Here is a 64,207-nt window from a genome sequence, read left to right on the forward strand (position 1 = left end):
ATGGGTGTTTACAGCTGGGTGTTCATTTCATGGGTATGTACAGCTAGGTGTTCACTCCATGGGTGTGTATACCTGGGTGTTTACCCCATGGGTGTGTCCAGCTGGGTGCTCACCCCACAGATGTGTACACCTGGGTGTTCACTCCATGGGGTTCCCTTCATGGGTGTGTCCAACTGGGTGTTCACTTCATGATGTGTACAGCTGGGTGTCCACTTCGTGGGTGTGTACAGCTGGGTGTTCACTTCATGGGTGTGTACACCTGTGTGTTCACTCCATGGGTGTGTACAGTTGTGTGTTCACTCCATTGGTGTGTACAGCTGTGTGTAAACCCGATGGATAAGTACAGCTGGGTGTTCACTTCATGGGTGTGTACAGCTGGGTGCTCACTCCATGGGTGTGTACCTCTGGGTGTTCACTCCACACGTGTGTACAGCTGGGTGTTCACTCGATGGGTGTGTACAGTTGTCTGTTCACTTCATGGCTGTGTACAGCTGGGTATTCATTTCCAGGGTGTGTACAGCTGGGTGCTCACTTCATGGGTGTGTACAGCTGGGTGTTCACTCCACACGTGTGTACAGCTGGGTGTTCACTCCATGGGTGTGTACAGTTGTGTGTTCACTTCAAGGGTGTGTACAGCTGGCTATTCATTTCCAGGGTGTGTACAGCTGTGTGTTCACTCCATGGGTGTGTACAGTTGTGTGTTCACTTCAAGGGTGTGTACAGCTGGGTATTCGTTTCCAGGGTGTGTACAGCTGTGTTTTCACTCCATGGGTGTGTACAGCTGGGTGCTCACTTCATGGGTGTGTACACCTGGGTGTTCACTCCATGGGTGTGTACACCTGGGTGTTCACTCCATGGGTGTGTACACCTGGGTGTTCTCTTCACGGGTGTGTGCCACTGGGTGTTCACTCCATGGGTGTGTACAGTTGTGTGTTCACTCCATGGGTGTGTACACCTGGGTGTTCCCTCCATGGGTGTGTTCACCTGGGTGTTCTCTTCACGGGTGCACCTCCTTTAATGACAAGATAAACCACCTCTGTGCCATTTTGTTCAAATACCCCACCTAGCTGGGATTTTGTTCACATTTTCTACCTCTAATTCTCTTATTTTGTTCTTACATCTACCTAACTGGGATTTCTGTCACATATCCTACTTTAGATTTTGTTCAGATATACTATCTCTAACTCTGTAATTTTGCTCAGATATCCTACCTCTAACTTTGTGATTTTGTTCACATATCCTACCTCTAACTCTGCGATTTTGTTCAAGTATTCCTTTTCTTTGTCTCGTAGTTCCGTGACCAGAGTGTCTACGCTTATGTGATCTTTCTCAGTTGTCAGGGGCCCAAAGTGAATCAAATCTCTACAGAACCCTTCCATGGTACGATCACAACTCTGAAAACAAACAGAAATCACAGGAGTATTTTCAATTTCACCTGTCCCACAACAGATGATACAATCCCATGCTTTTCGTGATGCCATCATGTGAAACTGTGAGGCTCTGAGTTTTGTTTCCCTAGTTAAGAGATACTGATCTTTTGAATTCTTTCGAGTGAATCACCAATTCAGTTGCTAAATATCCTCTGATTGCTTTTTTTTCTACTTTCAACATGTATCTATGTCTGCATTTAATGTCTACTGTAAAACTGCAGTGTTTAATGGCATTTTTATTCAAAGTAAACAGAAACAATAACATAAAAAAATATGGGAAACCATATTTAGATGGAATCTGGGTCGTATGACCTTTCAGATGATGTGAACTTTATTTAAGGCTGCCTTCTTGTCACCCGGGATGTTTTAGAATCTTCTCTAGCATTTTCGCACTTTCCTTCATGCACCCATGAACCTACTTGCAATGTGTTACAAATGAAATACACCTTAGTATAGCATGGCAGTAAACAAAATGTCATAAAAAACATGTAATGAAATTTCCTCCAATAAAATGCATTTCAGAGCGAACTATTAAAAATGTCATACAATACAACTTTGGGTGCTGAAACATATTTTTTCTATAAGACATCATCTTAAATTATCTGTACTGATATTTTAAATCCTGCATTAATTTATACAAAACAATGTTTCACTTTTTTACCTCCATTGCAAGAAGAGCTACAATGGGTTGAATTGGACTGACATGACTGTACTTTCTGGATAACGTCAACAATTCTGACTTTGGGGTCTTCAGTGCAAGCTTGGCCACCTTGTCTCCACGCAATTCCAAAACTGCACAACAAATCCAGGCCTCTCGGCACTGACACTGTTCAAAAGAAACAAAATAGAAATCAGAGGTTCAGCAATCCTTCAGCAGATATTGTATAACTTTCCAGTAAATTCTATAGATTACTAACATGGTCTCTAAGACCGTATAGCCCTTGAGCAGAGAGTAAAGTCCTTCAGCCAATGCTATACAGCCTCACCACAGAGACTCCAGCCTCACTGCAGGGACTGTACAGCCTCACTGCAGGGACTGTACAGCTTCACTGCAGAGACTGTACAGCCTCACCACAGAGACTGTACAGCCTCACTGCAGACTGTACAGCCTCACTGTAGAGCCTTGCTACAGACATTGTAAACCCTTCAGTAAAGACTGTAGAGCCTCACTGCAAAGACTGTAGAGCCTCACTGCAAAGACTCCAGAACCTCACTGCAAATACTGTACAACCTCACTGCACAGGCTTTACAGCCTGATTGCAGAGACTACAGTGCTCTTCAGCAGTTAATATTTATTTATTTATTTGATTGGTGTTTTACGCCGTACTCAAGAATATTTCACTTATACAACGGCGGCCAGCATTATGGTGGGTGGAAACCGGGCACAGCCCGGGGGAAACCCACGACCATCCGCAGGTTGCTGATAGACCTTCCCACTTATGGCTGGAGAGGAAGCCAGCATGAGCTGAACTTGAACTCACAGTGACTGCATTGGTGAGAGGCTCCTGGGTCATTACGCTGCGCTAGCGCGCTAACCGACTGAGCCACCGAGGCCCCGCTCTTCAGCAGCTAGCGTAAGGCCCTTTTAATAGAAAATGCTGTACAAGCAGGGACTGTAGAGCCCTTCAAAAGAGATTGTAGAGAACTTCAGCAGACTGTACAGCCCATCAGCAGAAATCACAGACCCTTCATTGTACAGTGTCGAGTTCTTCAGCAGAAACTGTAGAGCCTCAGCTGAGACAGTAAAGCCTCTCAGTAAGTGTTCTGGACCCTTCATTACCTGGAGGCTGTGAGACTGATTTCAATCAATCAATCAAATAGCATCCAATGCATCGTGAAATTTAATGAATTGCTAAACATAGTATAGTTTTTGTGTACTGATTTTCTAATACACGTTTATTAAACTGAGGAAATCCAGGGCCTTGAATGTTTTCTTGATTTTCTTCCTTTAACCTTTGCACTTTCCATACCAGTTGTTACCCAATTTGGGACACCTGGTCTGCTTAATTTAGCCAAAATATAAGTCACTGTAGCAGGAATATGGAGTTTCTTTTTTCTCACATGGATAGACCATCTAATGAACAACATACTCATGTCTTTACTTTTCCAAAAGGTTGGTAAAAACATTAAATATTCTACTTTCAATACTACTAATATCTGTCTCAAAAATTATAAGAATTAGAGTAACTGATTATTACATCTGAGCAGTTCAATTGCAACAGGGGAGTTCTGAGATCAAACTCTTTTATCACTGAAGGTAAAAAAAGTCCTGTTGTATCATGCAGCCTGTCACAAAAGTAAGGCAATTGCCCGATTTCCTCCAACCATAATGCTGGCCGCTGTTGTATAAGTATTCTGGAGTACAACGTAAAACACCAATCAAATAAAAAAATAAGTACTGCAAATCTTCAACCTTTTCAACCATTATAGCGCTTTTCTCCAGCAGAATTTATGCATACAAAATTATTATGAAAATGTCTCTAATAATGATTTGTCTGTGTCAAAATATTTCTCTACATCCCACAGTTCTCTCAGGATGTTTCAAAATATTGGTTGCAGAGGTGATTGAAAAGGTTGAAGAATTAGTGTAAACCAAATCCTCAAACCCTGATTGGCCATCTCAGGGCAGAGCTTCACAGCTTTATGGACGACATCCAGCTCCAACATCCAATGAGGAACAACGACACTGTCACCATTAGCAACACAAGTCTGTAAACAACATGTCCTGGTGAAACAACGTACTCCCCAACAAATGCATTTGTTTGAAATGTATAAAAGAATACCAGCAGTACTGTGGTGAGGATAACCCCTGAGGGGAATCTTCATCACAAGTGGACTAAGGTGTCCACCTCAAATCCAAATCTTATACCGAAAACAGTCGGAGTTATAGCCAGGACACGAAAATCAAATCTATTTATATATGTATATATAAGGGAAATGACTGTCTAGTTACTATGACAACTTTGAAAATGGACAAATGTGAGTCATGACACATCATCTGTGTATCTGTGTATCCACCAAAAATGAAAACTCTACTCAGAAAACTCTTGGAGTTACAGCCCGGACACGAATATGGACTGACAGACGGACGGACGGACGGATGGATGGACGGACAGACGTACAGAATCATTATAACATAAAACACTCCGCCTAATGCCAGGGTGCATAAAAATGTACAAATACAAATGTCAGAATCAGGATAACTAGTTCATCTGAATCAGCATGAAAACCAGGCAGAGCTCAAAATGCTTGGTCATTCATTGTTCTTAAGAGCTCAAAATCAAAATGATGACTAGGCCATCACAATGTTAGCCCACTGGTCATCACAATGTAAGCCCACTGGTCATCACAATGTTAGCCCACTGGTCACCACAATGTTAGCCCACTGGTCATCACAGTGTTAGCCCAATGGTCATCACAATGTTAGCCCACTGGTCATCACAATGTTAGCCCACTGGTCATCACAATGTAAGCCCACTGGTCATCACAATGTTAGCCCATTGGTCATCACAATGTAAGTGCACTGGCCATCACAATGTTAGCCCACTGGTCATCACAATGTAAGCCCACTGATCATCACAATGTAAGCCCACTGGCCATCACAATGTTAGCCCACTGGTCATCACAATGTAAGTGCACTGGCCATCACAATGTTAGCCCACTGGTCATCACAATGTTAGCCCACTGGTCATCACAATGTAAGCCCACGGTCATAACAATGTAAGCCCACTGGTTATAACAATGTAAGCCCACTGGTCATCACAATGTAGGCCCACTGATCATCACAAAGATGACTTTCTGATGATGAAGAAATTATCCATGATATCAGAGATATGCATGATGTCAAAAACAACAAACCACAACAGAAAAACCCACATACAAACCTCATAATCTGGTGTGTGGGCCACATCAACTGATGACAACATAAAGCTGTTATCCGTCATTTGTATCAACTTCGTTGCATGGCGCAGGACATTTTGCTTCTCTGGGCTGAGCTCGCTGTAAGGGACACGACTTCTATTGCGCGAGTGCAAACCTGCCAGCATCTCCTCCACAGATGTGTGATTCCCTGAGTGGCTGAGAATGTTGAGGAATGTCTGATTGCACAACACCACCTGGTGATCAAAGGGAGATAACTGTGAGTAAACCCACATGCAGGTCAGCTTATGACTTTGATTGTTTGCCTGATTAGTCAGCAGTCTTACACACCACAAGAATGATGACATGTTCAAGAACTCAACATCAAATTAACCAGCCTTTAAAATGATACCTCAGTCCCTATTGACACTGGGTAAAAATATCAAAATGATGTGACAGAAATCCTAAGGTACACAACTATAAACTACTAATTACCACTACTCAACCCTCAAAAGGTCCTTAAAAACCGAATTTCTGACGTGATGTGGTAATATTCCTTGTGTGACTTAGAATCAAGTGGAAAAAATATTGAGTGTGTCAACTATGTCTGGATTAACGCCAACAGGTGTTTGAAAGTATATGGATGACGCCACGTATACGTGCGTGACATCAAACCAGGTGAAATTTGAACAGGACAAACAATTTCTGTATGCCTATTCTTCCTCCGAAACATATAACAGTGGATTTTATACCTTGTGATTTAAGAAAGCACTTGTAGTTCCTGACTCACATGTACATGTAAGCCTTACATGGATAAAGCACATGTAGTTCCTGACTCACATGTACATGTAAGCCTTACATGGATAAAGCACATGTAGTTCCTGACTCACATGTACATGTAAGCCTTACATGGATAAAGCACATGTAGTTCCTGACTCACATGTACATGTAAGCCTTACATGGATAAAGCACTTGTAGTTCCTGACTCACATGTACATGTAAGCCTTACATGGATAAAGCACATGTAGTTCCTGACTCACATGTACATGTAAGCCTTACATGGATAAAGCACATGTAGTTCCTGACTCACATGTACATGTAAGCCTTACATGGATAAAGCACATGTAGTTCCTGACTCACATGTACATGTAAGCCTTACATGGATAAAGCACTTGTAGTTCCTGACTCACATGTACATGTAAGCCTTACATGGATAAAGTACATGTAGTTCCTGACTCACATGTACATGTAAGCCTTACATGGATAAAGCACTTGTAGTTCGTGACTCACATGTACATGGAAGTCTTACATGTAAAAAGCTTAAATATAAACCCAGGGGCCAATTCCAACAACAATGTTTCTGACTTAAGTCAAAATTTAAGAACTCTTTATGTTCCTTATTTCTTGATACTGGAAACTGAAATTTGGACATGTTCGTCTTCAGATAACACTTATGAGTCAGACAAAATTTTCATTTCTAAAGCCCCAAAACAAGCTTCAAGATTGTATTTCAAATTCTGACTTTGGTCAGAAATGGTTTTATGAAATCAGCATGATTGGTCCTGAGTTTCAATAAATTATTGAATAAAAATAATTATTCATAAATTATAAATTATTCAATAAAATTTCAGGAAATTCATAAATAACCTTTGTGGATAATTCTCGACGTATTTCTTGAAGTGTCTCCATGGAAACGCTATTCGCCACCGGAATTGCCTCCTTTCCATATTTTCTGAAACAGAAAAAAAAAAACAGAAATGAAATTGTATTCATCAGGTCAGAGTAACTACTAGAATAAAGTAAACAATGTTTGAATTACATGATACAGTAACAACTTGAGATGAAACAGCACTGATTTTAACACACCATCATATTACACGAAACAGCACTGACTTTAACACAACATCATATTACATGAAACAGCAGTGACCTTAACACATCATGGTATTACATGAAACAGCCCTGACTTTAACACATCATCGTATTACACAAAACAGCACTGATTTTAACACATCATCGTATTACATGAAACAACACTGACTTTAACACAACATCATATTACATGAAACAGCAGTGACCTTAACACATCATGGTATTACATGAAACAGCAATGACTTTAACACATCATCGTATTACACAAAACAGCACTGATTTTAACACATCACTCTTCATTCAACCCTGAAAAAAGTTTAAAAATCTGGGGGAAACAGAGTGTTAGCTGAGATGGCCATAACTTGCTTTATCTCTTTATTCACATAAAACTGCAATGAATTCTTCCAAATTATTATGTGAAGCAACAACAACAACAACTTACATCACAAATTGTTCCGAGATGAGTTGAGGTACATTTGTCCCAATCATGTATTGTCCAGCATGGCGAACATCACGATATTTACTGTGTGGAGAATGGAAAATACAGTAAATGTTAACACATACATGTAGCCTCAGAAATGCATTTGTTTGAAATGATGATAGATATGTGGTTACCATGACAACAACACAAATGGACAAATGTGTCCACCACAAACTAAAACTTTATGCGGAAAACAGTTGGAGTTGTAGCCCGGGCATGAAATCATTTCTACTTTTATAGCATATATAACAAAAAATGGCTATCTATTTACTGTGAGAACCATGAAAATAGATAAATGTGAGTTATGACACATCATCATCTGTGTATCTGTAATGGTTGAAGGATTTTACTACGTGGGTCATACCAGGATTTGAACTCAGGTCTCAGCAGCTGAAGTTCAGCGCCCTACCAACTGAGCTAAAGAGAAATTCCAACTAGCTACTGTTAGTATAAGCACTGGAAAGCTGCTCAAGTTACATATCTATGTATCCACCAAAAATTAAAACTCTGCCTGTAAAAAAGTTGGAGTTGTAGCCCAGGTATGAAATCATATCTATTTATATAGTACATATAAGGGAAATGGCTATCTGGTTACCAGTATAAAAATTAAAACAATGTACATACTCTTCAAGCAGTAAGTCGTAATATTTGGAGATCAACATGGGTTTCTGAGTGACCGACTTGATCCATATCCCACTCACCTGTAAATCGATTGACTGACTGATATTTACTGACGTATAAACTGATTGGGGTTAAGATCATTCAATTATGTAACGCCGGTAAGATTTGTGTGTGGAGGAAATTAGAGTGTCTGGAATAAAGCCTAGCCCATCATCAGGTACCTGACAATATTTCCTGATTTACAAACAAAGCAGCAAGAGCTGGAGTTGAACCTGTGACTTCACTGGTATCTAGCTGCTATTATAAATGCAGCTGTTATAAATAAATCAGCCGAACTGGTGAGAGCCTTGTTTGTAAAATACTTCCTCCCAGTTTATCCATGTGCTGGCTCATACATTTTCAGAATTTTTTGAACAGGGTAAAATCTGGTTTGAAACATTGAAATCTATCGTTCCTTAACCATACAAACACCAGTGGCATTACAAGTTTTCGCTACACATACATGTACAGTGTGCAGATGTCTCCACTAAAAGTGCCTGCGGATACACTGTTATGTATGCACACTAAACAGATCATGAAACAAAAATATGGATATGACGTCATCAATACCTTCTTCTTCCCAACAGATCCACATAGAATCTGATGTTCTGAACACGTTAATTAAATTAATTAAAAAATAAAATAAACTGACATATTTTCTTGGAGAAAATCTGATAGTCTTTTATCTGACAAATACATGTTGCATTTAAAAGAAGCGACAATATTGGACCAAATGTACAAATGCATCTATAAAGTGTCACTAATAAAAACTAAAAATTATCATTTTTTAAATTTTTTCTGCATGCTGAGAAAATCAAAAGCACTGGGTTAGCACGCCAGCACAGCGCAATGGCCCAAGAGCTCCTCACCAATGCAGACGAAGTGAGTTCAAGTCCAGCTCATGCTGGCTTCCTCTTTGGTCATACATGGGAAGGTCTGACAGCAACCTGCGGATGGTCGTTAGTTTCCCCCGGGCTCTGTCCTCTTTCCTCCCACCATAATGCTGGCCACAGTCGTATAAGTGAAATATTCTCAAGTTGGCGTGAATCATCAATCAAATAAATAAATATGTGAACATGTCTTGCCTACAACTAGACGGGTATGTGTTTTAGACAAATTTAGAATTGATCGCAAAAACTAGCCCATATGAAACATGTAAGGTGTCTCACATTTGACCTAGCAACCAATAGGCTGATCAACCAATCAATCCACTGACCAACCAACCAATCAATGACAGAGCTGCCAATCTCAGTTACAGATCTAAATTCACCTACAACCTTTACCAGATGGTCGATTTCACTTGGTCGAGGAACAGCGTTCCTGTCACGATCCACCTGTAGAGATGCAAAATCCACGCCAGCAGCCAAGTCCTCTCCACGCAGGTCACTTACCCACACCCCTTTGACGTACAACTGACCTGACAGGTGATCATCAAGTAACAGAGTTCCTGGAAAAATCAGGTACCGTGAATCAGTGCATGTACATCTATGCATGTCTGTCTGTATGTATGTATGTCTGTTTGTATGTATGCATGTCCATCTATGTATGTATGTCTGTATGTGTGCGTGTATGTATGTGAGTATGTATGCATGTCCGTATGTATGCATGTCCGTATGTATGTATGTCTGTATGCATGTCCGTCTGTATGTTTTTATGTCTGTCTGTCTGTATGTATGTATGTATGTATGTATTCTAGGGTTTTACGTTATTAAATTAGTCATTTCATGCATGCTGAATCAGTGGAAAAGCATAAACATAGTCCCTGAAAACAGGTATGATGAATCAGTGTAAAGGCAACAGCATCCCTGGAAAAATCAGATGTAATCAATCAGTGTAAAGGCAACAGCGTCCCTGGAAAAATGTAGTGAATCAGTGTATAAAGGCAATAAAGTCAACAGCACCATGGAAAATCAGATGCAGTGAACCAGTGTAAAGGCAACAGCACCCATGGAAAATCAGATGCAGTGTATGAAGGCAACAAAGTCCATGGAAAAAATCAGATGTAGTGAATCAGTGTAAAGGCAACAGCATTCATGGAAAAATCAGACGTGCTGGATCAGTGGAAAGTCCCTGAAAACAGGTATGCTGTATCAGTGTAAAGGCAACAGAGTTCCTGGAAAAATTAAATGAATTGAATCAGTGTAAATGGAACAGCATCCATGGAAAATTCAGATGTAGTGAATCAGTGTAAAGGCAAAAGGCAACAGCATCCATGGAAAATTCAGATGTAGTGAATCAGTGTAAAGGGAACAGCATCCATGAAAAATTCAGATGTAGTGAATCAGTGTAAAGGGAACAGCATCCATGGAAAATTCAGATGTAGTGAATCAGTGTAAAGGGAACAGCATCCATGGAAAATTCAGATGTAGTGAATCGGTGTAAAGGGAACAGCATCCATGGAAAATTCAGATGTAGTGAATCAGTGTAAAGGGAACAGCATCCATGGAAAAATTAGATGCAGTCAATCAGTGTAAGGATTCTTGTAAATGCTGAGATACGTTCGAATTTGATCCCAAAGGAATTAAGTTTTAGACTTAAATGCAGAGATGTGGCTTCAGGATCACAAAGCGATCTTAGACTTAAGGCGAAATTTCAAATCACATTAAAATTGTTGCTTCGTATGTTACAAGGTCAAAATTTTGCAGATATTCTGGGAATGTTTTAGTATAACTAAGTTTCAGCTAAAATAACAAAAAGAACATAAAATTTAATGCCTGAAGTTATTACTTCAGTCTGAGATCGCTTCGTTATCTCGGGGCCCGATGTTATTAAAATAAAAAGTATCCTAACCTAGCTCTGTCTTCACGCTATCTTTAGACGGTTGTAAAAATAAAAACCTTGGCAACTGAAACAGAAAAGAGTGCTTATTAATTAACTTATTTGATTGGGGTTAATTTTAGTTATATATAGAAGAATATTGAATGTTGGAGTGTTGAGTTTTGAAGGTCGAGGAAATGTTCTACAGCCGTAAGTCAGAACAAACTCAATCAAAGGACGCACACACATGAAAAGCTTGGTCTTTTTCTTAATATGCAGTTTAGGATGTGGCCTCGCAATCAAAAGTACAAAACAGTCTGTCAGATTCTTCTTAAGGGCAAAAAGATGGCTTTACACTATAGCTTTTTAAAAGCCCCGGCAGTCAGCCTAGATATTACGTAGGCTGCTGTGGTGATGGTGCCATTAAGAAACATAAAATATGCCTCAAAAATGAAACAATTTTTCTCATATTTTTTTTTTATTTTCCTTTCAACCACACTTTTCATTTTACAATACCATTTCACATACATGTGTTCTTCAAATGGATCCAAAACTTACATCCGCAGATTACCATGTACTGCGTCTCAATCTTCCATCATACATTGTTTGTCAGATATCTGGCAAAGGGCGTATTTGTCTACCTAAGGCAGTTCCGTTTCCTCCGCCCACATAGCCATGAACAACGCCCTTATCACCATCTGGCTAGTCTTACATGAAGTTCACTGGCACTAACTTTCTCCATCAGCAATATCATGTGCACATTATTCTTGCTCTATTTATTTTATGTATTTGATTAGTGCTTTATGCCACACTCAAAAATATTTGACTTTATATGACGGGGTTCAGCATGATGGTGGGAGGAAACCAGGCAGAGCCCGGGTGGGAATCCAAGACCTCCCGCAGGTTGCTGGCAGGCCTTCCCACATATGGCCGCAGAGGAAACAAGCATGAGCAGGACTTGAACTCAAAACGACCACACTGATGAGAGGCTCCTAGGCAATTGCGCCTCGCTGGAATGCTAACCACCTGGGTCACTCGGGCCCCACCATCAACTACTGTTCTTATAATTTAAATGATAAAGTTCTTGAGTGCAGTGTTAAACACCTAGCAAATGATACAGTTCTTGCGGGCAGTGTCAAACACTTAGCAAATGATACAACTGAGTGCAGTGTTAAACACTTTGCAAGTGATAAAGTTCTTGAGTGCAATGTTAAACACTTAGCAAATGATACAGTTCTTGAGTGCAATGTTAAACACTTAGCAAATGATACAGTTCTTGAGTGCAATGTTAAACACTTAGCAAATGGTACAGTTCTTGAGTGCAATGTTAAACACTTAGCAAATGATACAGTTCTTGAGTGCAATGCTGAACACTTAGCAAATACATAAACATTCAACCACTCTGAGGTATTGCTTAGAGTATAGACCAAGTTTAAATTGAATACGATGAAGAAGAAAAAGTGGACAAAACATTCATAATTTGGTCCAAAATCAAAAAGAAGGCCATAAACCTGTATTGTGATGAGCTGACTGATGAGGTGCAAACCCACTGACTATTTTCGTAATACATAGGTTACTGCCTTTTTCAACGAACTACCTCCTTTGGCAGTAGTTATCAGTTCAACTATCCAATGCTGTTAGCATTTGGAAGTACCAGTGTGATGGAATTTAAACAGCCATTTGCTTCAGTGCATTGGGGAAATGAAGAAGTAAACAGCAATATTTCACAAAATCTTTTGTCAAGGGAGGTAATACTGCATTCGGTAGCACGCCTATGCGTCATATTTTCAAGTTCTCGATTCGCAAATACAACAGCTAGAAAGTTATCTGAACCATCCAGTTTGTGACCTTCACCTTGGGCAGTTTAGCAGACGTCTGTAGGACAGAAGCACCTCACTGCCTGTAGGACAGAAGCAACTCACTGCCTGTAGGACAGAAGCAACTCACTGTCTGCAGGACAGAAGCAACTCACTGCCTGTAGGACAGAAGCAACTCACTGCCTGTAGGACAGAAGCAACTCACTGGCTGCAGGACAGAAGTACCAACTGCCTGCGCAATCAACATCTTATTTCGCAGGCATGACTGCTGAAACTGTCCGAATGATTCCGCCTCTTTCCTTTGACCAAATTCATGACACAAATGGTGTTCACAAGGAGTACCAGACATAGCATTATGCCTTGACAAGGGAAGTAACCTGTGTGTTATTAAAAACCTGAATGGTCAAAGACAAACATGCATATGTATTACCCATCCCCATCCTTAGTCAAAGAGGATTAATCAACCATACATCAAATATACTGCATGCTGGCTTCCTCTCCGGCCGTAAGTGGGAAGGTCTGCCAGCAGCCTGCGGATGGTCGTGGGTTTCCCCCGGGCTGTGCCCGGTTTCCACCCACCATAATGCTGGCCGCCGTCGTATAATTGAAACATTCTTGAGTACGGCGTAAAACACCAATCAAAATAAAGAAATCAAAATCAAATATACTGTAATTCTTCAACCTTTTCACATGTTTGCAGTGTGTTTAACACATTGTTCAACACACTGTGAAGGCATTATTTTGTGTAGGGTGTTAAAATTATTCTTTTTTGTGAAGCCCTGAAATTCGCCATTCCAACCAATATGATTTTGTCTTTAGTGACAAATTAAAGATGTGCACAAATTGCACTGAAAGTTGCTCTTTCATATGCGAAAAAGTTGAGGAATTAATATCAGTCTGGCTGTATGACTCACAAAAATCTTCCACTCTTCACTCGTGATATTTGTCACAGAGGTGCAGGTGTCCGTGTCCTCCAGTTTAACAGGACTGTGAAAAACGGGAAAAAATAACAGTCACATTCGGCATGACCTCTAAGCCTTGACCTTGACCTGTGTCACCTAAAGTTTGGTATGTAACACTTCCATTAGCACAAACAGGCAAAACAAGGATGCTTTTGATGCTAACACTTATGCTTTTCTTATCAGACATTAATCAAACTTCACATACAACTCTTGCAGTGGCCCTGAAAGGTGAGTGAATCAGTGTGTGATTTTAAGAGTGTGTCATTTGGAAGACATCTGGAAAAGTTAACCCCCTTCTGAACACACCCACATAAGACAATTGTCTACCCATTTTACAAATTGACGCCACTCAAGATTGAGCCCAGGACTGGTCAATCATGTTCAAGTCTGACACTTACCAAACCGGAAAGACATCGTTTGACAATCCAGCCGCGCTGACGGAATTACCTGACACATTTCTGTCTGCAATTTAAAAAAAGGTGTATAAAATGCTTAAACAACCAAATAAAAATAAAAAATAGAAACTTTTAAATGACATCTTTCAACAACAAGCATTAATGAATGATGTATGTTAAACGTTAGATGTATAAAGTCATTGGAATCTCAAGTCAATGACTGACTTGATTATCATTCCATAACTGAAATATTCTCGAATACAGCCCTGTAAAACACATCTGAAGTAAATATATGACCTAAAAAATATTTAAAAAGTGTACAAGTGTTTTAACAATGTACCTTGGCACCTCTGAACACATCTTCAGCTTGGTTCACATGTAGGTTATATGTAAAATATGTAGGTAATATGTAAAAACTCAAATTAATTATACATGTATATTATTTTTCTTTTGTTTTGTTTTTTTGTTTCTTTATTCAAAACATACGTGATTGTGGTCAGGATTTTGAGTAAAGAAAGTTACAGCTCTTTCTTTGAGTAAAGAAAGTTACGATGGAGCACTGGTGAAAAGTCAACCATCTGCAGCAGGACTGATGCCATGAACATTTGAACCAGTGGAGTAGCGGGCACAAAATCTACTCACAATACATTATTCCATCTTAATAGTTTACGATAAACGCAATTTTTTGCAAGAAAAATACTTGTTCATCTCCTTTTTCATAACACAGAAATTACAATATTACCTGAGACAATCACTGTCAATACTTTTTCTCCAAATTCTTCATTCAGCACCAAATCAAAGCGCCATCTGTCTGAACTGGTTTCCATGGTGACAGGCCTTCCATCTCTGACCAATGACAAAGCTCCTACCTTCAGACCTTCTCCAAACTGACCAATCACCTCTCGTTTCTCAGTTTTAGCACTGTAGCCCATCAGCAGAATTCTTTTGTGAAGTGAGGTAGATTTGTTAATGAGAGTAAGTCGGCTATTTAAATGGTCAAATATTAAAACACCAAGAATAACTTTGGACTGGTCGGCTGGATTGAGAACAAAAGCTTTAAATTCATCCTTCAGTCTCGGGTCAGACGTCTGCAACAGAAGAGCAAAGTTTACAACCATTTAATATATACCGAAAAACTCAAATAAATTCAAAATTTATTTATTTGTTTTACACTGTGCACAAGAATATTTCACTTAAACGACAGTGGTCAGCATTATGGTGGGTTGAAACCGGGCAGAGCCTGGGGAAAACCCACAACCATCCCCAGGTTGCTGGCAGACCTTTTCACTTACAGCCTTAGAGGAAATCAGCATGAGCTGGACTCAAACTGCATTGGTGAGAGGCTCCTGGGTCATTTCAATATATACAGAAAAACTCAAATAAATGCAGAAAAGTTGGGTTACAAATATTAAAAGCCTGAAAAACAACAGACTATCTCACAAACAGAAATGCACTTGCGCTTGTTCATCATACACACAACTGAAAACTATGCGTAAAATAACTGAATTTATTTTTTCGTAATGTTCAAAGGTATTCAAATATTTGAATACTTTGATGGGCTTTATGAGCCATATTGACAGTATCTGGGAACTCTGACATCACACCCCTTTTTTTCCTGATCTTCACCAAAAGGAGGGAATTTTTGGAAACATTATTTCAGTAATGTTTGACTCATGGGTAAAAAGAATTATTCCAAAACTCAGTGTCATGATTAGCGTTGGAAAAACTATCTGTGATGTCCAACTTTCTACAAGTTGACAGACGATGATGCTGTTCATGAAGGAAAAGACCTCTAAATATCGAAGAAGGCATCTCTAAGTAGAACACTTATAGCTATGCATAATATACTTTCATTTAGTTTTTTCCATTTTTGTGAACAGGCACGAGTTAAAGGCGCTCAAATATTTGACTTGTAAGGTGGGCTTTATGGACCATGCTATCAGAGGTTAGAAGCTCTGAAGTCACAGGAAGTTTATCCAACTCTAAATCACGACACTGAGTGTTGGAATAACTCTGTTTACCAATAAGTCAAAGATTACCGCTGCTATAATTTTCCCTGAAATTCCTTCCATGTGGTGAACGACAGGAAAAAAGGTGATGCGACATGAAGAGTTCCTCGATATAGTTTTCAAATATTTTAATGCCTTTCAACACTCTCAAAAAAATCTAAAAATAAATGAAAGTATTTTTATGCATAGTTTTCAACTGTGATGAACCCTACATTATATTTTAACTCACCGTAGAATTCAACCGTTTGAATGCCTAACTCATTTCACAATAATCTAACAAAAATAAAAATCAAATTAAAACTTTGCATACATTGCACTCAAAGTTGTTCTTTCATACACCAAAAGGTTAAGGAATTAAAGTAGTGAAAAATGGAGGGGGGTCGTTGAGTTCAAACTCTTCTATCGCTAAAGGTAAAAAAAAATCCTACTGTGTCATGTGACCAGTCAAAAAAGTTCAGCAACAAATGCGGGATCACCTTTACTATGACAAGGGCTTCTGAAAAAAGTTTCTCCAAAAGTTATTTGGAGTGACAATCGATAGAGATAATGGAGGAACTTTTATGAACTAGAGAATTTTCTAAATGAAAGAGGTGTCATCTTTGTTTCTGGAACACGGTGAGACAAGTGATCAATACTTTAATGTCTACAAAGGTTGCCTGACATTTTTCACAAGTCAGTTGATAGAAGAGGACATTTTAATCTTCAATGACAAAAGAGTTCGAACTCGAAACTCTTATGTTCTTTCCACTATTGTGCTGCACAAATCAATGTAAAAAGAACTGAAAAAATGTCATATGGTACAACTGGGCAAATAGTACATATGTAGGCCCCCTTTCTTCTTTGGGTTTTCTCATCACTCAGATGGAGGCAAATAAGGTTTTGAAGATCAATTGTCTTTATTACAAGCCTGAAAACTAGATAAGGCTACACTAGCATTTACTGTTGTTTCACTGCAGAATAAATCTTTTATCAATATCAGAGTAAGGTATAATCAATTATTTGTCAATTTATTTCATCAGAGTTTTACGCTGTACACAAGAATATTTCACATATATGCCGTAATATACATGTAAGTAAAAAAATTATTGAATATGGCCTTTAACACCAAATTAAATAAATAAATATTTTAAGGCAAACCTTTTCGAAGTGAACTTGCAAAGGCACTGAAGAGACAATGTCAAGACTATCAGCCATTTCATACAGCCCATCATGCCAGTTCTGTACAAGTTCACGTATACCCTCCCAGGCGCCCCAGGTTGAGGCATACCTCGATGTCAAGGTCAATGGAATGTGTCGAATGTCAGCCATGGTTGTGATGATCTGGAGTTCAAACCTGGATGATGGCTACCGTTCCATGCTTTGTGCACTATGACTTCTCTGCAAGGTAAAATTGTTCTTATATGAAAATATCTGGTTTAGAAATTAGACAAAATGGATGAGCCGACACCTCTGTGCAGAATTCAGTGAGCTAAATGACTTGTTTGATTTACTTGATTAGCAACTTTATGCATTACTCAAAAATATTTCACTTCTATGATGGTGACAAGTATTATGGTGAGATTTATTGTTGTTAAATTACTGTTGGCATACTCAAATAAGTAACCTGTCAAATTTTCAACCACTAAAGTACAATTTTCAGTGGAATTTATGCATACAATTATAATAAAAATGATACCAAAAATGATTTGTTTATGTCTTTAAAGATGCAAACTTACAACTGTTAAAATCATTTCTCTACACCCTACAGTTCTCTCAGAATGTTTCTAATACTGGTTACAGAAATCTTTGAAAAGATTGAAGAATTAGGGTAAAAAATTTACATTAGGGGTGTGGGGGAGTGTTTGTTCTCCCAACAGCTGTTACCCCCCTCTGTCCCCCGACTATGAAGGTGCAGTCAGGCTGAAGGCTAAAATATCACCAGTTCAACTGCTGCTTTCAGAATGATATGTAGTATATTTTTTGCCTAGAAGAAGGCATTTTAAATGCTCACTCCACAAAAAAAGCATTTTGGTGACTCTCACTTTTCTTTAATCCACGTTATTTTTCTCAGGATCAACAAACAATTTGTGAAACAAAAATTTAGCCCTTCAACTTAAATGTAGTTGTCTTACATCAACAGTGTAACTAGATACAGTGCATCAGACAACAATGCAGGTGTATTCAAGCTATCACCTCTCTGACACCACCAACGGGACTAATTCTAACATCCAATGATGAAGCTTAGTCTAAATTGTTCTGACTTGAGCTTACAGCCTAACCACAGGCCCACATACCTATCCACTAGGCCCGACCACACTGACTACCATGGGTAGGCTCACTATTAGTCTATCTAGGTGGCCTCACTGTGCTACATGTGTGCTCTGTATGTACATGTACCAGTATATAGAAAGATGAATGAATGATGATCTGACCAAGAACAGGTAATAAATTGTCAAAGTATCGCCACAATCAACATTTAATATAATTTACTTTGATATAAACTGTAAGATATTAGCCCTACAATCGTGGTAAACTGTAAGTTACAGAATTTCAATATTGACAAATTAACTGACGAAAACTGACCTATTTCCTTTCAAGACAAATTAGGAATTGGTGTTCATGCCAAACCAAATCAAATAGTTATCTATCTGCTTGCCCTATGAGCATTTGTCAAGTACATTATTTGGAGTCTGTTTGAACAAAGCTTGTGCTAGCCTATTACACTTTCACTTTCTCAACAACAACAACAACACGTCACACCAATTTACATACGTGGCTTAGATTCGTTTTCTCGCTGAAATACAACAAACTGATTAAACATACTTTTGTCCTTTAACTCAAATTCCCTTACGTAACTGGGACTGCTGATAGATTTACAGGGTCTGTCAACATTTAGAACATGTTTTCTCTCCGTCCCTGATACCGCCTCGAAAAAGCCATTGCGAAATCATCGGAACGCCTACCACACAGAGTTATCCCCTCTTTATTCCCCACAGTACAGACTAAAACTCAATGTACCAGTAAAATTTGTGAAAGAAGTAAAGACAATTGCGAATCAAGGACTTTTACATTGATGCCAAGACACGATTTCGGCAAAACTCTTGCTGTAAATGTCAAGAATAGACAATATTCTCACACGTTGATCGCGATGTTGCAGATCAAGGGAGATAATTCTCCTGAGGCTATTACGTCCAGACGACGCGGTGGTACCCATGGGGTAACATGGATTGGTATCAACAACCTACATGATTTTCTGAGAGCTTCGGCTGATAATGAACAGAAATTACAGTGTGGCAGACAACAGAAAAGTCTGCACAGATTATGTAAATTAATGTTTTAAATATGTAAATTAAATCTTTCTGATACAATGGGATACTGTAATAGCCTTTTGTTAAATCAGGCTGTTACGACGTCGGGTAAGGTAACTGTGATGGAACGTCGTGAAGTTCTGACTGAGAATATCTCGATTGTTATCATTGAACCCTGTTTTAACCCTTAGATGTGTATACAAGGTGAGTTGTAAAGAATAAAGTTACCATTACATCACAATTATTGATGTATCCTTAGGCCAGCTATGTCAATTTGTTGAGAGAACAATATATGTGCCTATTTGTAGAAGCCAACTATGGTAGAGGACGCCTGGCAGTTTTTTTGGAAGAGCAGCATATTCCCCAATTTAGTGCCGCTATCATAGCTCTATGTACAAACTATCTATCAAGGGGTCATCTGTTTGGATTAGTTAAAGGACAATATATTTGTAGACGTTAACTATCAAAGAGGACAGCTAGGCCATTTGCTGGAAGAACAATGTATTCACTATTTAGCCCTGTACTGATTATGCTATGTAGAAGGTAACTGTCAAAGATGCCAGTAGGGTTGATACTGGATATTTAACAGAGGTGGTGGTGTCATACAAAAGCAAGCGGAATGACTATCTTCCCTAATTATGGGCAAGGGTGCAGGGACTGCCCAGGCACCAGAAGCACCTCCACTTCCCCTCTCCTCCCTCCCTCCCCCCACACACAATTCCTGCCCCACTGCAGCATTGTTTGACCTTTAAGTCAAATTGATCAGTCAGTTGAACATAAATTGTAGAATGCAGAAAATACAAAAAAGTCATAAATGAATTCAGACATTTATTGCTGCTTTCTTTACTTGACCAGGGAAGTTGTGAAGACTTGACTTGTCCTTTTGTTAATCAATGAGATCCTTCTCAGTCATTCACTTAAAATGCTACTTCTTCACTGAATTGACGTATAAAATTCCCCTACCCTGTTTCTTCCATGTAGGTAGGCCGAACCAAAAACAGTCCAATGGTAATACCACAAACTGACCAAAATAAGGACATTTTCAGGGTCTACCCTACTGAGGCTTCCATCTCAGTTTGTTTTAGTCACCTTATCAGTGTGGCCACTGAAAATGTCATTAAGGGCAATGATCCCTGCACTCAACCATATATCTGTATGTAAAGGTCATGGCCTCAAGGTCAATGTCTATGGTGTACGTTCAAAATAATGTTGTTTAGACAGCATGATGGAGACAGTCTCACTAACTGCTATGGTACAGGCTCAGAAAAAATGTAATTATTTTTCATGAAAAGAGGTGACTGCCATGCACCCTTTCAGTTCAGGGAAACTCGTAACAGGCTATACATACTTAACCAAAAGACAACACTGTTGATATTCATCTGTGCTAGGGCAGTTTTAATAGAAAAGACAACACTACACCAAATGTATTCACACATTGATAAAGTATCCCACAGAAGTTCTTGGTTTAAGAGACATTAGGTGAGTTTAACCTAGAAAACTGATCGGTTTATGATGCTGTAAATTTTAGAATACAAAGTTATGGTACTAATAAATATGCCTCACTTGAAAATGTTAATGTACACAGTTCCGAATTCAGTCTACCAGGGGCCTCCGTTGCTTGGTTGGTTAGCGCGCTAGCACAGCGTAATGACCAAGGAGTCTCTCACCAATGCGGTCGCTGTGAGTTCAAGTCCAACTCATGCTGGCTTCCTCTCCGGCCGTAAGTTCGGACCAAACACATGCTATGTCAGTAGTCAAATATTTACTCATACTGTACGGGGATAACGTGAACAAAGTTCATTATACATCGGCCGGCAGGGTTAAGAGGTGGTGGCATCATACAAAAGCAAGTTCCACGACTATCCCAGCACATTGCAGGTGAGGGTGCTGGGATTGACCAGTTAACGGAAGCATGTGCACGATCCCCAATCCCCACCCCATTTCCTGCACCATCTCAGGATGTTTGCATGACATTGAAAACTGATCGCTCATTTGTGCATAAATTGTAGAGTGCAATGGTACAGAAATATATACAAGAAAGTCATCAATGTTAATTAATAAGCCCTTTGTAAATTGTTCATTTTGAAAAGCTGATTCTTTATTGAACTGACGTCACTTTATCATTAAAATGATATGAAGGACACCATATTAAAAAATTTACAACGAATAACATTATTTAACCCCTACAGGTGAAGAGTGCTCAAAAACAAAAGGGAAAGCAAAATTTATAAAAGTATACCAGCGCAGCATTGTGATGAACTGAAAAGTAGTTCATGGGTATTGATGTTAGGTTTTAGTATTAATGTGCTAAATCAGTCCTAAGAGAAGCTAGGTGGAAAATATTAAAGTGATATGAAGGACACCCTAGGGAACAGAGCTAACATTACAGGTTCAAAAAAATTTACGATGAATAACACTATTTAACCCCTACAGGTGAGGAGTCCTTAAAAACAAAAGAAATATTCTCCCGATGTGATAATATTCTTTATGTGACGCTGAATCAGGTAGATGTGACGTCGGAGTAAGGCAGTAAGCTGGAATGACATCATGTGCGTTTGAAAGTATGATGTCATTTGTCATCATACATCAGCGATGGGTGGCTCCATGCTCTTCTTATATGACGTCACACCAGGTAAAATTGGAAACGCCAGAAATCTTTTGTTTCCATGTCATCCGTGGAAACTAATGACTGCGGTCTTAATACATTACAATTTCTGTACAATTTAGGAAAGGCATTCAAGTCTCAGTCCTTATCATTGAACCCTGCTTTTACGACATCAAGTCTTCACACTGTAGTAGCTCTTGAAATAGTAACCTGAAAATTAAACATAAAACATCACCACATGTTTCACACATGTATCTATGTGAAAACAAACACTGCATATGGAAAATAATGCAGCGAGTGTATAAAAAATGGACAAATGTGAGGCGCGACACATCATCACATCAGTACCCATCAATCAAACATCAAAGCTGCAAAACAATTGGAGTTGTAACCTAGACACAAAATTCATGTCAATCTTAAAATCAGATATTAGAGAACGGGTAATCAGGTTACCATGGCAATTATCTGTCGAAATGGGCCGATTTCTCGTCACGTGTTCATCTGTGTATCTGTTAAATATCCACCAAGAACATGGAAAATAAACTGAGCTGTAGCCCGTACAGGAAGTTCATATCTATTATGTAGTATATCAGGAAAATGACATTAAGGTTACCATTGCAATCTAGTTACCATGGCAACCACAGAAATAGACAAATGTGAGCCGTGACACATCATCACATCTGTAGATATGTATACAATAAAAATTAAACCTGCATGTGGGAAGCAATTGGATTAGTAGCTCAGACACAAAATCCTATTTTAATTTATGTTGTACATGAAGGAATGATGGCAAGGTGGTTACCAAGGGTGAAAATGGACAATTTTGAATCCAGACACATCATCACTTCTGCATCTAAGCATCAACCAAGAATAAAAATACCACATGGAAAACAACTGAAGTTGTAGCCATGAAGTTCATGCCTAACTGTAGAGTAGACATCAATCTAACAGCAATCTGGTTACCATGGCAAGAGCAGCAATGGACACTAGCCATCTTGCTTACACTAGAAATTTGTCTCTATTAGGGTTATTGGGGTTATCTCCCTTTACGATGGTTAACTTTTAGGGCAGTATTTGGTGTAGTTGCAAAATGTAATTCTGAAATTGATCAACACAAAGTGTTGTGAGAGTGTTGTCTCAACAGTACGCCACATTAACTGCATCTTCACATGCGCATTAAATCTTCCCTAACATAAATCGATGTCAATGGAGTGGTCCCCATAATGAACTAACCTGTTCCACACAAAGTCTTGTGAAAGTGTTGTTACAACGGTACCCCACATTAACCGCATCTTCACATGCACATTAAATCTTCCCTAACATAAATCGATGTCAATGGAGTGGTCCCCATAATGAACTAACCTGTTCCACACAAAGTCTTGTGAAAGTGTTGTTACAACGGTACACCACATTAACCGCATCTTCACATGCGCATTAAATCTTCCCTAACATAAATCGATGTCAATGGAGTGGTCCCCATAATGAACTAACCTGTTCCACACAAAGTGTTGTAAGAGTGTTGATACAACGGTACGCCACATTAACCGCATCTTCACAGGCGCATTAAATCTTCCCTCACATAAATCGATGTCAATGGAGTGGTCCCCATAATGAACTAACCTGTTCCACACAAAGTCTTGTGAAAGTGTTGTTACAACGGTACCCCACATTAACCGCGTCTTCACATGCGCATTAAATCTTCCCTAACATAAATCGATGTCAATGGAGTGGTCCCCATAATGAACTAACCTGTTCCACACAAAGTGTTGTGAGAGTGTTGTCTCAACGGTACACCACATTAACCGCATCTTCACATGCGCATTAAATCTTCCCTCACATAAATCGATGTCAATGGAGTGGTCCCCATAATGAACTAACCTGTTCCACACAAAGTCTTGTGAGAGTGTTGTCTCAATGGTACACCACATTAACCGCATCTTCACATGTGCATTAAATCTTCCCCAACATAAATCGATGTCAATGGAGTGGTCCCAATAATGAACTAACCTGTTCCACACAAAGTCTTGTGAGAGTGTTGTCTCAACGGTACACCACATTAACCGCATCTTCACATGCGCATTAAATCTTCCCTAACATAAATCGGTGTCAATGGAGTGGTCCCCATAATGAACTAACCTGTTCCACACAAAGTCTTGTGAGAGTGTTGTCTCAACGGTACACCACATTAACCGCATCTTCACATGCGCATTAAATCTTGCCCAACATAAATCGATGTCAATGGAGTGGTCCCCATAATGAACTAACCTGTTCCACACAAAGTCTTGTGAGAGTGTTGTCTCAACGGTACACCACATTAACCGCATCTTCACATGCGCATTAAATCTTCCCTCACATAAATCGATGTCAATGGAGTGGTCCCCATAATGAACTAACCTGTTCCACACAAAGTCTTGTGAGAGTGTTGTCTCAACGGTACACCACATTAAACGCATCTTCACATGCGCATTAAATCTTGCCCAACATAAATCGATGTCAATGGAGTGGTCCCCATAATGAACTAACCTGTTCCACACAAAGTCTTGTGAGAGTGTTGTCTCAACGGTACACCACATTAACCGCATCTTCACATGCGCATTAAATCTTCCCTCACATAAATCGATGTCAATGGAGTGGTCCCCATAATGAACTAACCTGTTCCACACAAAGTCGTGTGAGAGTGTTGTCTCAACGGTACACCACATTAACCGCATCTTCACATGCGCATTAAATCTTCCCTAACATAAATCGATGTCAATGGAGTGGTCCCCATAATGAACTAACCTGTTCCACACAAAGTGTTGTGAGAGTGTTGTCTCAACGGTACGCCACATTAACCGCATCTTCACATGCGCATTAAATCTTCCCTAACATAAATCGATGTCAATGGAGTGGTCCCCATAATGAACTAACCTGTTCCACACAAAGTCTTGTGAGAGTGTTGTCTCAACGGTACGCCACATTAACCGCATCTTCACATGTGCATTAAATCTTCCCTAACATAAATCGATGTCAATGGAGTGGTCCCCATAATGAACTAACCTGTTCCACACAAAGTGTTGTGAGAGTGTTGTCTCAATGGTACGCCACATTAACCGCATCTTCACATGCGCATTAAATCTTCCCTAACATAAATCGATGTCAATGGAGTGGTTCCCATAATGAACTAACCTGTTCCACACAAAGTCTTGTGAGAGTGTTGTCTCAACGGTACACCACATTAAACGCATCTTCACATGCGCATTAAATCTTGCCCAACATAAATCGATGTCAATGGAGTGGTCCCCATAATGAACTAACCTGTTCCACACAAAGTCTTGTGAGAGTGTTGTCTCAACGGTACACCACATTAACCGCATCTTCACATGCGCATTAAATCTTCCCTCACATAAATCGATGTCAATGGAGTGGTCCCCATAATGAACTAACCTGTTCCACACAAAGTCGTGTGAGAGTGTTGTCTCAACGGTACACCACATTAACCGCATCTTCACATGCGCATTAAATCTTCCCTAACATAAATCGATGTCAATGGAGTGGTCCCCATAATGAACTAACCTGTTCCACACAAAGTGTTGTGAGAGTGTTGTCTCAACGGTACGCCACATTAACCGCATCTTCACATGCGCATTAAATCTTCCCTAACATAAATCGATGTCAATGGAGTGGTCCCCATAATGAACTAACCTGTTCCACACAAAGTCTTGTGAGAGTGTTGTCTCAACGGTACACCACATTAACCGCATCTTCACATGTGCATTAAATCTTCCCTAACATAAATCGATGTCAATGGAGTGGTCCCCATAATGAACTAACCTGTTCCACACAAAGTGTTGTGAGAGTGTTGTCTCAATGGTACGCCACATTAACCGCATCTTCACATGCGCATTAAATCTTCCCTAACATAAATCGATGTCAATGGAGTGGTTCCCATAATGAACTAACCTGTTCCACACAAAGTCTTGTGAGAGTGTTGTCTCAACGGTACGCCACATTAACCGCATCTTCACATGCGCATTAAATCTCCCCTAACATAAATCGATGTCAATGGAGTGGTCTCCATAATGAACTAACCTGTTCCACACAAAGTGTTGTGAGAGTGTTGTCTCAACGGTACGCCACATTAACCGCATCTTCACATGCGCATTAAATCTTCCCTAACATAAATCGGTGTCAATGGAGTGGTCCCCATAATGAACTAACCTGTTCCACACAAAGTCTTGTGAGAGTGTTGTCTCAACGGTACACCACATTAACCGCATCTTCACATGCGCATTAAGTCTTCCCTAACATAAATCGATGTCAATGGAGTGGTCTCCATAATGAACTAACCTGTTCCACACAAAGTGTTGTGAGAGTGTTGTCTCAACGGTACACCACATTAACCGCATCTTCACATGCGCATTAAGTCTTCCCTAACACAAATCGATGTCAATGGAGTGGTCCCCATAATGAACTAACCTGTTCCACACAAAGTCTTGTGAGAGTGTTGTCTCAACGGTACACCACATTAACCGCATCTTCACATGCACATTAAATCTTCCCTAACATAAATCGATGTCAATGGAGTGGTCCCCATAATGAACTAACCTGTTCCAAGTCACGCCAAACCAGAAACAATCAATGACAACCAAACAAATTCGCACAAAAAATACATTTTCACACAACACGACTGGGTCGAGCATCATGCACATTTATAAGGGAAAGTTTAGGGCTTTTGGGGGTTAATATGGTTCAGTAAATCAAGGTAGATGATGTCAGACATTGCAAGCTTGAATAAAAACGATGATTATGATAACAGGCTTACATGATGCAATGAAGTCAAGGACGAATCAGCTTTGTTACAAGAAACTCACTAACACGATTCAAGTGCGAGTTGAGATTCCCTATGACATACTCTTGGACTTATCACAAAAAAAAACTTGGAAAGTGTCACACAATCATTAGTTCAATGAGACTGAGGGAAGAAGTCATGATAAAATGAAACTTTCTTTATAACTGAAGTAATGCCAGTTTTAATAAAATCTTTTCCTTCTCTCTATATATTCATTCTGTGTGTTTTGATTAACAAATTTTGTTGACATAATGGCGTCACATGATTGTCACTTATTTCTACTCCTTATTGGTGTTAAACAAGATTATGAATTTTCTGTTTGTTTGTTTTTGTTTTTTTTTTTGTTTTTTGTTTTTTTGTTTGTTTTTGGTATGTTTGCAGACATCAATGCATATAAGATTGGCTTGTTTGATTAGGGTTTGACCTACCTATTATCATTATTTCGGTGACATCACAATGATGTCTACTTTTAGCCAGCTGAACAGAATTAATGTTTCAGCCGAATTTAGTGCTTACGTGGACAATACTTTGAAATTGCTAATTAGCAAACATATTGTGTTGTAAGGACCCTAGCAATGATAATTAGCATCTATTTCGATGATGCCTTCAAATAACTAATTAGCAAATACATTGTGTTGTACTGATTACTTACCCTGGGCGTAAACATGCTAGCTATAGTATCTATTTACACAGTATTTTAGAAGATGAAAATAGTATTCTGGTCATGCTAGTGTACATAGGTTTAAAGTAGATTTGAAATGATAATCAGCAAATATATTGTAAAAGGAAATTCTACTGTGGAATGCTGTTTAGATGCCAACTATCTGTGGAAATGCTAAAAGCCGATAGTGCACCTTAATGTTATATTGAGGGAAGGTCAGACATTGGAATAGCGCTATATCAAGTTATAGCTGTATTTACTATCATTACCGGTATCGTCAGAAAATAAAATTGCACCGCCTTTTGCTTATGTATCTATAGAACCTACAGAAATTACAGGCAGGTGTTGCGTATTACAAACAGAAAACTTAACCAGTAGTTGTCCTTGTCTGCTCCCGCTCATGTGTGTTGAGCCTGTGTTACATGGGTTATATTTATAGATGGACTGTTCCCAATTCTCTGCATTTTCGCGGGAAAATGTGTCACTAGCCACGTGAGAGGGCTAAAGAATGCTGGCAGTAGTTCCCGCGCAAAAGGCCACGTGGTACCGATGTCAACAAGAATTCCACAAGATGACTGGTTGAACCTTGTCACATGGTCTGTGACGCTTGTGTTTTCTCTCCAGTTATGACTTATGTCGACCGCATGGCCGTAGAAAACTTTGGTGAATGGCGTGGATTTTTTCTGATCGCTGCTGATTTGATCGTTTTACAATGATGCTGGGAACTAAACCTGTTGATGCGATGACTTTGGAGTTTGCTAGTCGACCGAAACGCCTGCGACACGATTCAGGCAGCCGACACTATGATTCAAGTGGCTGTGGTTCGAAGTCTTTGGAGTTACAAGGTGTCATTAAAGTACTGAAGGAATATGACGATTACGATGGTGGCGTCAACTGCAGTATCTGTGGTAAGTTTTGTGAACTTTCGATTATTTTTTTTTTTCTACCTCTGACTTTTGATATCTGACTTCATCCTTTCGTTCTGATGTATCTTCTGTTATTTTAAATTTATTGATATACCCAGTACTGAAAAAATTATACGGGAGGCTGCTTGTGTCAGTAAGGCCGGTATTTATGATGACAAGGTAAAGCAAACATCGAGGTTTAAATAGAATTATACCATAATTGTATGATATTTCACATTAACTCATTCAATTAAATTTACGACGAAAGTCTTTGTGATGCTTGTGCAAATGACAGGTTGGATTTATTGTCGATTAAGTTCATGTGCGGTAACTGATAATAATTTTATTTTTTAAATATGTATATGTGGATTAGTAAGTACATGTATTGATATATTTATTTTATCAAATCAAATCAGATATAGTATGTAATTAATGTACTTTGGGGGTCGGCGTATTATGCTTTTACCAAACATATCACCATTAAGCCGTACATTAATAAATTAAAGAATGTAGAATTTCACAAATGTTTCTGATACGTTTCTGTCAACTTACATGCATATGCACAGCGGTGTGGGGTGGCAAATTCTTTGTGCATGGCTTGACGATCTGTTACTTTCTTCCTCAATAAACTCTAAAGATATTGTTTGACAGAATTCCCATGTAGCCTTTTATCTGCTTTGACACCGTTGGTCTCCTTTATTAGGCCAAATTTCCGGTCGTAACTCTGTAGGCCTGGCAACCTTGATAGGGGATAGCGCGGGGCACAATGCTTTTCCTTCCGCCCGGTCACAGCGCTCTCAGCCAGCAGGAAACCCGAGATCAGTTACCGCGGACTTCTACCGGGCATTTAAATGCGTTCTCGGGTGGACTTATCGTTCCTATAAATACGTAGGCCTACATCAAGATTTCTCGTACCCGAAAACCTTTGACCAATTGATGCTCAATTCGTACCTTTTCTTGTAAATGTGCTGAGTATTATGAAACTTTGTGGCTTGTATGGCATCTTCTCTATCCAGTGTTTGTTATTCGACCTAGTTTGTGGCCCAGTTGAGGCGGGCGAAAGCGGGTCACGTGACGGACATTAAGTAGGTCAAATCCTGTCTCCCCCATTCATAAAATTGTCTCACTGACTAGGGCTTGTGTAAACACACTTACCAGGGATAAAGTAGACATGAAAAGTTTCCACAACAGAAACCATGTGTAGGGGAAATGCTTCTGATGAAACTAACCTTCAGTAACAGCTGTTTGGATAAACTTCCCAGGGAATCAAATTCCCATCATGGCCAGATATTTTGGAGAAATTTTGACAGTTTCTGGGATTTGGTAGGCTTCAGAAAAGACATAAAGGTTAAACAAAGTAGTCAGCTTTAGACATCCAGTAGGAAACTCTTCCCATTCATGTTATTTTGACTGCATATTGCTTGTAAGCCAGATTAGGGTGTTAAGGTTGGGGTGGCTGTGCCATCAAATTTATTTAGTCCCTGGTTAAGCAGCAATAATTTATTTAATGTGAGCCAGATACTGGAATTTAAGGTATTAAAACAGGACTTATTAACACAGGGTCCAAGATTTTCACTATGATCAGCTGAAAAGAAGAAGAAAAAAAAAAAACATTCATGCATTCAACATATACCTATACATTAAATTGGAATCAAATATTTTTGCAAGCTGTTTTAAGTAGAGAATGGAGGGTCTTTGGCGTGGAGAGTAGTACACCAGCACGTTGCAATGGCCTCCCACCAATGCAGTCATTGTGAGTTTAAGAGCAGCTCATGCTAGCTTCCTCTCCTGCCGTACGTGGGAAAATTTGTTTCCTCCCACCATAATGCTGGCTGCCATTGTATAAGTGAAATATTCTTGAGTACAACATAAAGCACCTATGATATAAATGAATAGGTAGAAAATGTGGGAAAATGGATTAAACATATATGTATTATCCCATAGTTTATGCTGTTAAATTAACCCCATTTTACCTTTGCAACATATTTTGCGGATGGAATAAAATGGAAAATCTGGTCCTAAGTCTATAATTTGGGTGAGACATAGAAATGATAAAATACCTTGTCACATTTAATTTATTAAGTAGTTGTCACTTCTACTGCAGTGCTAAGAAAAGTCAGGTACCTGGTTTGAACTTCAAGCCATATCTGACTTCCACCACACCTCAATATAATCCCATGTAAATAAATGACTCTCACCCAGTTACAGTATGCTGACACTGAACATTGACTCTCACCCAGTCACAGTATGCAGACACGAGACATGACACCCCTCACAGTCATAGTTTGCAAACACTGTCATGACATCCCGACCTAGGTACAGTATACTGACCCCACACCCAGAGAGTATATTGACACCAGCCATGACACCTTATGCACAGTATACTGACACCAGCCAACCAGTACTTGGCCTATCTCCTTCTAAATTGGCAATATGTGTTCTATTCTAATAAAATTGATATCGTTTTATTTTTGCAGGTAAGCTGTACAAGAGTCGTGTGTGTTTCATCAAGCACATCTGGGAACACAGTGTTTACTGGGAACAATTTGAAGGGGCCAAAAACCAAGAGCGCGTCCTCTCAATACAAGCCGCATTAATTCTGTATTCTGGTTACCATGGCGTTGCCATGGACGATGACAACATCCTGTCACACCTGATGGTAACGGCTCCACCTGAGAAGAAAAAAGACGACAATGGAAATGACATTGAATCTCCATTAAAGCTGAAGGTAGAAAGGCGGCAGTTATCTCCCTTGAAGAGGAAAAAATCAATGGAGGAAGAATAAGTCGACTTCTTGATTGACATGACCGAAATGCACAAATTGTCTTGTATGACAATCCAAGATGCCTTTGTTGGAATTGACCTTGACTGGAAAATATGCTGATGGAACTATTGTAGCACTTGGTATAAACTTTTGATGAATGATGAAGAGAAAGATGGAACTATTAAAGAAGGTGGATTTGAACTGTGCTGTTTTAGAAGTCAAAAAGCCTTGAAAGGAAAGGACGTGTCAGTGGACTTCTGGATATATCCATGAAGGTTACAGGAGACACTTTGTTTCCATCTACTTTTCAGAACATGTGATATGCAGCATCAAGTGATGGGAAGCAATGTGAATAATTTGCTAGAAGAAATCTCTCGTCAAAGCTTGTGCCTCTGCCTGTGATCAAACATTTTAATAGTGTATTTATAGTTTTAGTCTTTTTGCTCAGTAATAGCTGCTAATTATAGGTGCCATCTTCAAGTTACATGTTATAAGTTCATGCCACTTTAGAGAAGGGTTTGTTTTTAATTGCCTGTGATTTAAGACTGACTAACACCTTGGTCAGCTAACTTGCAAATGCTTTCAGTATTGACATTTGTAATTTGAAGATGGCCCCTAAGAGCTGTAAAATCAGCTTGGCTTATAGTGCTGTGATTTTAGAATTGCTTTCAACATTAAATGTTACCAAATGTAGTATGTGATATCTTGTAAACTAGACACATTGTGATATGCCAGAAGTATACAGCCTGGTGCACAATATCCCTAGCTTTTCACTAACCTGTTTTCTAGAATTTCCCACCTTATTGTAACTCTTCTATGAAGGAGTTGTAAAACTGTTTGTAGGAACTGTAAATAATTGTATATTTAGTGTACAGTTTTTGCTGTGCGAACAACTGACGTGTAACAGTTGGAAATTTAAGTAAACCCAGCACATCATTTTTGTAAGGTGTGAGCCACAAAACATATTGCTTCCGACTTCCACAAATTGCCAGTAAGGGGCAGTGAAATATGTAGCAAAATTTTCTTGGCTTACCTCCCCTTGATTTTGAAATGTCTTTGTCAAACATTGATTCTAGGAATATTTGAGACACTGGGACATTTTGATGTTAATACATACATTAATCATCCTAATTGGTCAATTTTTTATACATTTATTAACCGAAGTCCTCTGTTAGGTCAACCCCAGCTCTGGCTGTATGTGTTACGATCTGGCAGCAACCTGCAGATGGTCCAGGTCACTCCGAGGCTTTGCCTGATTTTGTCCCACCATAATGCTATCCGCCATCATGCAAGAACCTAAGCATGCCAAAACATATTTATCGAACTGACCAACAAATTTTTTTGCATTGAATTTACACTTTCTGACCATGTTCTCCTTTGTGTCATGTAAAACATGTATTCATGTTGTAGGCATACAGACACTCATTTTCAAGCTGATAAATTCGGGCAGTGAATTTATATTTTTAGCATCATGCTGTTCAGTTGCTTTGTAAAAGTTCTTTTAAGCCATCTTACGCTCAGTACCGTGTAAAAAGGTTTATCAAACTTGGACAAATCTGTTGAATTGATGCTGTAAAAAGTAGTATTGTAAGTACTCAACAGTGCTGGACTAATGGATTTTTTTTTTAACAGAAGAGTGACGAATATTCTTTTAAATCTTTCTGATTTGAAACTGAACATGTTGTTTTTAAAAATATATTCTGGAGTCAAGCTTTATGTCATTCAAAATTCTTCCTAATACTTTATATGTTTCTAAGGGTTTATAGAAATATTAAAAAAAAGTATGAAAAAAAAAAATACCTTTTTTCATCAGTGTCTTTTTCACGTGTGTGATACGATTTCTACAACTCCAGCAAGGTTTTTAAGTTGATGTTACAAAACTTTGAGTCTAAAACTAAACAAAAAAAAGTCCACATATTCTTGAGTACATCATGAATTAGACTTGTAAAGAAGTGAAAGTACCAGCATCTGTACAGTTAATTACTGTAATTCTTTAACCTTTTCACATGTTTGTAAGGTGTTTGTTTAAGCATATTCTGGAGGCATTATTCTCTGTAGACTGATAAAATTATACTTGTTAGGAAGCCCTGGAATTGGCCAACCCAACTAGTGTATAAAGGTGCAAAGGTGCATAAATTGCACTAAAGTTGTTCTTTTATAAAGCGAAAATGTTGAGGAATGAAGGTAAATATAAATGACAAGGTTGCAATATCTGCAAAGAAAGTCACAACTGGAATGTGCAAGAAGTGGTAACGAATTGTTCAGCTCATGATTTTTTCAGGAAAATTTATGAAAAGCATGTCAGCACTGGCCATAAGACAGAATTGAGGATGACCAGTTATTGTTTTAATTTGTAGGTTACAGATTCTTATGGTTGACACTTCGTTTACCACTTTACAGGAATTGATAGACAATGCTTATCATCATGTTTGTGGATACTATGTAAGTCTTGCTGTAGAATTTATGAGATAAGATGCAACGAAAGTGATAATTTGTTTTTCCCATTTTTCTTTTATCATTTAATTACTACGAAAAATTGTTGTTGTTTTTTTTTTAAGAAATAGGAAAATCTGTAAAAAATCTATTGTTTGTGGAATAAAAAATGAAAAACAAAAATGGAGGAATTGCTGTATGTTTTCAATAAAGTTTTAGGTAATGTTTGTACATCAAGAAGTGAGATTTTATTTCTGTGTAACATACTTGAAGAACTGGCTCTCTAACAGTTGTTTTCGCCATTGGTCATTTCATGCCACCAAATGTTATTTCCTTTCTGTGACTTTGAAGATTTGGGTATAACACAAATAACATGCAAGGAATATTTGCTGTAGTACAAAGAACAAGAAACATCTAATAGTTCTTTTGGAAATTTAGTTTCTTGAAATGGAATTTAAGCTTCTGAAAGCTTGCAAATAAATTACAATGTTTGTGTGCAAACAAGGGATAATAAATTTTACAGCTCAACAACTCCACTGTAATATTTATGTATTTATTTGACTTTTGCTCAACATGATACTCCATAATTTTTCACTTCCACATCTTGTTGGTTTTTATGGCTGGAGAAAAACATTTTGCATGGTGTAAAACCACCGAGCTTTGGCAAGCTACTCACAGACTTTCCGATGTTACATTCAGATATGCACACAATATTTGTGGAAGACAATGGGTCTCCAATGGGCGTTACGCTGCGCAAACAGCCACTTGAGCGTTGTTGATCGCCTTTTTGTCACCACCACGACCAAGCTCACACAATCTGACAAGTGAGAAATGAGGGAATCTACAGTCTCCCTGTCCAAGATTGGGTCTGAACTCACTCCGATTTAAAGGCATGCGTCTATAACCATCAGACGTTTGCCAGCTTCCACTCCACTCCATTCTACTCTTGGGAGTGTAGTAACATTTATTCGCGAAGGGAGCTAAGCCTAAACCAGGGGAAACAACAGTTGTGGTTTTGATCACTACATTATTTGAGCTCTATGGTATATGTATTTATTTGATATACATGTACCTCTGTTTGATGCCTTGCTCAATTTTTTTACTTGTATGACATTGGGCAGATTAAGAGGAATGCTTGATTTATATTTATTTATTTATTTGATTGGTGTATTACGCCGTATTCAAGAATATTTCACTTTTACGATGGCGGCCAACATTATGGTGGACTGATTTATAATAGAAGATTTCGCCAGTGCAGCGAATAACACCGTGGTCCTTAATTAATGGAAATAGTTCGCTTCAAGGTCAGATCGGCGAATGCATTCATAAATCTATATCCTAATACCTCAAGCTTTTGGCGTATGAAGGAGCAACTTTCATTGAAATTTACTCAAGTTTTTAATGTGATTTTTGAGACAAAAACTACGTAGGTTGGGTTGGCCAATTTCAGCACTTCACAAAAGGTAGAAATTTATCAGTCTACACAGACAAATGCCTTCACAATATGCTTGAATAAATACCTTGCAAACATGCGAAATAGGTTGAAAAATTGCAGTATGTTCATGCATTTTGAATGATTAAATGTAGCAGCCTAATGTGTGTTAAGTTACAAAACCTTTTGTCGTATCACAAATAGCATTGTGGTCAGAAAAGCCCATCGCAGAACAAAATATTCAAATGCATTTTACTAGGTTAAAGAAATTGTAAAAAAAAAAAAAAATAAATCCAACTACTAGTATTTTCCTGGAAGGTTTTCAATGGTCGTTCATCTGATACATTCTACATCTTAGTGTTCTCTTTGCCTTTAAACCACAGTCAAACCAGCAAGACCTGGATTTAAACCCACATCATCGGTCAAGGACGTGACAGTCAACAACAGCAGGCCAACGCTTTAACTGTCTGTACCACGCCCCTCTCAACTATTAATTGCCAGAGACAAGCCTCTGACAAGGTAGTGACGAACATTCCCACGTGAGACGTACCGTACCGATTTGAAGGCCAAGTTGGTAGGAGCTAGAGAAGTGAATGGCGCCCACCTAATATAAAACTCCACGAATGTCAACAGTGTTGTTGGCAGTTTGTTGATTGTCTGTTGCCACCAAGCCCATACAGACAATGGGAGTCAATTGTGTATGTATACATGTATGCTTGGGATTTAACTGAACAATTCTTCTGGCTTCCACTCCGGCCGTAAGTGGGATGGTCTTACAGCAACCTGCGGATGGTCGTGGGTTTTCACCGGGCTGTGCCCGATTTCATCCCACCATAATGCTGGCCTCCGTCGTATAGGTGAAATATTCTTCAGTAAGGCGTAAAACACCAAGCAAATAAATAAATAAATATACCAGGTCGGTGGAAACGAAGTAGTGACGGACGCCACATGTGCAGCCGATGTGTCACAGGAATACTCTTCCGCTGAAGAGGTTGGACTTTCCCTTGGAGAAAGAGGCTCTGATCTTCCCGATACTGTTCGAAGTTTTCTGCCCGTCACCACAGACTGTTCCCGTGCAATTATATTCCCAAACCAAGTGGAAGCATTTGCTGTTGTCACCATATGCGAGGCGAAAGCGACAAGCTGTGTGCCACGTAAGAACAGTTTTTATATACAAATCGTCAACCAATAAGGATGTTCCAGGTCAGTAATTGCAAGGCCAATTCACCAAACGACGTGTAATAGAAACCACCAAAGAACTAAGGATGTACATAAATTACGAAAACAGGACGGAATCATGCAAAGTGAAGCAGTGAACAGTTTTCAATGATGTTGGAAAGACGCAAGGTATGTTCTAGTCGACTGAGTTAAATCTGTATTCAATATCTGTTTGCCTAAACCTGGCCATTTTTTCTTACTTAAAAAAATATCTGATTGGTTTTTAATGCCACAATCAAGAATGTTTCCCTTGGTTACAGAAACACCTAGTAGACCACCGCTCGTCTACGGGCACGTGAGAGCGCCTCACTTAAAAAGCAGCGACCGAGCCAGGTTATCCTGTATTTGTGCCTGCAGCGTTACCAGTAAGAGACTGACCGCAACCGCACAGATACACAAGGCACAAATGGCCTTCCGATGAGAACACCGCGATTAGTGTTTGATTGTGAAACTGTTGTTACTGGTTATACAAATGTATGGGTCACATTCATCCATATCGACTTGTGATAGCCTTTTGAATTAGTTAAAATGGATATCTTAACGAACCTAAGCTGACTTACTAATCTTTAAATATAATAAACACATAGGCAAGCGATTATGAACTTCGTCTCGTTTCGTCATTCCGGTTTCACTATTCAAATTACATATTAATTTATGTAATTGAAAGTTTTGTGACGTGCTCACCTGTACCTGTACTTCCACCTGTCCAGAAAACTGGACAGAGCCTGCTGGAATGTAGCTGGTAAGATAACAAGATACAAACAAGCTGACTGATTGGTCGATGACCTGTCTGCTGCTAAGCAGACCTTAAACAACTTTGTCATTGAGGGTCATTGATATCCCGATGAAAGTGGATCAAATATGATCCCTAAAATCTGATCTCAGTTCTGCTGACGTCATTTGTCTCGACTTAAGCCAAACCCTGGTTCTCTCTTGCAGGATTAAACTTACAACTAGCTCTTTACCAACGCTTTGTTTTTGTCTTGTCGAGACCAAGTGATAAGACTGGTGGGACTGTCGAGACTGGTGGAACTGATGAGGCTTGTGACTGCGAAGATGGTAATGGTGTTGGCGATGGCAGTGACAGTTGCGATGATAGCGAATAATAACCGTCAAGCTGACATGACACTCTCAAGCCGACATGTACTGTGCTTGTACTCATTCTCTAGTAGTCTACTCTCAAGCATATTCACGCCTTTAGTTGGCTGATCTTTATTTGACACGTTGCTTTGTGGATTGCCACTTTTTGACTACGCATTTTGCGTAATGGTGTGTTCTTTTACTTCTCTGGACAACGGGTGATTTGTTTCCAATTGCCAGGTGTCTTCACACATACATGATCAACTATATTACCCATCCATAAAGATGAATATTATGATGTCTGTTTTCTCCAACCAACGGGGTCGTAGGTTGAGACCCAGCTCATGCTTGTTTGTCTAAGGATTTAGTCAGGAGGTTTTGGTGTTTCTGACGAAATGTAGTGGTTTTCTCCAAACATTCCGGTTTCCTTCACCTTTAGCCTGACTCTCGACTAAGTGAAAAGTTCTCGATCAGGACATTAAACACTAGTCAGATCGGTTTACGACTGATACATACTTGTAAAGAACGTCAAAAACCTGGCAGGGAAGTAAATCCGATTCTCTTACTAAACTGAATACCTGATTCAAAGATTGATTGATGATACATGTAATGGTCACAGGAATATGGTTTCTCTTAAGTATACTGATAAGGCCAGTCTGTTTTCTTCAGGAAGAAGTGTTCGTGTTTCATTCTTCCCAACAAAAAAAAAACAAAAAAAAAAAACATTAATGCAAAGCGAAGTAATACCCAGTTTGTGTTCGGCAGTTAGTGCCACCCTATTAGAAGCATGTTGTATACTATCTAGCAGTAATAACGAATTCTTCTAAAAGTTGGGACAGATATTAATAGTGTTGAAAGTAGAATATTACACTTATTTGCCAGCCTTTTGAAAACGTAAAGATATGAGTATGTTGTTCATTAGATGGTCTAACCATGTGAGAAAAAAAGAAACGCAATATTCCTGCTAGAATTATATATATATTGCCTAAAATGAGTAGACCAGGTGTCCCAAAATTTAGAAGAAATATCGTAGTACACTTGTAGTGAGACAGGAAGGAATGTCAGTTATTTAGGCAATGGTCTGAATGGTTGATTAATTAATGGGTTAGAATTAGAAGATCGTACTCCCAGGTTGTCAGGTCATTACGGCACAGACGAACGGCCTAAGAACTGGTGTGTGAAGTCTGTACCACTGAAAATAAAAATGGCGGCATGGTGACTGCCTTAAATAAGGACTCTGGCATGACATGATAAACGTAATGTTGGAAATGATGCCCCAGGAAACAGTTTAAAACCATTTTCACGTCTCAAGAAGAAAGTCGAAAAGTATTTTTTTTTTACGTTATGAAACATGCTAAACTGGATATTAAGACATAAAGGAAAAAATTGAGGCAGACTGTGGCATAATATGGGTGGACAACAAACTGAACAAAATGGATGAAATAAAAAACAAACAAATGCCATACAATACACTAGCGCAGCACAATTGCCTATTAGCCTCTCATTAACGATTGCTGAGAATTGTGGTCAAGGGTTTCCTTCCTTCATAATGATGGCCACCGTCGTAGAAGTGAACTTATGCTTAAGTGTGAGGCCATGAAGCAGATACTAGCCGTTTCAACTTCCATGTCATTTACATGATATGTTTATCTCTGTTTATAAAACAGCAAATATCCGGCTATCCACAGTATGGAAATAATGCCAGGCAGTGTCAGATGAGTGAGGGACAAAAAAGCACACTGAATTATTTATTTATTTATTTGATTGGTGTTTTACGCGGTACTCAAGAATACTTCTCTTATACCACGGCGGCCTGCATTATGGTGGGAGGAAAAACCCACGACCATCCACAGGTTGCTGCCAGACCTTTCCACGTACGGCCGGCAGACTGAATTGTTTGTAGTTTGTAATTAACAAAGATGGGCAACATTAAGTAATTTTTTAAGGAATATGAAAAGTAGATAAGTTGCAGGTAAGGCATTTTCTTGAATGTTATCAGAACTGACATCTATCTTCTGCAAACATAGGAACTCGAGGTTTTCTATCCGTTATCGCATCGCTTCTTGATAATCTCCATATATCCTTGCCAGTGTCTCGAAAGCCTCTGTAAAATCAGCCTGAAAATAAAAACGCAAAATATTTGAAGCTGGGTTTGTGTGTGAAAAAATAAAAAGTTGTATTCTCATAAAAGCTGCCTATCATGCGTTAACTGACATCCAGCTTTCAGAGCTCGACAAAAACTTAAAATGCACTAACCAACATTATTATTAAGGCCACATCAATTTTATTTAGTGTTTTTATTTATTTATTTATTTGATTAGTGTCTAATGCCACACTCAAGAATATTTCACTTATAAGATGACAGCCAGCATTATGGAGGGAGGAAACCTGTACAGAGCCCGGAGGAAACCCACGACCATCCGCAGCTTGTTGTCAGACCTTCCTACGTACAACTGGGGAGTAAGCCAGCATGAGCTGGACTTGTACTCACAGTGAATGTATTGCTGAAAGGCTCCTGGGTCATTCCGCTGCTGGCATGCTAACCCCCTTGGCCACCGAGGACTCCTATTTATCGTTTTTACCAGCAGAATAATTTACACAAAGAAGGCTGTATATGTATTACGGTAAATGATTTTCACCCATGACAAAATTGCTTATTTTGACCTATTCAGAGTTTGTTTTTCCATGTAGAATGATATCCTTGGAAACGTGAGTTTTAACACCAAAAGTAATACTTTATGACATTTATTTGCCTATTTATTTAATTTAAATTTTAGGTCATTTACCACTGAATGAACAAACACAAATGCTGAGTATTTTCGCTTTTTCTGCTATCGCTCCCTCCCTCAATACCCTGACCTCAGTGACCTCAGCATTCTTGAAGATTGACGTACAAAATTTACTAGTGGTGGCAGTGATGAAAAGCGAACGTAGAAATCTCCCCACCCATCAACCAACATCACTGTCGATGGCTAAAAGTTACACTTGGCCTCGGCACTATCTTCCCTGACTAGCACCAAATCTCCGCCCCCAACTCCCACCCCCACCCAACTTTAAATTACTAAAAGCTACATTTGGCCAGGGTACCATATACCTCACCTCACTAGACCCATATCTGTGGTACCAGTGAAGATAGGCTTTCTCTCGGAACATCCTCTGAGCTTTGTGCGAAACAGTGTCCAGGAATTCCATGATACATCCCGAGTTCGCTGCTATGGTAACGGAGGAGGAACCTCTAGGTCCTGGTGGAAAATCTTTGGCTGAGAAAACAACACAGAGGTAAACATTGAAAAACAAAATCACAACCATAACAACAACAACAACAAAAATTCAGTTCACTTTTTGTTACATAACGCTATGTTCGAGTTCACACTGGGCAGGATCTGAAAAGGAATTGCACTGAAAGAATTTACCTTCATACTATCACTATATAATATGCTTTAAGTACGCAAGCATTCTTGAAGTCTATGAAACCTATAGTTTATTTCTTTATTTTTAGAGTTTTACGCCACACTCAACGATATGGCGGCCAGCATTATGGTTGTAGCAAACCGGGCAGAGGCTCCTCCTGCTCTTTCTAGACAGTGTACATATAATTTTAGCAGGATTATTTAGTTTCTTTTTACTCCATTGGTTAGTTCATCTAATGAAAACCACCGTCATATCTTTACTTTTCCAAAAAATTCCCAAAATACACCTGCACAAGCGAAAAAATCCATCCATTGTGTCCCCTGCTTTAGATTTTATGGCACTGCGTGTAGGCCTACTGTGCATTTCTTAACATACCGATACCATACCTTCTCAATAATTACAGACGCATTTTCACAAACTGTATACCAGTGCATTGTGGGGGCTGTTTCTTAAGTAGTAAACTCTCTGTGGAGAGTAGGGGATTGCCTTTAGTCAATCAGTGACAGGCCTCAGTGAGCCTCGCCAGCTTGGGAAGAGAAGCAGGAACCGAGAAACACTGCTGGTTTTTTAACGATTGACTTTTTTTCCCCATTTCAAATGCTTGTAAGAGGCTAGGATGGGCTCGGTGTTGTGATGAATGTCAAGATGTAAAAAATGTAGACGGGCTGAGAACATGTTTGTAACTGCTGGTACTGTCCCAGCAAACAGTACGATTACCGGTACTTTGAAAGATGAAATCCTGTCTCCGTCTTTTTTTCGGCACACACAGGCCTACTACAGGTCCTGCATTTGACACAATCAACATTCACTCTTTTCAATGAGTATGTGAAATGGCTAGCGAATAACCGTCTTTTAAGTCTTCCGTCACACTTCTTTCACATTTAAGACGATTTCTATCAGAACAACATGTGGTGTAGGTTAGCTGCACGATCCTTACATCTATGCCCCGAAAAAGACATTCGTGTAGCAGCCGTCTACCAGTAAGGACCAGAAAGAATTTACACAAACACGCTTATACTTCCCTACTGAAGCCGTCGTACTTTAATTTTGTTCACATTAAAAAAAGAAAAAAACAAAAACACAACAACTGAAAAGCACTCATACCTGTCCAGACATCTACAGGAAATGGATTCCAATTCACAACATTGTACGCAGACTTTATTTTCTCCTCCGTCGTTTTCAAGTTCCTAAAAAAAGTACTTGTTGCGTCACCCCTAGCAACCAACAAGGTGCTCAAAGTCCTAACCTGATCAGCTGTTAAGATTTCATAAACTGACGATAGGTTTTAGTATTAAAGAGTAACGTGAAAAGTTTTGATAAAACATCATCACATTTGTATCTATGTAAAAGCAAACTGCATATGGAAAACAATATGATTTATTTATTTATTTGATTAGTGTTTTACGACGTACTCAAGAATATTTCTGCCCGGACATAAATACAGACGAATAGATGGACAAAATTACAACACCATAATCTGCTCCATCTATTGTCAGCGAGCGTATAAAAATGGACAATGGGAGGCGCGACACATCACATCTGTACCTATGCACCAACAAGAGTTCAGGTGAACGCAGCATACGCCCCAACAAATGCATTTGTTTTTGAAACCGCGCAAATGGACATATGTGTCAACCAAAAATTAAACTCTCTTTGGAAAACAGTTGGCGTTATAGCCATACAGAAATGGACAAATATGAGTCGCGACATCTGTGTATGTATGTACGGTAAATGACTTCAAGTTTCGCCCTTGGACTTGGAAATAGTATCCCATGATTCATTGCGTTGATTGTGGATCTTACTAACTGGGCGCCACGGGAGAGCATCGGAGGTGGTCAGGGGATTTTGTGGACACTTCCTGACTGTAATAAACAACCTCATGCTTCACTGAGCTGTCAGTCTATGCTCCTGCCACCAACAGTTCATGTTTCCCTCAGTTTTAATCATAATGAATTAAGTACATAAAGGCGTACTTCACAAAAGGTGCACTTTGGTCATTTTATGATAATAGGGAATCGGGGAGAAAACTCCCTGCAGATTAATGAGCGTGACCACCCAGTATCTTTGCACACGTGGAGTGGCATGTCAAATTTCCATTAATATGCATGCAGAGCTCTTCATGTACAAAGTTATAACAGAACTTAGCTCACCGCAAATCCTAATTTGCCAACTGCCAGCAGATGATGACTCAAACTGCGTGTAAACCGAAAACTTACAATCACAGGGTATGAAATCGGATTGTGGTGGTGAGAGGGCAGGCTGTAGTGACTGAAGCCTCCCCATGCAACCCCACTTTCCATTTTAAACAGTTTAAAACTGAATATAAAGTACTCTTCGATATAGTTTTAGGCATTCGATGCATTCATCAATGTTAAATTGTTCTCCTTTAACAATTTGTTTCAAATGTGGTGTTTACCCAAGTCATTTATGATGCAATTTCTTGAATTATCATGTTTTTCGTATTGATATTAAACTATAGATAATGAAAAGGATACAATTTGACCTTGACTGTCTCGTCTTCTGTGACCTTGAGAAATGCTGGAAACCAATCCTTCCCAAGACAATTTACTATTAAAACAAAAGGCAAAAATGTATAAAATACAAATATTCCAAAAATATTTCTTGTAAATGAAGGAACCAAAATAGAAACAAACAAAACAAGATTAAAGTGTAGCAACTGATTGCACAAGAAGACAACAGCTGTTTTGAAGTGTTTGTTTAATTGTTGTTTTACGCCGACCTCAAAAATATTTCACTTACAATGGCACCCTGCATTATGGAGGGAGGAAACCGGGCAGAGCCCGGGGGAAACCCACAACCATCCGCAGGTTGCGACAGACCTTCCCACGTGCGGCCGGAGAGGATACCAGCATGAGCTGGACTTGAACTCACAGCGACCGCATTGGTTTAAAGTGTAGAAAATGATACTGAATGAGTTTTGACAAGTACGTATACAGTGATTCTTGTAATTCTTCAACCTTCAGGTATGTTTGCAAGGTGTTTATTTAAACATATTTGGCAGGCCTTATTGGTGTGCCTTATATTTTGTGTGAAACCTTCAAACTGGTCAACCAATGTAGATTTGTCTCCAAAATCAAATTTGATATGAGCAAAAAACTCCACTGATAGTTGCTCTTTCATATGCGAAAAAAGTTGACGAATTAGGGTACTTTCTTTTTTGTCCAGTGTTGACAATTAAAGGTGAACTTCAAAAATTTTTGATCCGAAACTGAAAGTTATCAGAGTAAATACGTAGTGATCACTGTGTTATATTTTTCAGTTATGTTGTATACATGTATGTGGACACATTTTTAGCTTATGTATGCTAGGCCAGGAATCATTTGTTATAAACTCCATGGATTGTCTCCCTTGGATACTCAAATATGATGAAATCAAACTAGCTAGCCGTTGTTCATTTATCTGTTATAGCTTTGTAATCATGAATGCCAAGACCACTCTACAATATTACGACAAAGTTTCATTCATTTTATTGATTTGATTGGTGTTTTACGCCATACTCAAGAATATTTCACTTATATGATGGCGGCGAGCATTATCTGTGGTGGAAAGAAACCGGGCAGAGGCCGAAGTGGAGGGGTAGGGGTGGGGAGGGGGGTACTCACGACCATCCGCAGGTTGCTGGAAGACCGTCCCACGTATGGCTGGAGAGGAAGCAAGCATGAGCTGGACTTGAACGAACATTGACCGCATTGGTGGGAGGCTCCTGGGTCATTCATGATGCTGGCATCCTAACCCCCTCGGCCACCGGCAAAGTTTTAAGTGTTGAACATTTTCCGCATATCGCAAATGCAAAGCCTTTTTTAAAATAAGTACTTCAAGTTATATTCTCAAAAAGAAAAAAAAAGAACATTAAGATTTCTTCATGAAAGTATTTCAATTTAAGAATTATTTTCTGCAAAAAACTATGTTTTCAAGATTTAATTTAAAAGTAGTCCAATTTAAGAATTATTTTCTCAAAAAAATTGTAAATATTTATCTTAAACATACAATACTGGTACTTTTATACAGGAATTATTTTCTAAACAAAAAAAAAAAAAAAAAACACTTCCAGAATCCTGTCCAGAATGAGGGAGGCTGTGGACAAATTTTTTTAACAAAAATTGAAACCATTGCATATTTAACTTTCATATTTCTTCCCCTTGTAACCATACATGCACCAACCTCCTGGACGCATGGGAGAGGTTCATAAACTTCAGACTGGGCATCGGACAGAGCGAGCGCACCATTTCCCAGGGTTCCATCCCCAAGCTGTACCCACTGTAACCACAGCAACAAACCAAAATGGCTGCATGACTGTTCTGTTCTTTTGGTCCTTATGTTATGATTAAATGAAAATTCTGAAGGTTTACGGAAATTAATGGCTCTCTTTAACCACGCATTCTATAATACATGTAATACAATGAATTACGTAATAATTCATAACTTCAGCATTAATTGCTCATCTTTCTATTTGATGTGCCATAATGTAACCATACTCGAATTCTTCAGCTCTATTGCATGTTTGTAACGTCTTTATTCAAGCACATTCTGATGGCATTTTTCTGTTTTGACTGATAAAATTATACTTTTTGTGAAGCCCTGAAACTGGCCAATCCAACCAATATAGTCTGTTCTCCAAAATCAAATTAAAAAGATGCATAAATTGCTCTGAAAGTTGCTCTCATATGCAAAAAAGGTTGAGGAATTAGGGTACACACAGGAATTAGATTATAATAAGTGTGTGATCTCCAAAGATGTATCAGCTAAAGCTGTTTGAGGTCGCCCTTTCGTATCGAGCGAGGCTAATCCGACAGGCCGACCTCGGACAACGACAGCTAATACAAAATCACGTGACACACACTCTTTTGATAATCTATTTATCATATACCTTCATTTTTTGCGTACTAAATTTTCAAAACGCCCACAGTAATGAGTACAATCTTAGCGGCTCGAATATGACCACGTTCTTTAAATTTTCTGTTTCATTACTCTCGACTGCAAACTACTTAAAATAAGTCGATATAGTAAGCACACATAAGCTTAAACTATTACAAGGTTTTCACTTCACAAAAACGCTGATAAATCCCTACGCCACGGGATTTACACTCTGTCCTCACATGAAAGAAACATAGGTTATGCGGGCAAAGTTTCAACACGCTATATAGTTTTAATAACGTCTGATCTTTTTTGAAATGGACTCCTACATTATTTATTTATTTATTTGATTGGTGTGCTAAAGAATACTTCACTTATACGATGGCGACCAGCATTAAGGTGGGAGGAAACCAGAGCCTGGTGGAAACCCACGACCATCCGCATGTTGGTGGCAGACCTTCTCTCATACGGACTCCTACATGATAACGACTGGACTTTAAGTTTGGATCTGCAACAGCGATACAAAAGCTTGATTTATTGAAAAAATGATTCCTGTGCAGCCGTGCATAACCGCTGATGGTGTCTGGTTGCTGTGGCAGCACTGCAGTGAAAATTCAGTGCTCCAAAGCGAGCACTGAACATTGATGGTAACTGGAACAAATAATTATGAAGCTTCGGACGACTGCCGGAAGTGTGCGAGGGCTAGATATAACTTGCTCTTTCACTGTTTACGTCAGTAGATGGGAAAACGAAGGACGTATGCCGACAGTGTTCATAGAAACAGTAAATTTGGCATTAATTTCACAAACAATTCACCAACACGGAGTGGACGATAGCTGGTTGTTGACTGAAAGGGATTTATCAGCTTAAGAATATTTATCCGCGGGGCTTTGTGTTTGGCGGGCTTAGGGACGAAATGTATAGAAGATCAGTCAACCGTCGGGTTGCGTTGTGAACCAAGTTCCATTTGTTTGTCACGTTTACGTGTACCGATGATTGGGTGAAGTTGGGATTGGGATTGGGGGTGAAGACTGGGCAAGTTTGGTCGTGAAAGTTACATAACTTCCCCCCAGGCTGTGGAGCTTGTCATTGTTTGTGTTAAAATGAAGACATTAGATGTGTTTTCTTCACCATTTAATGTTGTTGTTGTATAGCTACGTCATGCCAAATTCCGATGTTAATTTGGGGATTTCCTCGGTAGAGGGTGCCTTAAATGTAAACACGGGAAGTTGTCCGTGTTTATAAAGGATGCATATACGAACCATCCTGTATGGAAAAATACAGCATGCGTCTCCATTACATGGGTATCGGCCATTGGTATATAATAAATGCATATATAAGGGTATAATTGCCGCAAATATTTGCTTAATATTAAAATATTATTAAAAAGTGCCGATTTAATGCTAATGATTTATAAAAACAACATTTGACAGACAACCGACAGACAAAACATTCGACTTTCATACACAACTAGTTGGTCGCTGTTTACACCTTATTGACTAGAGGACATTACGATTATACATAAACACGGGCGTTGCCATGTCTAGTAAAGCCAATCGTACGACGTTATTCGCCTTTATTGTTACGTGATTGGTCTTCATAAGCTGGCGACAGTGGTGTTTCCGCATAATCGTAAACGCCGCTAACTACATGACAATAGGGGGCTGAGTGACCTCCCTTGTCACACAACATTAGCCCTGAGATAACATGAGATTAGTTTTTGAGGTGTTTAACTATGAGAAGTTAGACTTCATTTATATTGAAGTAGGCCTATACTGTACGTAGGTTATGTCATGACAGTGATAATTTCCAGCCTTCAGAATGCAGAAAAACATGACATCAACCACTGAGTCACAGAAATGTTGAGAGAACTTAAATGAAGTCGCATATTTGTCACCTTAGGTTAAATATACTTATTTGACAGATTTCGCTCAAGTTGTCTATCCCACATTTGAGCATTTACTAGCCGTTACCCATTTTTATCAGTCTTGTCTAACTACAGTGTGCTCCTAAAAAAAGGGGTCATTTAAATGAGAGAGTGACCTCAAGGGAGGTAATTCTGTGTGACACTATTCATTGTAGATGTCAAAAACACTTAATACAGTAAGTAGGATACAGCAGTGAGTACAGACACTTACCTAGACTTCAGTGTGTCAGTGGGTAGAACAACCCCGCAAAGAGAGCCAGCTATAGCAGAGTTTAAGTCTTCAAAACCAGCACTCTCCTGTTCCGATCTTTTTTTCACCTTTTGCAGCATGTCGTCATTACGCAGTAGTATAATACCATCAGCATATCTGTGATAACACAACAGATTTCCTTCGTGACAACTGGATTTGTTCTGAATGCTTTCACACGCAAAGTATATACTGTAATTCTTCAACCTTTTTACACCTTCGCAAGGAGTTTATTCAAGCATATACTTAAGGCTTTTTGTGAAGCCCTGAAATTGGCCAATCCAACTGATGCAATTTTGTCTCCATAATCTAATTACAAATGTACATAAATTGCACTGAAAAGTTGCTCTTATCTGCCAGAGGGTGGAGGAGTTACCGTATTGATACGCACAGAGATTAATAGTCATGCAAAATACCCTAAATGACCCAAATTTTATCCATGGATACGCTGCTCATGTTTCCAGATTCTGACGGTTTGGTTTATTTTAGAAAGGTGTTCTTAGGTATGTTTGGAAAGGGAGGGAGAGAAATTTAAGTTTCGGCTCTAAAAGTAATATCTTATGACATTTATTTGCCTCCAAAGATGCACTCTGTTAGTCGAAATTTTGGGGCAATGAATGCACGGATGCATGGAAATGGGCGGGTGGGTGGGTGGTGAGGGAGAGGGGGGGAGTGGTGGGGGCGTGCTGTTTAACATGACCCAAAAATCTGACAGACGGATACGGACAAAATTTACTGTAATGGAACCAGTGACAATCAGAATCAGAGACATTGTTAAACAAGCAAAACCGGATCCACGAATCTGGCTGGTTTTCAATTTTGCTCTAAGGGTTACAAAAAATAGTATGGCACCCATATCATATTGGTGGGACTATCTTCTATAGTATCATATCTTCTAACTAACTATCATATCTTCTCGATACCCTAAATGACCTCAAAAATCCACAACATTAGAGCAATTCTGGAGGCAAATAAATGTCATAAGACATTACATATGGTGATAAAATTTACATTTTCCCAGAAGGATATTATTCTACCTTCCAAATGTATGTAAGTTGGTAGAGCGTCCGCTTCAGGACCGGTAGATCCAGGATCAATCCTTGATCGAGTCACACCTAAGACTTTAAAAGAGGAAGTTCTAACTTCCTCGCTTGGCACTCAGCATGAAGGGGATAGTGCAATGACTGGTTGACCCGTATCAGTATAATGGCTCGGGCGGGGCGGCTTGCTTGCTTGCCTTCGGTAAGGCGTCTCAGTGAGGCAGCACTAAATAAAAGAGCGGTGGAAATCCGTCCTGCAACAAGGAGGCATATTACACGTACATGCACCCTAAAGATTCCTTCGTCGTCCTATGACTGAAAAATTGTTGAGAACGACGTTAAACCCCAAGCACTCACTCACTCACTCACTCCAAATGTATGTATAGTAATGTATAGTTGTACGGGTGTTCATAGTTTCAAATGTGACTTCAAATGTGAGATTTCAAGTTGACTAAAAATGTTGAAATATTGTAAAATCAAATAAAATATTGATTTTACGTTGAGTTATTTTCCTACTTTTTGTCAAAATAAAGTGCAAGTTATTCCGAAGCCTATTAAAAGTTAAGGCAGGATTGAAGGCTGGATTCAAGTCTGGACTGAAGGCTAAAAATTAAAATTAATTAGGATTAAACTTAATAACAGGCTTTAACTGATAATAGGCTTTTAGAAGTAAACATAGATCAGAAAAAATAGTGTAAATATGCCTGAATCTTAACATACATGAGTTCTTTCTTACTGTAATTCTTCAACCTTTTCTCATGTTTACCTGAGTCACATGATCTGGCGGCCATATTGAGTTGATATAAAAACATTAATTTGTATTATTTTTGCCACTGGCAAACCCATGGAAAAATGACTTGAAATTTAGTGCACATAGCCAGCGTGCGGAAAGAAAAGAAAAACGCAATGTGTGAGCAAATCAGGTTTTAGCTGATAAAGCGGAAGTGATGTCAGGTGAAAATAAAACATTTCAATTTGAAGATTCTAAACATGTTGCCTGACTTAGTTTGATGACTGGATCACAAATCTGGACTTTTGTATTGCACCGAAATATACTTTTGCCACAAATTGTTATCACCTTACAAAAAAGGGCAATATCCCCCATATTTGGAGGTCACGCGACAGAAAAGCTGTAAAGCTGAAAACTGCTCTACGTAACGCTATAAATTGTTCACGTTTTGAAAAACATTGGTCTTGCAGTCCTTTAAAAATTTTACAAAGGCCGTTCAAATACATTTAGCAAATTTACATGTACAAACTACATTGTATGTGGTGTACATACAATGTACTGAAGGCTTGGAAGGTTTTACACTTTCTAATTAAGTTGTTTATATCTCTATGAATGAAGGCACCATTCAGTTAATGGAAGTGACATCAACACAGACGGGACATACTGGCTTGAACCTTGGGATTGCCGCTTTAGCATCTACCTGTATATTTTTATTAAGAAAAGTGGATTTTGTTTCAACAGCTGATGGCCTAATCTGTGATTTAGATGGACACAGACCCCCATTACAACTTCCGTTTTTCGGTGGGGATGATTGTAGTTCTGTGTTTTTTTAGGATGTAAAGTCTTTTTTTGCTGCCAGCCTGCCGTTTTTGGTGTACAGGTGCATGCTTGGTATCAAAATGATGGAAATTGTCTAAGCTTTGGACAGGTATGAGTTTTAATGATGAAAGTTTGAAATTCTGGGCGAGAGGACACAAGGAGATAGGTGGTGATGAGGCTGCAAGTGACGTCCCCTTGGCGTTGCTAGGCACCCCTCCCAACTGCCAGCATAGAAAGGTCCAGATTTTGACAGTCAACCTATGTCAAGATTTTATGGCTTCTTTCTCACAGGCTGGGCCAGGTATGCACCAAAGCTTATTGGACATGGAATGTTTGGGACTGAGCTACAGCGCTAAATGTTAACATTGTCGCTTATGGAAAACTAATGGGGGTCTGTGGCCAGATACTTCATGTGACAAGGGGGGTAATTCAGTCAGGCATATCATGCTGATGGAAGGCAAAAGCATTTTCTGCAAACAAGGACAGTCAACTGCTTATTTTCACCAAGACTCCATACACAGTGAGAACATCTGCAAACTAGACACTGGGAAATTTCTTTAACCACAGCAAAACAACAACATAGAATTCTCCCACAACATTCTTACCTCTGCAGCCAGGAGAGTGTGAATGCAGAGTTGTAATTCTGAAGGGGGCTCTCTCCGCTGGTACAGGGGGCTACCGCACAGGACAGTAAATACTGCATGGGGTATGCGTCACGGATTTCCTCGCAGAGTCGTGAACCAAGGCCTGATAAAACATAAGTGCGATCTCATCTGAACAAGCCATATTACAACACTCGCCACAACAGAGCAGCCGTGGTCACATTCGTGGAATGAGACAATTGAAGTCTGAGGCTGCAAGTGCTTTTCTACAGCTGTTAAATTTTGAATATTGGTATTTTAAGTTTCCACATTTCACAATTACTACGAATGGGAATACAATTTGCAAGGTAGAATTCAGATGAAACGGATATTTAATGAAGTAATCAGATCACCACTGGCTGAGATCACTGAGTGAAAATTAACGTCCAGCTCCTTTGTACTGCAAGATTTTGTGACATTTTGACAAATCTGAAATGTGAATGAGGCTTATACATGTAGTCTGTGGATTAACAGAGACCTTTTGGGTTCTGAGATCCTCCTTGGCTGAGATGGTTAGCGTGCCAGTGCAAGGAGCATCTCACCGATGGGGTCACTGTGAGTAGAGTCCAGTTCATTGCTGGCTTCCTCTCCAGTTGTACATGGGAAGGCCTGCCAGCCACCTGTGGATGGTCGTGGGTTTCACACGAGCTCTGTCCGGTTTCATCCACTATAATGCTGGCAGCTGTTATATTAGTGAAATATTCTTGATTACGGCGTATAAAACACCAATCAAAGAAATAAACAAATAAATAAATGTTGGGTCTGCAAGATTAATGATGAAGTATTATTCAAACACAAATTTTCATGGTATTTCACTTTTAACTGATCAGTTTATGTACAAGCCTGTGGGGATTAATGGATAATATCTTAGGGTCCACAACCATGAAGCAATCTTAGGTAAAAATTTCAAATCACTTTAAAATTGTTATTTCTGTTGCATTCTGAAGGACAAAATATTGCTTGACAACATATGTTCTGAGTAAGTTACTTGAACAACAAATTTCAGCTAAAATAACGGAAAGGAACAAACCAAATTTAAGGATTAAAACTTTGCCTTAAGTCTTAGATCACTTTGTCATACCGGGGCCTGGCTGAGGCTTACTCAACACTGAAAATCCAGTACTTTCAAGGACATTTTGTCACTGTTTGTCATTTTGAGTTGATTACAAAATATTTCCAGACAGTTAATTTCATATGAAGTAATGACAGTATGAGTTGACTTAAAAAAGACTCTTAGTGTACAAAAAAATGTTGTTTTGTTTACTTTACAAAAGTCACAGAAATCTGCCAAATTTCAGACCTGAACCTGTTCCTCCACTGAGACTGTGAAAAATCATCGTTCCGGAGAAATGAGCACATCTGGAATAAACGAAATAATCAAACTGGTTTTATTGGACAGATTAACAGAGATATTGTGAAATGACCAAATCTGCTGTAAATGGTGGCGTAATGTTTTGAGGAATGGATTATAAGTGGTGAGACCTGGCCTCAAGCCCGGGCGAATCCATATCAATGACTTCAAACGTGGTACTTGCTGCTGGCTTCCTTGGCACTCAACACCGAAAGGTTAGAGTAAGGAAACATGACTGGTCAGTCTGGTGTCAGTACAATGTGAGTGGGTGGGGTGTCATGCCTGGTGTCATCAACATGATATTTCATTTCTGGTAGCACTCTGAAGGCATGGACTTGCCTTGCCACACACCTATTGACTCATCATCGACATATGACCGAAAATTTGTTTGGTACATGCACGATATAAAACGTAATCTTACCGTGGTCACAGGTCATTTACTGTTCATCCTGAGCTTAAAATTTGTTTTTCACTTGAATTTAAAAAATCCGAACATAAAAGCTGTAGCTGGATGGCACCTACATCCACAGATAACAAACCTTTCTATTTCTTTCCGTAGCGCCTCCATGGAATCTTCCAGCACGTGGTTATCTCCCTTGGAAGGTAACCCATGGTATCCTGTGGAGAAAAAGAAATAGAGGATACTCCAAAACCGCACACCTCCACCACAGCTAACCATACAAATTCTTGCACTATACAGGACCTGGAGAATACCCTACATGATCATAGATTTCGTCCATGACTAACTTGACCATTTTTCCTGATTCTGAGAGATCTATTGATTTTACAAAGATGCTTTGAGGTTTGCCTGATGTTATAACATGGAATGTTATTCTACTGGAAAATAGTAAGTTTCAGACCCAAAAATAATATTTTGTGACATTCATTTGCCCCTAAAAATGTACTTTTGTGAATGAAATTTTAGGTCATTTATGGAATTTCTGTCACATCTGTCAGCAGTAAAGAATTGTTAATAGAATTTCAGTGATCTGCATCACCAATGTACCATACTTTGAGCATGGACTGGTGTATGTCTTCCCAATCCTTACATCGCACTTTTCCTTAATTGGCCGTCATGAAATATTACTTAGGTGTTGAAACTTTTTCAGTAGGATATCATCCTACCTTCTTAAAATGATCACATTTCTCAGATCAAGAGGAACATAAAAATGAGGATAAAGAACCAACAGCCATGTATAAAATTTTAGGTCAGTTACAGTAGTTTTCCTATTCTGCAAACTACACATTTCTTATTTTAAAACACAACTAAACTAATAAAACAGGTACATCTAAAAAACATTGCTCTATTACCTAGTGCCCAGTTAGAGCCACGTCCTCGCTTCCCGCATACAACATTAGCATCTCTGAAAATTCAAATCATAAAATCATCCATGCTGATTTTTAATTTATTTATTTATACTGAAGAATATTTTACTTAAACCATGGCTGCCAGCATTATGGTGGGAAGAAACTGGGCAGAGCCTGAGGGGAAATCCGCGACCATCCGTAGGTTGCTGCCACTGAGTCTGAGGCTATAGGGTTAGTTATTCTCAGTACCTGCAAAATATTTGTGTAGAATACTTACACTTTTGCATTAACTGAGATTGGGTTAAAAATGGATACAGTTGTAGCTGGATTGTTGGAAGAGCCCCCCCAATCTCATTGTTAAAGGAGCTGTGTTGACAATCCTGTAAATCTTAAACTTTTCAACTAATGGAGCATTTTTTTTTTTCAGAGAAATTTATGCACAGAATTATTATGAAACTGATGTTAAAAAATGATTTGTTTCTCTCACTAAAGATGCAAGCCTTAGTAAACCGCGCAAATAATTTCTCTACACCTCATAGCTCTCTCAGAATGTTTCAAAATATCGATCGCAGTGACAGTTAAAAAGGTTGAAGTATCAGGGTAAGTGGTCTGACTATCGTCTGGGCATTTGGACAGCTTAACATGCATTAGAGACCACTTGTCTTCCACCCATATTTGGTATACGGGAATTTATTTATTTATTTGATTGATGTTTTACGCCGTACTCAAGAATATTTCACTTATACGACGGGGGCCAGCATTATGGTGGGAGGAAACCGGGCAGTGCCTGGGGGGAAACCCACGACCATCCGCAGGTTGCTGGCAGACCTTCCCACTTACAGCCGGAGAGGAAGCCAGCATGAGCTGGACTTGAACTCATTGTGACCGCACATACTTGGGAACGTTTGTCAGGAATTTACAAAAGATTGATGGTTTACCCATGTACGTTGGTTTTCCTCCACCTATAAAACTGACCACCCACATCTCTGAAATCAGAGCCATCAGATGGCATAGCCCTGCTGCACAGCACCTGCTAAAATGTTCTGCCTTCATACACTAGTAATTTGAATTTTTCAGTTTCGATTTTCAATCTGAAATACCGTACATGCACATCTGTATATAATCATCACCACGCCCTTCAAGTTTCATAAGACATAATTATTACAAACAGACCTTGGACGGACAGACAGACAGACACGCTAATCACTATATCCCCCCCCCCCCCCCCACCCCCACCCCCAGCCATTATATTATACCAGGCAGATGAAAATTGTTCACCAAACACTTTGTCACTTTGTTTGACTACTACTTATAACAGTAAACACTGTACTCAAGATCAAAAGCAGCTGGATGGAGGAAACCAGAGTGCCTGGAGGAAACCAATCCCACCAGGTACCTGACCCAACTCCTGATGTAAAGCCTTGGCCAAGCAAGAGCTGGAATGTCACAGAAAAAAAAAAAGAATCATTGACTGATAGAAACTGATTGCTGCTTTACACCATTCTCAAGAAATCACTGCGTTTCACTTTGAATGGTGGCGAAAATGGGTGGAAAAAACTAATGCCCGAAGTAAACCACTAGCCTATGGCAAGTAACTGATGAGCTTTAACACAAGGGAAAATACATACTGGTGGAAGACATGTGGTCTTTAACGACCATACGGCAAGTCAATGCAAACGTCACAAAGGGCTTATTGTCACCAAGGTCCCTAGAGCCAGAGACAAGGAATCTAAAAGTTCCTTTCACAAATACAAGGCTGGGACTGAACCCATACCCTCTGTGACTTGTCCTGACAAGAGTTATGCAACTCAGGCTGTGTTTAGTTTATTAATGCTTATGTTTCATCTCATGTGCTCTCTTTGGTTGAGGATGCGGTTATTTTAGAGCAAACCTTTTGCAGACAAATGGAAGTCCACAAGAAAAATTCTTAAGACTCAAAAACACAAGAATTGTGACATATATTTGGGACATTATTCTGTCTGTAAGGGCTTATGTTTTCTTTATTATTTACTGCTGGCTGTATATCAGTGTGGAGTCTCTTGCAAAATTACAACAACTGATTTCTAGGAAGTCCCTGGACGAGATAACAGTGTGTAGTAAAATGCTCTTGTGCTGTGTTTTCCTGATTGCCAGATAGCTTTTTACAAGTGCTGGAGACAAGAAACACAAATCAACTGGATATGGCCTCATCTGTCCCACTCCTCAGAACACAGTGAGACCTTACTCTGCCGTTGTAACTCAATACAAGTATTACACACACTGAACTGTCAAATTTTGCTATTGTTTTCCTTTCTACACATTTGTGTGTCAGAAACTCCATGTTAAACTCCACTGACTTTACAGCCCCTCTGAATTTTGTACACATTTGTGTGTCAGAAACTCCATGTTAAACCCCACCTGACTTTACAGCCCCTCTGAATTTTGTACACATTTGTGTGTCAGAAACTCCATGTTAAACCCCACCTGACTTTACAGCCCCTCTGAATTTTGTACACATTTGTTTGTCAGAAACTCCATGTTAAACCTCCACCTGACTTTACAGCCCCTCTGAATTTTGTACACATTTGTGTGTCAGAAACTCCATGTTAAACCCCACTTGACTTTACAGCCCCTCTGAATTTTGTACACATTTGTGTGTCAGAAACTCCATGTTAAACCCCACCTGACTTTACAGCCCCTCTGAATTTTGTACACATTTGTGTGTCAGAAACTCCATGTTAAACCCCCACCTGACTTTACAGCCCCTCTCAACTTTGTACACATTTGTGTGTCAGAAACTCCATGTTAAACCCCACCTGACTTTACAGCCCCTCTGAATTTTCCCCACAACTTTTGGCTCGCTGTCAATACAAACTGCTCGCAGGTATCCGTCCTGGGACTTGTACACATTACTGAAACATAAAATGTTCATATCGCTCTTAATAATGCATGTATACAGTTACTGTTGATCGAGAATCTCAACTTTATTTACAACCCAACATTGTCTATCGTTTGTCATATCGAATAGCCAACAATCATCCCGTCCCCCTTCTGAAAAAAAAAAATAAATAAAAAACAAATAAAGTTGTTTCACTTTTCTGACAATGACATAAAGGTGTGAAATGCATTAAATATTGTATATTTTTGTCATCTTTGTGATGACATAGCTGGGCTCTTTGCATAAATGTAGCTACATTTGAATTCAAGATGTCTCATTTCAATTTCCATATCTCTCCCGTGTTAATTTAGCTAGATAAAGTGCCTCAAAGACACTGAGACACCCGTTGGTCTAAATCTTGTATATGGCTCTATCCCAGATCATCAGTTATTGTATTTTTTCCCTGAGGTTTAAAAACAAGTGAGTGACATAGTACACACTACCTGGACCACTTCTGAAAATTTTCTGATCAGACCATATAATAGCAATGTCGAATCAATCATTTAAAGATTTTTGTTATTTTCTGTTTTTCTTTCATTTTTTCTATCATTTATTTATTTGCTATTCCTTTTTACCTAATTATTTCTTATTCTTTTATTTAAATTATTATTATCACTATTTGTACTGTACATGTATACAGTGTTTGTAGGTGTTTGAGCAGCAAGTTTCCAAAACCCCTGGTTGAAGTGCTCTAGATGGACACAAGGAGATGTTTTTTGTCCATGGTTACTGTCGTGTCGTTGCACATAATTAAGTCAGCTTAATAAATGATTGTTTTACATATGTTGTGTATATTTGTTGTTTGATAATTAATGATGTCTTTGAGCTTTTGTTGGGACACTGCATATGCTATGTGTTCAGTACAAACTATTATCAAGGTATAATGAACACAAATTTGCTGGATATATGACATCAAAAGACAAGAAATCATACAACCTTTACAAGGAAGAGTCCAAACAAACGTAAAAACATAAACAAACACAGCCATTTTTTTTTCTATTGTGCTTGGTATCTCGACATCTTTAATCTGAATTCTTACGCGGCCATGGGCATTTATGTATGTATGAAAGTTCTATGTACTACACCTTTGCTAACACCACTGGGTAGAGCTACACAGCCAAAATCATTGCTGTATGTTACAACGAAACCAACCTGTAAGTATAATGGTAATGCGACTTGTGACTTTCATAGTATTTGTCCCCTTTTAGAATCTTGCCGAATTGAACTTCTGACCACACAGGTGATTTTTGACCAACAGGTAACTTTTGGTGGGAACTCTCCACACACAGGAGGCAACATTGTTGACCACGGCCACCATGACGGATAGGTTTGGTTTTAACCTGGGTGATGATCATTAAGCCTGGCAATCTCTACAAATGAAGGTGAGGCCACCAAAATTGTAGCCCTTATATTTGTGTTGGTCTGTACTTTTGCAGGAGTCGCAAGAAAAGTGTCTGAGGTGGGAGTTGGCAGAACTCTGGCACTACTCCAAGAAAATCAAATACAACGTTGTGTAGCCCTACCACAAACTGTTAGCGAAGGTGTAGAGGTACATGGAGCTACAGGTATATGCATGCTTGGGTTTTATGTTGTACTTATCAGTATATCAGTCATATATGACGAAAACCAGTCATTTACTGTGTCTTGTGGCAGGGCGAGTCCGTGTCGCCAAAGAGCTGCCCCCACTGACGTATCATGCCGAATTAAAACACCAGACATGGCACCCCACCCCGTCAGATTACATTGACACGAACCCCACCCAGTCACATTTGATTATACAGACACCAGGCCAACCAGTCCTTATTCCTTTCTCTAAACTTTAAGTGCTGAGCGCTAGGTGAGGCAGCGACAAGTACAAAGTCTCTGGTGTGACGCCACTGGGGTTTTATCCCAGGTTTTCTACTTAAAATTTGTACATGTACATTTGCACTCTCACCATTTCTCAGCGCATTCGTCCCGGACGGTTTTGCTCCAGAAATGATGGCCAATTTGGTTCCCACACTGTCCAACTTGCACGATTACCGAAGACATACTGTGCTTGTTACTTCATGTTTACTATATTGGCACAAGTGTAGAGGATACGACGGGTTATTGTTCAGAAGATACAGAAGAGACACTCAAGCGTCGTTAACAACCACATGTTCATGGAAGCAGCCATTTTGAAAGTGCCCGGATGTATCACGTGTGCAATGTATGGCAGGGGAGAAGGGATACCAAAGCAATAAACCTTTATCTACGACATAAAATGACTCTAAATAGCAAAATGACACATTTCCTTTCAAAATTGCAAAACTCACATGCCATGGGATCGTCTTATTATGGAGAAAATGGAAAGGGGAAGTAATTTTCGTATTTTTGTACATGGTTTATAATAATAATCATAATAATAATAATAAACGAATGGAGGTTATAGTTATCAATCGAGTTAAAGGCTTTGTTATTGCATTCAAATGTTTTGAACATATTCCTGAAAAAACATTCCAAAACGACGAAATTTTCACCCGTACACGTGCTTATCATGCCTGCCCGAAACAGTCCGGTGTATATGGCAAAGTTCTTGGATATAAATACAAATATAGCTTTAGGCCGTCACAGGTGTAAGTCTTGGCAAGATGCCACCAGATACATGACCACGTGCTATATGTGGTTATTGTCTGTCCGTTGCTTTCTAAGCTGAAGAATTAACACATGTATTAGAACTGTTCTTTACAGAAGGAATAAATAAAGAAGGAGTAGCCAAACACGAATACGAATAAAGAAGAGTCACTGAGTATTTCTTCCGAGGCACTGTACATTCCTGGTAAGGAAGCAGAAGTCATTGATCGCATATTTTATTCCAAATACAGTATCGCTATTAAGTATGGACTGCGGGTATTTCATCCCAGGCAGTATACATCACTGTTGAAGAAGCAAGAGTCATACTTCAACATTGGTACTGTGTATCAATGTTAAGTACGGAGTAGTCTCTGAATATTTCATCCTGTGTACTATACATCACCTGTTAAAGAAGCAAAAGTCATACTTCAACATTGGTACTGTGTATCAATGGTAAGTAAGAAGCGGTCTCTGGATAGTTCATCTTAGGCACTATACATCACTGTTAAAGAAGCAAGAGTCATACTTCAACCTTGGTTCTGTGTATCAATGGTAAGTAAGAAGTGGTCTCCGGATATTTCATCCTAGGCACTATACGCCACTGTTAAACAAGCAAGAGTCATACTTCAACCTTGGTACTGTGTATCAATGGTAAGTAAGAAGTGGTCTCTGAATATTTCATCCTCGGCACTATACACCACTGTTAAAGAAGCAAGAGTCATACTTCAACATTGGTAGTGTGTATCAATGGTAAGTAAGAAGGGGTCTCTGAATATTTCATCCTAGGCACTATACACCACTGTTAAAGAAGCAAGAGTCATACTTCAAAATTGGTACTGTGTATCAATGGTAAGTAAGAAGTGGTCTCTGAATATTTCATCCTAGGCACTATACGCCACTGTTAAAGAAGCAAGAGTCATACTTCAACATTGGTACTGTGTATCAATGGCAAGTAAGAAGTGGTCTCTGAATATTTCATCCTCGGCACTATACACCACCGTTAAAGAAGCAAGAGTCATACTTCAACATTGGTACTGTGTACCAATGGTAAGTAAAGAGTTCATCCTCGGCACTATACACCACTGTTAAAGAAGCAAGAGTCATACTTCAACATTGGTACTGTGTATCAATGGTAAATAAGAAGTGGTCTCTGAATATTGGATCTTAGGCACTATAAATCACTGTTAAAGAAGCAAGAGTCATACTTCAACCTTGGTACTGTGTATCAATGGTAAGTAAGAAGTGGTCTCCGGATATTTCATCCTAGGCACTATACACCACTGTTAAAGAAGCAAGAGTCATACTTCAACCTTGGTACTGTGTATCAATGGTAAGTAAGGAGTAGTCTCTGAATATTTCATCCTAGGCACTATACGCCACTGTTAAAGAAGCAAGAGTCATACTTCAACCTTGGCACTGTGTATCAATGGTAAGTAAGAAGTGGTCTCTGAATATTTCATTCTCGGGACTATACACCACTGTTAAAGAAGCAAGAGTCATACTTCAACATTGGTACTGTGTATCAATGGTAAGTAAGAAGTGGTCTCTGAATATTTCATCCTAGGCACTATACGCCACTGTTAAACAAGCAAGAGTCATACTTCAACCTTGGTACTGTGTATCAATGGTAAGTAAGAAGTGGTCTCTGAATATTTCATCCTCGGCACTATACACCACTGTTAAAGAAGCAAGAGTCATACTTCAACATTGGTAGTGTGTATCAATGGTAAGTAAGAAGGGGTCTCTGAATATTTCATCCTAGGCACTATACACCACTGTTAAAGAAGCAAGAGTCATACTTCAAAATTGGTACTGTGTATCAATGGTAAGTAAGAAGTGGTCTCTGAATATTTCATCCTAGGCACTATACGCCACTGTTAAAGAAGCAAGAGTCATACTTCAACATTGGTACTGTGTATCAATGGCAAGTAAGAAGTGGTCTCTGAATATTTCATCCTCGGCACTATACACCACCGTTAAAGAAGCAAGAGTCATACTTCAACATTGGTACTGTGTACCAATGGTAAGTAAAGAGTTCATCCTCGGCACTATACACCACTGTTAAAGAAGCAAGAGTCATACTTCAACATTGGTACTGTGTATCAATGGTAAATAAGAAGTGGTCTCTGAATATTGGATCTTAGGCACTATAAATCACTGTTAAAGAAGCAAGAGTCATACTTCAACCTTGGTACTGTGTATCAATGGTAAGTAAGAAGTGGTCTCCGGATATTTCATCCTAGGCACTATACACCACTGTTAAAGAAGCAAGAGTCATACTTCAACCTTGGTACTGTGTATCAATGGTAAGTAAGGAGTAGTCTCTGAATATTTCATCCTAGGCACTATACGCCACTGTTAAAGAAGCAAGAGTCATACTTCAACCTTGGCACTGTGTATCAATGGTAAGTAAGAAGTGGTCTCTGAATATTTCATTCTCGGGACTATACACCACTGTTAAAGAAGCAAGAGTCATACTTCAACATTGGTACTGTGTATCAATGGTAAGTAAGAAGTGGTCTCTGAATATTTCATCCTAGGCACTATACGCCACTGTTAAAGAAGCAAGAGTCATACTTCAACCTTGGTACTGTGTATCAATGGTAAGTAAGAAGTGGTCTCTGAATATTTCATCCTAGGCACTATACACCACTGTTAAAGAAGCAAGAGTCATACTTCAACATTGGTACTGTGTATCAATGGTAAGTAAGAAGTGGTCCCCGGATATTTCATCCTGGGCACTAACCATCACACTTGATAAAATAATTCCTCCGCCACTATTTTTACACATGTGTATGTATGTCCGCCAAAGTGTGATCTTCTTGATATCCGTGTCAGTGTAATCTCTCCCAACTATATCAATGACATGGTAAATATCACACTGTAATGTACTGTACTTCACCTGAATTTTGATATGTATATATTCTCATCTAGACGCAAATAAACGCTTTACAATTATATTTTTGATGCCAAGACTTACTTTTTCTGAAAAAAAAAAATATCCAACCTTCATAAATAACTTTATACCGACCCAATATTGTGGATAAATCAATCAGAACCAATTAAAATGTGTCACTTGAAAAAATGATAAATTTTAGGGTAATTATAGAATACTGTTTTGTACTAGAGTTTGTGTAGCTTGCAGTGCAAACTGGAAAAGACGCTGAAATGAGTATATCTAGATCTATGGCGTGACTGTCTCCATACTTTCGGTAATTTTATTTCAAACCATCTGTAAAACACGGTGGCTTATTTGTGCCATGCAGTTAATCGGTTAACACAGGAAACAACTTTTTAGTGAAGAACATTCTTGTTCAAGATCGTAGTCATTTTTTTCACGCAGAAAGTCACTTTTTTACATAGGAAATCACTACTTACGAGGATATTATTTTTTTGATAAAAAAAATATTTCAACTGCGGTATAAATAATTTTCTCTGAGGTTGGAATATTTTCAGCGCGATGGAAATTCACATGACGTTGGAAACCTTTTTTTTTTAATAATACTAAAATCAAATTCACACCGAGAAAACCCTATTCTGGTTGTGCACTGGGCATTCATTCTTGTCACATTCGTCAATTTTAAATGCACGGAAACCAGAAAATAGAACAAAAATGGATTGGTGTTTTACGCCATACTCAAGAATATTTCGCTTATACGGTGGCGGAAAATATTATGGAGGGAAGAAACCCAGCCATCAACTGACTGTGTAAAAATATAATATTAATATGGGTGTTGTTTGAAGAGCTACTACAGTGTGAAAACCTGAACGTCTTAAAAATGACTGTTAAATGATAAGGATTGAGATAGTCTGAATTCCTTTCCTTAACTGTGAAAAAATAGCAATGTGTTTAAACCGTTGTCGCTAGTTTCGGAAGAAGTTTCCTGACGTCATGCAAGAGCACTTGTGTCACCCATCCCTGATGTATAGCAACAAATGACGTCGCACTTTCAAAGGCACATGACGTCATTCCAGCATAACTGCCTTACCCCACGTCACATCTACTTGACTCATCGTCACATTAAGGAACATTATCACGTCACATCAGGAAAATTTCACGGAAACTGCCGAAGATTTTGTTTTGAGGACTTCACTTATACGACTTAAATAGAGTTATTCATCGTAAATCTTTTTGAATCCTGGTGTTAGCTCTGTTCCCTTTGATATCCTTCGTATGATTTTAATATTTCCTCCCAGCTTCACTTATACGATGGCGGTCAGTTTTATGTATGGATGTAGGAAACTAGAGTCCTTGTGGTAAACCACCAACTTTTGGCAAGATACCAGCGAATTTTTCACGCGACGTACAGATAAGTACTGTACACCATATATACTGCTGAAGGCAAGTGGTCCTGAACGAACATCAGACTTTGAAAACAACCCCATGAGACTCAATCACGTTCATTGTACAAGTATAATCGTGGCCCCATCGGTATAGTCAGAGCGGAGAATCTACAAATTTCATGTCCAGCTCCGGTTTTGAACCCACACCTTCTTGGGTGGTAGCGATTGAAAGACAAGCGTCTCTAAAATCACGACCTGCTCCTCTAATATAAATCATCTGAAATGAAAGCCAAAACTTCGTATGACCTAGATTTGTTTGGTGCACGTGTAAAATTTACTTGATTGGTGTTTTATGCTGTATTTAAGAATATTTCACTTGTACGACGGCGACAAGCATTATGGCCGGGGGAAACCAAGTAGAGCCCGGGGGAACCCACGACCATCCGCAGGTTGCGGGCATACCTTCCCACATACAGCCAGAGAGGGAGCCAGGATGAGCTGGACTTGAACTCACAGCCTCCCCGCTGGTGAGACGCTCCCAGGTCATGATGTCGTGTTGGCACGCCAACCACCTCGGACCCGTCAGAAGTGTTTATAGCTCAACG

At 39.1% G+C, this 64,207-nt stretch overlaps 4 protein-coding genes across 5 annotated transcripts in view; 1 reads left to right on the plus strand and 3 right to left on the minus strand.

Moving 5' to 3' along the window:
- The window catches only part of LOC135464793 (baculoviral IAP repeat-containing protein 3-like), a 12,063-nt gene extending 9,811 nt beyond the window's left edge, over positions 1-2,252 (minus strand). Inside the window, exons 1-2 of the mRNA XM_064742340.1 lie at positions 2,092-2,252; positions 1,245-1,394 (exon numbers count right to left, since the gene is read on the minus strand). Coding sequence (XP_064598410.1) covers positions 1,245-1,394; positions 2,092-2,097 — 156 coding nt within the window. The 5' untranslated portion in view covers positions 2,098-2,252. The remainder of the gene's footprint in view (positions 1-1,244; positions 1,395-2,091) is intronic.
- Positions 2,253-3,971: 1,719 nt separating this feature from the next.
- LOC135464382 (uncharacterized) lies at positions 3,972-19,172 on the minus strand. The gene is made up of 12 exons (XM_064741808.1): positions 19,044-19,172; positions 17,379-17,618; positions 14,975-15,320; positions 14,236-14,299; positions 13,790-13,862; positions 11,092-11,146; positions 9,585-9,748; positions 8,266-8,342; positions 7,603-7,683; positions 6,936-7,020; positions 5,315-5,545; positions 3,972-4,139 (listed from the first exon to the last, which is right to left on the minus strand). Exons 2-12 carry the CDS (start codon positions 17,547-17,549, stop codon positions 3,972-3,974), a joined length of 1,515 nt encoding a protein of 504 aa, XP_064597878.1. The 5' UTR covers positions 17,550-17,618; positions 19,044-19,172.
- A 9,111-nt stretch (positions 19,173-28,283) lies between these two features.
- On the plus strand, positions 28,284-31,660 carry LOC135464970 (uncharacterized). The gene is made up of 2 exons (XM_064742554.1): positions 28,284-28,533; positions 31,008-31,660. Exons 1-2 carry the CDS (start codon positions 28,338-28,340, stop codon positions 31,313-31,315), a joined length of 504 nt encoding a protein of 167 aa, XP_064598624.1. The 5' UTR covers positions 28,284-28,337; the 3' UTR covers positions 31,316-31,660.
- Positions 31,661-38,218: 6,558 nt separating this feature from the next.
- On the minus strand, positions 38,219-58,864 carry LOC135464696 (tubulin delta chain-like). Of its 2 annotated transcripts, XM_064742197.1 has the most exons (13): positions 58,660-58,864; positions 56,602-56,697; positions 53,810-53,862; positions 53,038-53,116; positions 52,448-52,506; positions 51,112-51,253; positions 47,882-48,037; positions 45,051-45,146; positions 43,364-43,436; positions 41,973-42,114; positions 40,557-40,717; positions 39,464-39,574; positions 38,219-38,649 (listed from the first exon to the last, which is right to left on the minus strand). In XM_064742197.1, the coding sequence occupies exons 1-12, from the start codon at positions 58,752-58,754 to the stop codon at positions 39,506-39,508; spliced, it is 1,221 nt and encodes a 406-aa protein (XP_064598267.1). In that variant the 5' UTR covers positions 58,755-58,864; the 3' UTR covers positions 38,219-38,649; positions 39,464-39,505. The 2 variants fall into 2 exon arrangements, with proteins under 2 accessions (XP_064598267.1, XP_064598266.1); XM_064742196.1 differs by lacking the exon at positions 38,219-38,649 and having other exon boundaries at positions 39,208-39,574.
- Between the last annotated feature and the right edge of the window lie 5,343 nt (positions 58,865-64,207).

The sequence above is a fragment of the Liolophura sinensis genome, chromosome 4, assembly GCF_032854445.1.
Source record: "Liolophura sinensis isolate JHLJ2023 chromosome 4, CUHK_Ljap_v2, whole genome shotgun sequence".
Lineage (NCBI taxonomy): Eukaryota > Metazoa > Mollusca > Polyplacophora > Chitonida > Chitonidae > Liolophura > Liolophura sinensis.

Excerpts from the sequence above, each read along its gene's own strand:
- LOC135464382 (XM_064741808.1), bottom strand. The coding sequence starts at position 17,549 with ATGGCTGACATTCGACACATTCCATTGACCTTGACATCGAGGTATGCC. Across the intron at positions 13,863-14,235 it reads AACGATGTCTTTCCGGTTTG|TCCTGTTAAACTGGAGGACA; the intron begins GTAAGTGTCAGA and ends CGTTTTTCACAG. Across the intron at positions 7,684-8,265 it reads TACGACTTACTGCTTGAAGA|TAAATATCGTGATGTTCGCC; the intron begins GTATGTACATTG and ends TTCTCCACACAG.
- LOC135464970 (XM_064742554.1), top strand. The coding sequence starts at position 28,338 with ATGATGCTGGGAACTAAACCTGTTGATGCGATGACTTTGGAGTTTGCT. Across the intron at positions 28,534-31,007 it reads CGTCAACTGCAGTATCTGTG|GTAAGCTGTACAAGAGTCGT; the intron begins GTAAGTTTTGTG and ends TTATTTTTGCAG.
- LOC135464696 (XM_064742197.1), bottom strand. The coding sequence starts at position 58,754 with ATGTCTTCGGTAATCGTGCAAGTTGGACAGTGTGGGAACCAAATTGGC. Across the intron at positions 52,507-53,037 it reads CTACGGAAAGAAATAGAAAG|ATGTGCTCATTTCTCCGGAA; the intron begins GTTTGTTATCTG and ends CGTTTATTCCAG. Across the intron at positions 42,115-43,363 it reads GAGACAGTCAAGGTCAAATT|GTTAGGACTTTGAGCACCTT; the intron begins GTATCCTTTTCA and ends ACAGCTGATCAG.